This window comes from Desmodus rotundus, chromosome 10, assembly GCF_022682495.2.
Source record: "Desmodus rotundus isolate HL8 chromosome 10, HLdesRot8A.1, whole genome shotgun sequence".
Taxonomy (NCBI): Eukaryota; Metazoa; Chordata; class Mammalia; order Chiroptera; family Phyllostomidae; genus Desmodus; species Desmodus rotundus.
The window spans coordinates 32,009,666-32,080,542 of NC_071396.1; the positions used below are offsets into that span (position 1 = coordinate 32,009,666).

Here is a 70,877-nt window from a genome sequence, read left to right on the forward strand (position 1 = left end):
TAGGCTTAATGAGATGGCTTCATTATGTTTAAAGATGTAATATAATTATTTTATTATGTTTTTTATTGTTATCTAAGCTTATTTATGCTTTGTCCTCATTAAGGCCAAAGTGTATGGCCTTCTTGTGGAATATTATTTTAGCTGTTTTTTGGTGTGAGGTTTGCAGAAGCCAAATCTAACTTAACTTTGGTGTTCATAAATTGTTTAATTGTGCAGGACTCATTACAAATTTAATGGAGACCTATATTTCCAAAAGAGTTAAACATTGCGATCTGAAAATGGGCTCTTTAAAAATGAAGTTTGCAACAGGAATGTTTGTCATCCTGAGTACAAGTAGAAAAATGAATCTAGAGCTCAGCTGACGATCAGCCTGGTGCCCTCCACTGTTGGATCTTGAAAGTGCAGATTAATTTTGAATGGCATTGTGTCCCATGGAGTCCCAAGAATCCCCGAGGATCCCAGGAAATCCAAAAGGAAGGAGAAGGATGCTGAACAGGCTAGTCTTTGGTCTCATCACATTCAGTCACAGAAGCTACATTGTTACATATTTTTTTCAATTTGGGACACTGCTAACCTCACTTGTTAATACAGTTATTTTAATGCTTCACAAATAAAGGCTGAAAAATTATAGTACTAGAGTGTAAACACATGAGACCTAAGAAACTGCTTGTCCATTTATGTCATCAGATTTTACAATTTGGGCAGTATTTCCTCATAAAAAACATATCAGTACTTGGGCTAGCCCCAAATAACTAATCTGTGGGGGAATTGAACATCTCTTTTCATTAAAAAACATGCAACAGGAAACTGTTTATATGCCCAGGTTTCATGGATTTGTAGTCAAACAGCCAGGCTTGGGAACGCATTTGCAATACTGCATTTACTGCTTGTAATCAGTGGGTCTTCGATCCCACTGCAGGGCGGCCCTGGTGGAGGCGGCACCCTGAAAGCAGTTCTGACGTCCGTGCTGTGGCTACTCGTGGAATGTCTCCACCAGTCCTTCACTGACACAGGGAGAGGCAGAACATTCAGTGGTCTGTTGAGAACTCCCTGGTGACACTGCTCGAGGCACTTTCATTCTCGTCACCAATAAGTCAGGCCCGTGCAGGTGATGGTGACCGTGTCTGTAAGGGGACAGGCTTGTTCTCCTGATCTCTAGGGTCATTTCCACATTTGTACATTTATGACCAGATGACTGACCTTCAACTTCTAATGGGGTGTGCCCCCTAACCTCTCACAGTGTGCTCCTTCTCTGTGAAGTAGGCATGGAAATACCCTTCTTAGTAGATCTGTAGGATTAAATGGGGTCATGTTTGTCTAGCATAGTCCCCAACACTTAGTAAGGCTCAAAAAATGTCTTTCCTGTGATTAGCTTGAACCATATGAAATTGCTGTTTTTTTGTTTATCAGACATGACTGAATGTTGGCAATTTCGTGTGGTTCAAGCTAATAGTTTTTCTTACAGAGTAAAATATTTGAAATGTAACTTTCTACATTAAACTTCAGTGTCTGGGAAGGGTACCGCGTAGGGGAAACAGTAAGAGCAAAAGGTCCAAAGGCACAAGCTATCTCTAAGGCCTATTTTCCCCATAATCTCAGCCCGCTTCCTAGCGATATTTCCGTGTGCATGTAGGGCTGAGCCATCCCTGGAACCGTGTAAGAGACCCAGGTCCTTGCTCATCCTCTCCTAGTTCAGAAGCTGGCTGTGCTTCAAAGAAGACAGTTAGGGGTGGTAGCCAGTGCCATAGGCTTGCTCCTTTCTGAAACAAGCATCAGGAACCTCTGGGGTGTGCAGAGCCACCATCTTCACCATACGGACTGAGGAGTCTCATTTTCCTAGTAAAGTCGAGGGACAGGGTCACACAGAAGTCACTGGGGTTTAGTGACCAGCAGAGAGTGAATCATTTAAACTTTATTTTCTTCCTGATGGTAAAAGTTATACCTTTTTATTGTGGGAAATATCAAACAGCACAAGAAAGAAAATAAAAAGAATGGTATAAAGAGCCTTTCAGGCTCACCCTCTCCCCAAAGGAGCAGGATCTAAGTGGCATGGAATTCTTAAGTAAGTCGCTTTTCTGTTTACTACTGCTGCAGAGCCACCCTGAAACTTGGGGCATAAACTAACCGTTTCCTCTGTTCACAGGTCCTGGGGGTCAGAAATTCAGACTGTGCACAGTCGTGACAATGTCTCTGCTCCTTGATGTCTGGGCATCAGCTGGGAAGCCTGAAAGCTGGGGATGACTTGACTGCAGGAGCTGGAATCATCTGGAAGCATCTTCACTCCCATGTCTGGCAGGTGACTGGATGATGACTGGACCTGTCCAACAATGGCTGCTCCACGTGGTCTCTCTGAGTAGACTAGCTTGGGCTTCTTCACAGCACAGACACTGGCTTCCAAAGTGAGTATCTGAAGAAATAGGAGGTACAAGCCGCTGGTGTCTTAAGAGCCTGGGCATAGCCACAGTGTCATTCCTTCTGTAATCTATTGGTCAGGGACTAACAGAGTCCAGATTCAACCTTGACCCCACCTCTTGATTGGAAGAAAGGTAAAAAGTTTATGTGGCTCTGTTTGAAAGTCTTCAGAGTGCCTCCCTGGATGACAGTGGCTCACTCAGGGCCTGGACTCAGACTGCCTGGGTCCATGTCTCACTTCGATGTGTGCTGGCCAGGTGACCTTAGGCAAGTTCATTGTGGTAGAAACTATTGTTGCTTGCCAGTGTCTATCTCCATTACTCTCTTCTTCCTGATATCACCAGTATTTTCCAGCCCCTTGCATTCAGAGCAAAGAGACTAAACTAACAGAGTAGGAGCGGAAGCACCACATGTCACCTTGGGTTGAACTAAGAGTCATGGATATATACTCACCCTCTCCTCCTCACCTGCTAGCTTAGCTGCAGAGGGTCCAGTGGACTGCAGCATGGGAGGTGGTGGAGTCACAATACAGAAGGAGCCTGGGTCCCTGAATGACTTCTGGAGTGAGTCCATTCTCTCACGCCCTCTGCCAATGAGGACGTGGAGGACAGGTGGGCCTTTACCACGTTGTGTCACTGAGATTTTGGTGGTGTTTGTGATAGCAGTTAACTTACCCTGCCTAGTACATTACCCAACCTCTCTGAACTTTCCTTACCTATAAAGGGGTATGTCAGCTATAGCTACCCGGGGGTCCCCTGTGAATTAAGTAAAATAGTTTAATGTACAGTACTTGGCACATAGTAAGCGCTCATTGGACATTAGCTATTGTTATTAGTGAATGTGACTGCCAGTTAGAAGAAGGGACAGGTTTGTGTCTGAGAGGATGGTGGTCTAGGAGGAGTGTTAACTGTAGGATTGTCATTGTCATTACCATCATGAAGATGACACCTGCCATTTATTGCACACCTGGTTGGGCTGCACTCTATCCCCAGGTGCATCACTTGTGCTCATTTCAGCCCCCTGGGGCAGGTATCATTAACCTCGATGTCAGGATAAGGACCCAGGAGCCCAGAGGTGCTGCTGAAGCTGCACAGATCACACAGGCAGGTTTCAACCCTGGGCCCTCTGACCTTGAAGCCTACTCCTTTACTTCAGAAATGACACCGTGTGTATTTTGGGGAAATGTGGTATGTATTGAAAGAAAAATTTTTTAAAAATGAGGCCTCCACCTACTTTCCTTCTCGCTAGGGAAGTATTGTTTTCCTTCTGAGACTTGCTCTACTTCACCTTGTAAGGCTTGGCTTTTATAAATTAATCCTTTGGCATGGAGATCAGCTGCAGATGTGAAAGACCCAGCTTCCTTTCCTTTCCCAGGGTCCTGTTGCTCCTGTTTTGTTTGAACTCCCTCTGGCTCTATGTGGAGCAGGTCAGAGGAAAACGGGACTGGATTTCCAGAACAATGGCCATGTCTGAGTCCTGAGAGTCTCCCTTCAGCTCAAGGCCTCCGGTGGGGAGAGCAGCTATTTTAAAGCCTTCTCAGTGATTCACATAACCTGAGGTGTAGCTTGCCAGGGGCAACTTCCATTTCTTCATTTCTGTGTGGGGTGAGGGAAGACTTGTTTGCGATTCCACAAGAACAAGAAAGGCTCAATGAAAACTTCTGAGGTGCTGGTGCTTAAAATCCTGATACTAGATTTACTAAATTAACCAAATGATTGGTTTTTCTTCACAATTATGTGTAATTTATTTCCTCTTTTTCCCCTTTGAGATCACAGTTTTGGCTTTAGCAACATAACCGACCCCGTAGACCGGTAGATCCAAAGGTATAGACTTGGTCATTAGCAACATGGAGTGTTGCTGGACTGCGTGTGCGTTTATATCAACAAGACAATTCAACTTGCAGCTGTCTATGTCATGCCCACTTGCTACATGTTAAGACAGGTTTATAATATGTCATAGTTACACTGTTCCTCTTCTGGGCCTGATAAAACTTTAAACACAAAACATGTCTTCCCTTTTATCTCACAGGTAGTTTCTCTGTCAGAGACAATGCTAAATGCAAGATGAATAAAACCAACTTCTACACTTAAGGTTATTTTTGAAACATTTATGAATATGTTCAGGAAAAAGCCTGGACTCCTCGCTGCTGGAGCAATGGGTTAAGTTGCTTTTCTTCTAGAATATTATTATTATTATTATTATTATTATTATTATTGAAGTATTATTATATTAGAGAATTTTGCAGAAATTCTTGTACACTAAATCTTCAAAAACTGTTGTTCTTGAAAACTTTGTGGCTCTTTCCAGAATAACACGAGATGGTGCTAGAGAGCCAAAGTGGAGATGGATTTGCTTCCAGGCAGCCTGAGTGGAAGGGGTGGCCTTTTACAATACATTCTCTGAAGCAGTACAAGAGAGTTCCAATACTTGTGATTTTCTGTTATTTTCTTTTTCTTTTTTTAAATAGCCATCCTAATGGGAGTAAAGTGGTCTCTTACTGTGGTTCTGATTTGCATTTCCTTGAGCAATGGGTTTTACTTATTTGTTGAGCCCCAGAGCATTCTGTTGACAGCTTGTGCAGCACGGCCTGGTGGTTAGGGGCTTGGGGCCTGGTGTGTGCAGCCTGAGGGGGGTTCCCGGCGTCCTCATATACGAGCCATGGTGAGTCACAGCCACCCCGAGCCTCAGAGCCCTTACCCGTTGGATGATAACTCCTGCACATAGGCAGTTAGCCAGGGAGGTGCTTAGGTTGATGTGGCCATGGAGGGCCTTTAGTCTACTTCCTGAATACCAGCTTTTGTCCAGATTGCTGACATCCTCTCCCCACATGGGACATCTTTAGCAAACAGGAGCCCAGGGTCCCTCTCAGTGCCAAAGTCTAAGCCAATCCACAGGGGTCAGTCGGAACAGACCAGTGTCACCAATATCACCCTGGGTCCTTGGGAGCCATTCATGGCCTGCACTCATTCTTCCAGAGAATGATAGCCATGCCGCGGTTCCTGCCTGTTAGGGAGCCCCGATTAGGACACCTGGATGACACTGGAGCATCCATCTGCCCAGCTCAGCTTCCTCTTTGAAAGATAGGAGCCAGTGGGCCCAGAAAGAGGCAAGAGGTAACGTCAGTGTTACTCAAGACATGGAGCGATGCTTGGAGGAAATGGGTTGTCTTGAACCTCATTAAGTGTGTAAGTGTGTTCATCCTTTGCAATTTGAACAGAGCAAGGAGTATTTTGAAAAAGTGCTGCAAGTTCACCGAGAAGCCAGGAAGCTTGGGAGGAAAGTGCAGCCAGGGCAGGACCTGGGTCCCTTTTCCTTCCAAGGAGCCAGTGATAACTTCGCAGGATGATTGCTTTTTGGATCTGCGCCCCGAGGTTTGTTTACTGTGCAGGAACAGTCCATGGAGGAAGAGATAGCATCTGTACAGGGCAATCAGAGAGCAGCAGAAAGAGGCTGGCTCACAGAGGACGCTCGAGCTGGGGAGGGCCAGGCTGATGGGGCAGGAGCCCATTAGGGAAGGGGCAGGCTGGCCCAGAAGGAAGGACAGAGACCAGGGCTAATGGTCAGATGTTGGACGGTACCAGGAACTGCCTGAAGTGGTGATGTTGCAAAGAAATTCTTCCTGGGGGTGAGAGCTACAGTAGAAGGCTCCTCAGCCATTGAGAAGAGCTGAGGAGTGGGGCCTGGGAGACCCTTTCTGGAGAGACAACATTTCCACCTCTTCTTTCCGTTCAGGAAGATATTCAACCCCACATTTTCCCCAGGCCAACGCTCACCGCTTAGCAGAGAACGTGAAAAGCATCCATAAAAGGGACATCGCAGATTTTGTTGGCCATGAAACTCAAAGATGAATTTTCCTGTCACATTTTTTATGAATATGGGTTTTAAGGCCTTCCTAACGCCGGCTGGCCCTCTCCAGATCCCATGAACTTCCTCCTCAGGTGACGACTGGGGGTGGTAACTCAGGCAGGAGGAGACCTCGGATGATGCACGGTGCCTTACGCATGGAGCTGATGGAGGTGATTATCTTTTTGGGTTTTTTCATGGGCAGCAGAGGGAAGATTTTGCTGTCTTCTTTGAGCTTCTTAGTCCATAGATGGGATCAGGCCCTCTGTGGGGAACTTGGGAGGATCCCGAGCAGGCAGATGTATGGCCCCCAACAGTATCCGAAGACCCTGAGGGTTAGTAAGAACAGATACAATTAACATATGGATTTTAAAATTGGTTTCATTTTCTTTTGGTTTAATTATTTGAATAGATAATACAGTCACCGCGTGGAGAAATAAGCAGCAAGAAGTTACCCTGACTGCTCAGTACCTGTCACCTCCTCCCATAGGTGAGTACTGTGTAACACACACGTCCACGGTTTCTGATGCATACACAAGCACATCCAGAGACACATTCTTATGCCCACCTTGTTTTTAAAGGTAAAACTAGTATATTCTGTCCTGACCAGCATGGCTCAGTTGGTTAAGCGTCGTCCCGCAAAGCAAAAGGTCGCTGGTTCAATTCCCAGTCAGGGCACATGCCGTGGTTGAGGGTCTGATCCCTGCTTGGGGTGCTGTGTAAGAGGCAACTGATGGATGATTCTTCTCTCCCCCTCTTTCTCCCTCCATTCCCTTCTCTCTAAAAATAAGTAAATAGACTCTTTAAAAAAAAAACAAATAGTGCTCGCTTCAGCAGCACATATGCTAGAATTGGAACAATACAGAGAAGATTAGCATGGCCCCTGCGCAAGGATGACACGCAGGTTCGTGAAGCGTTCCATATTTTTGATGGGGAGAAAAGGCACACAACTGTAATTGAATAACAATAAAAAATTAAAATAAAAAAAATTAAAGGTAAAAATGGTGTTGTATTTTATAGTACTGTTTTATATCTTGCTTTTTCCAGTTAGTATATCTGGGAATGTGGATTTTGAAGGAACCTCTGTGGAAGGAAGGGAGTAGGATGCACAGAACTGTAGATTGCTAGAGCTGGACAAAGCCTTCGGGGTTGTTCGCCCCAGGCTGTTGAGTTTACAGATTGGGCAGCAGAACTTGAGCACGTTTGAGGCTTTACTCAAGGTTATCCAGTGGCCTCCAACACTTAAAAATAATTCTTTAATTTACAAAAGCAAAGTTTCTTTTGTTAAGTGGGGCACTTAAATGAACACAAGCCTTAATTTGTAGCCTAATAATAACCCAAAAGTTTTCTACTGCCATAAATTACATAAACCTCATTAAGGAATGGGGCCTTTGTTGCAAGAAGCCGCAAGTCATGGCCTGTTTTCCTCCTGCTTAGAAGGACAGCAGCAATCATAGCTCGTGGCTAAGGCAGTGGTTTTCTGTGCCTTCTCTGTGCTTGTGAGAGATAAGAGTCATCAGTGAGAAACTAAAGATCCCAAACTTAATTAGAGTTCACTTCTGCCTTTCCTGGAAGAGGTGACGAGGTCTTTTTTATTTTTCTCCCCCTAACCTGTGATGGTGAATTCAAGCCAGCTCTGGAGCAAGGGGCGGATTTGCAAAAGTTGGGCAGACTAAACCCTATGCACTTTGGGGAAATGACTTCTCCAGGGAGTGTGCACCCTGCTAAGGGCACAGGGCCCCAGACAGGGGGCCTGCACTTGTAGGCTTTGGAAACCCACTTCTCCTGGCATTGGCCTTGTTTTCTGGTTGGAGAAAGCATGACCTGAAAAAGATCTGCTCAGTCACATTCTGTTCACCTGGCTTGGCCTCAGAGTTGGATTACTCTTCCCTTTGTCATCTTGGACCTTTGTTGATAAACAGAGGCCTGGCCTTTCCCTGTTTGGATGGGCAGTCCTTTCTTGACAGATGCTATTCTAGATCTGCACAATGTATATAAAGTCTCTAGCTTGGTGCCTGGCACACAGAAGTGTCCAATTGCTTAGTTTAAGTTCCCCCAGAAACAAATCTTAAGACGCACTGGAAGGAGGTGGGGGAAGTGAGACACGAGCAGGCAGGAAACCAAGAAAAGGATGTTATGGAGCCAGCTCCCACCCTGGGCAGCTGGAGCTCGATCCTGTGGGAAACGTGGGCAGTGATAGAGAATGATCCCATTTGAGAGGGGAGGGAGCTGGAGTATTAATACTGCAATTGTCAGTGGTTGGCTGAGAGCTGGTGGGTGGTGATTCCTTAAGTGCCCGGACATCTTATGCAGCTTTGAGAGAGCCGTCAGGCACAGATGGCACTGGCAGTTGGCAGTCGGCCAGAGCACTGGCCCACAGGTACAGGCCCACCACATCATTATTGTTATTCTTTCCCTCTCTCCCCTCTGCCTGGGTATTACAGTTTGTCTTACAAACTGCCAACCCATTTCTAGCTACCAGCTCTCAACTGAGATTCTGTTCCAAGCTCCGTATCTTCCCTTAATTTGCCTCAGATGCCACCACACCCTGGCTGTGACATTTAGTTTTCTTTAAATTTCTTGCAGAAATAAGCTAGAATGTAAAACTGGCTGCTGTGGATCTGGCACACTCTGCCCACTAGGATGTAGTCTGGGAGCAGATTGCATTGATGCTTTAGAAACTGGCCTTCTAGGAGTTCCCCAGAAGGAAGTACACAGCTTGCCCAGGGCTATGCAGCTTGTGCAGTGTCCTGTCTGGCTGCACAGCCTGGGCCGTTTTACTAGTGTCTGCTTTGAGGTGGCCTGTAGGCCATGGTTCTGTGTACCTGGCCTTCTTTGGGCCTTGGGGATATCTCTTATGAGCTACTCTCTTGGGGAACTCCTGAACCTCCCTCCTTGGCTCTAAAGGGCTGAGGGTTGGGTGTCTCAGGAGCACAGTGGGGGTGGGCACCTCTCCCATGAGGTCCTTGACAATCAGAGATTGAGAGCCCTGCAGTTGGCCTGCAGTGGGTGAGGGATGAAGGGGGCCCTGGGTCGTTCTCTGAGCAGTGTGCTTTCACTGTGTTGCGGTTTGGTGAAACAGGCATGCCCACCCACTGCTGGGTGAGTGCAAATTGAGGGCATCTCAGTGGTGGACAATATGGTTATTATCTATGAAAATTATAGATGCACAAGGCCGTGTACCCAGTAATTCCACTTCTGGGAGGTTATCGTGCAGACACAGTCGCATGCGTGTGAAACAGCTTGCCTGTTTAGTGGGGCCCTACAGCATTGTTTGTGCTAGTTTGGAAGTTGACTGAGTGACCATCGGTGGGAGACTGGCTACAGCAGGAGTTGGACATCCATGCTGTGAAGGGCCATGCAGGCACGGGAAAACGAGGCAGCTCCATGTGCGTTTATTTGTTCGAGAAAGACCCCGTAGAGCAGAACAGTTCATCGTGCCATAACTTGTGTAGGGAAAGACAATGTGGGTGTATGGGATGACTTATGCGTGTTTCTGGCAGGAGACCCAAGAAATGGGAGACCCAACATCGATTGCCTCTGGGAGGGAAGCTGGGAGGCTGGGAAGAGGGGCGTAGAGGGGACTTTTCCCATATGCCCTTCGGTATGTTTTGAATGTCAGATGACGTGGGTGTATTGAGTAGCTACTCAAAAATAAATAAAATTTGAAAGTCTGCGTGTTCTTTTCATTATATTACATTTTACTTTGAAATCTCAGTTTCCTTATTTGTAAAATGAGGAAAAGAATATTTATTTCAGAAAGTGATGACCCCTATGTTTGTTTATAGCACTTACCGCCGTCCCTACAGGTTTAGTTTTAGGAACAGTTGGCTTGATCGGCCTGCTGCTGGAGGAGAGAATGGTGTGGTCAGTTCCTGGGGGTCACTTGCTCACCACTGTATCTCTGGGACCTGCAGTTGGTGGGTGCTAAACAAAAATTTTTTTTGGAGTGAATAAAAAAATGAGAGTATTTTGTTAATTATAACATGCTCTTTATGTCTTTGTTTTATTATTTATAGCATTCAGTTGCAAGAGACAGTGGTGCATAGAGGCTTAGATAGTCTAGGTTCAAATACCAGCTCTGCCACATGTTAGCTGTGTGACCATGGGCAAGTCACTTAACCTCTCTGTGCTCCAGTCTCCTTATTAGCAAATTGGAAGCTGTAAAAGTACCCTACCACATAGGATTGCTTTTGGGATACAAAGATTTCATGCATCTAAAGGACTTAGAACAGTACCTGACACGCAGTGAGCGTGAGGTATGATTACTTGCCATGACTTTGGTACTTTTCCTGTTATAAACCTTCCTCTCTACAATTCTGGCAAAACTTCTTTCAGAATTTGGGAAGACCTTTACAAGTAGTGATACTTCTTTGCTAGTTTTCTCTTTGAAATTTTCCTTTTTTGGGACATTAAGGGGGCTTGTTCTCTGAAGGGTCTGTCTTATTTTTCCAGAGAAGATCATTCCAGGAACAGAGGCTTTCTAATTGAGAGGACAGTCGCCCTGGCCCCGGGGGGGGGGGGGGGGGGGGGGGTGTTGGGTAGGGGTTGTAGGCGGGGATCTTGTATTCTTTCCTTTCTGGGCACTTGGAGTGTTCACATGCTCCTGTAGTCCCCGGTCCCTGAAAGAAACCCCTTAACTCCTTGCTGACCTTCCCTGTGAAGCCCCGCCCTTATCGTTTCCCCCAGGTACAGGCCTATTCAGCCTGTCCTGCTGTGGGCCTGAGGGAGAGGAAGCTGGAGAGCAGCAGGGAGCCTTGGAAACCCTTTGCTTTCTGTTTGAGCTGGTGTGGAGAGAGACAGTTTTGCTGCCAGCTTACTGCAAGTTGTGGCTTGAGTGGCCTTGATGGAGACACACAAAGGAGACAGACAACTGGGTCCTGAAATGCTCTGCACAGCTCCTTGTGAGGTGGGGCTGGATCCGTGGAGATCTGGCTGAGCTGATCAAAGTGCATTGGGAGAGGCTTTGAGGACATTTCCTCAGCATCCGTCTGCATTCTGATGGCCCCCCTGTCCTCGTCGTTAGCCTCTTGAGTTTCTGAGTGCTCACCCTTCTCTGACAGGTCAGGGGACGCAGCAGCTGCCTGCTGGCCTCGCTCTCCTGAGCAGTTTTCATCTCAAGGACTGCATTGCAGTCATCACGCTTCAGGGTGCTGCTGGCAAGTTCTCTTGCCGCTGGGAGTCTGGGTACTGGTGGGAGATGGTTTCCGCAGAGTGCTTTGTGCCCCTTTGAAGTGTCTCCTTGAAAAGGCGCAGCTACCTAGGGTCAGCTCATTGGAGCTTGAGCAGGTGGCAGTGACAAACTCAGAAGACAACAGGAGCTCCGCACACCACTGCCCAGGCTTGGAGGCTGAAATGAATCTGCTTTCTTTTCAGGAATCTCTACGTATATTTGCTTTTCATCTTGTTTCCTGACACAGGATAACATCTTTTCACAGTAAGGTGAAACCTCAGTGTTCACTCCCCCTCCCCATACCCCATGTTGCTCAGCCATACGGAAACAGTAATAAACAAAATCACCAGAGTGTTTCAAACACTGAAGACAGGACAGTGAGTTGGCAGCAGCCTGAAGGGGCGAGAAGAAACCCAACCTCTTCAAATCCTAGGATTTAGCTGCTTATCTGGTGGATCCTGGGGGCAGGATGGAGAAAGAGCTGAAATGTCTGATGGTGGCTTTTTCTCTGTTTTAAAGTCCCCATGCCCCAGAGCTCATAGAAAACAAAGGAAAAACTTCCAGAACTTGATCTTTCAAAATAGGAAAAAGCTAAAACAAACAAACAAGCAAATATACCTTCCAGTCTCCTCTCTTCACACCCCACCTCCTAAAAGCAAAACACGAAGTAAAGGCCACAAATTGGTAGATTGCAGGCTGTATGGGGCTTGTTGATGTGTTTTATTTGGCCCACACAGTATTTTTTTTCTTAAACTGGAGCCAACAATGGGAGATTTCAAATAATCCAGAAAATCTGGAGATTCTGAGTATATATGCTGTTGCACAACCAGATGGAGCTGGGAAATGGCAAGGGTTCATCAGCTTCCTACCATCTCACTGTCGTCTTAGTTGGTCCCCAAGTTTGCCATCTTTGTTGTAAAAGAGCTGGCAACTAGCTGTTGTCACAGTGTTTTTCTGAATTAAGCTTTCTGGAGCAGTGAGGTGTGGTTCTAGTATCCTTAGATTCTTCTCCAGATTTGTCTCCCCAACTCAACTCCTTGACTGGTTTTATTAACCCTCTTTCCGTATTCATGTTAAGCCTGGAAGGCAAGCTTCCATTTGAGTCTCTCTGCCAGCACCCTGGTTAAAGAACTTTGATATTTGATTTTAAATTATGAGGCTTTGCCAATTTATGAATGTTAGTGAGAAAGTGAGGAAGTGTAAGTGTGTAGGTGTGTAAACTACAGCATTTTCCCTCAGTTTGTAATTGAAGTCTCAGGTTTGTTCTGTAGCCTTGGACCACATCAGCTTAGTAATTTTTAAATAATTATATTTTAATTGTAGTTAGCTTACAGTATTATATTAGTTTTAGGTGTACAACATAGTGATGAAATATATCTATACCTTACAAAGTGGTCGTTGCAATAGTAATTTTTTCAAGGAATTTGTCTTACGTCATCTAAGTTGTATTTTTTGGTAGAAAATTGCTTATGAAGTATCTTTTACTGTTTGCAGGACCTGTACTCACATCCTTCTCTCATTTTTGATACTGGAATTTGTGTCTTCTTTCTTTTTAAATGTACTGTTTCTTAACATAACTACTCTTTGGCTCTGTCCTTGCATCCACGCAGACTACCTGTACCATCTTAGATTCCCTCTACTTTTCTTTTGTTAAGGAACCAGTCATATCCTGGACCATATTGCAGACACCACTGGGCCAACCAGTCACCTGCCCTGCCCCACCACGCAGCCTGGTCAAGCAGGCCTATGCCTGGAGTTTCTGGTTCTTCCTGTCATTTCTAGACTTGAGTAAACAGGAGGATTCTTTGTGGGTATTGGCATTTAAGTGCATGTAGAATTTAGGCCTCCCAAAGTGGAGGGAAAAGTTACTCCATACAGAGGTGAATGCTAGATAGTTATGTGGTTACTTAGTTGTACTATCTCACATTGTTCTGTGTAATTTCCTCACAAGATTGTTAAAGGTTTGAAGGCAGAAAGAAGGCTTAGATTGGCTTTTTCTCAATGTCTTCAGCATGGTGATGGACATGCAGAATATGCTATGGAGACATGTGCGTGATTGACTGGGCTTTTCTTTATTCAGATGGTAAAATGTCCTTCCCTCTGCTTACAGTTGACCTTAACTTTGACCCGTTAGAGCCAGGAACACTGCTAATTGATTGCTTTTCACTCCTGTGAGATGGACCAGGAGCATTTAGCTAATATAAACCAGTGTTGAATTCTGCTTCTTTTCACCTTCAGCTGCTCAGCAGCTGTCAGGTGCCACTGACTTCAAGTCATTTGCTGAGTGTCAAATTTATTGGGTGAGTCATTGGCAGCCTGTGCCCCAGTGAACCAGTCACCTGGAATGTGATTTTGAATTAAATCTCATGTATTGCTTGGAAGAATTGTGGCAGATACAGCCATAGAGGCAGAGAGGGGGCAATGGTAGAGGTTGGCTTCTGGTGCTGGTGGTGGGCATGAAATGGAAATCCTTCCAGCGAGGTGGGAGAGCAAAGCTGAGAATGTAAATATTTCACTTTGATGCTCACCTAAGGTCAAGCTGCAACTGGGAGCTCTCGAATTCTGGGGATGAGCTAGCAGGTGGTATGCTTTTTAGTGCTGATATGTTCAATTTGGAAGAAGGGAGATGGAAACCAACTCAGAATTGCCATTCAGGCAGACCCGAACCCTCCAGAAAGCACCCTTGCAGTGCACCCTTTGGCCCTTTTGCTTTGGGACTCTGCACTAAAGTAATAAAAATTCCTCCCAGAATTCAGACATTTCACTTATTAGAGATTCATTTTTTAAGAATTGCCTTCTCTGAGTATCTGAGTGGGGTACCAGCCTGCAGTGGTTGAGAATTCCCCAGTTGTTGCCCTGCAGACGAAGGGTAACGCTTGATGTTGACAACGGCTAGAGTAGGAATAACTGTTTGGAAAGACCCAGTGTAGCAATTAAGAGCTGAAGAGCAACTAAGCTAGTATCCTAAGGCAAAGGTTCTCAACCTGGTTGCCTGTTAGAATCACCAGGGGAGCCCTGTAAGGAGCTGGTGCACAGATCTATCTCTGGAGGTTTGAATTAATTGGTGTGGGATTGGGTATCTGTCTTTGTAAAAGTTCCCTGGGGGATCCTAATGTGTCGCCAAGGTGGCCGACCACTGATTTAAGGGAAGCTTTCTCTGCAGCATAACTACGTTGAAGGCCACATGCATTAATTTATTTCATGGGGGAAGGGAAGCAATCCTTACTGAATTCACTGTGCTAACTCTTAAAAGGATAATAAGTAGTAGTAACATTAACATTTATTAAAAGCTTATTATATGCCAGGTGCTATGTGAGCCACTTTACATCCATTTAATTTTCACAATGTATCTATGAAGTGGATATTACCTCCATTTTACAAATGAGGAAACAGAGGCTCAGCGAGACCAAGAAATTTGCCTGAAATTCAGGGACAAACAAATACATATATAAATGCATGTAATACCTGGCCCAGGGTCATGCAGGAAGGGGCACAGGATATGAACCATGACCTTCAGCTCTTTCACTGCAATTCATTGCTCTCTCGATGAACACATTTAGCAAATATTTATTGAAAATGGACAAGATATGTGTCTGATATTAGGTTGGATGTAGGGAATGTGAACACGAGCAAGACGAAACTTACACCCTCCAGTGTTGTCAGAGAGACAGTGAATTCCACAACAGTGTGATCCCCTGGGCCCTCTGGTTTTAGCAGTAAAAGTCCCTCATTCTGGGCAGTGCTTCAGTTCTGGGTGAACTGGGACAGCTGGTCAGCCGTGCTGTCGTGGAGGGGTGTGTGTGGGCTAGGCTGAAAAGAGCATTCTGGTTACGGTAGTAGGGTGGGAATTCACTTGAGGGGAGGAGTTTGGAGTCTAAGGGAACAGTTGGGAGGATGTTTACAGGTGAGACATGAGGACAGGAAAGAATGATAACATCAATAATATTTGATGCCTGTGGATTACTTGATATGTACCAGGCACTGTGATGGCTCTTTATACATGTATTATCTAATTTAATCCTAACAGTGAGCTCTTGACTTGGAAGCAATTTTATGCCCATATTGTACATGGTGGAAATTCAGACTTAGGTTAATTTAGTTTAAAAATTCACACAGTAATTGGCTGGGCCAAAATTCAAACTCTTGCCTTCTGACTTTAAATACGTATGCTTAACCACTGCATTACTTGGCATAAACTGAGGCAGTGCGTATTTGTTTGTTCAGTTGAGAACATTTGCTAAGCACTCACTGTGCTAGGCCCCTTTCTGGCTGACAAGGACACAGTGATGAACAAAGCAGATGAAACTACTGACTTGATGGATATTACATGTGTGTCTGTGTGTGTGTGTTGGGAAGATAGATAAGTGAATGAGTGTGGATTGCTTTGCCCTCTATTCCAAGGGAGAAGAGAGAAGACTTGGTGATGTGGGAGGGAGGAGGGGGAGGAGTATGGAAGACCCCCAGGTTGCTGGCTCTGCCAGCTGATGTGCGGTGGTCAGCAGAGACAGGGAGTGCAGGAGGCAGAGCAGGTTTAGGGGTAAGACAAGAGTCCTTTTTGGACATGTTGAGCTTGAGATTCCTGGAGACAGACACTCTTAAGGATGGTCAGGGGCAAATCAAGAAAGTCATTTAAAGCCAGGGCCATGGTTGAGGCCCCAGGGAAGGGGCAGAATGAGGAGAGGTCTCAGGTGGCAACCCTACAGACTGAGCTGAAGGCAGGGGAAGCAGCTCCAGAGAGGGAGACAGAGGTCAGGGGGAAGATGGAAAACCTGGAGGGGAGAAAGTCCAGTCTTTCCAGGGAGCAGAGAGTTCAAGGCAGGAAGCCACCTAGAAATTCCTGGAAGGAGCAGCTAGAGATAGTGGGGACCAGGTGGGATACACATAAAGTTGAGGGGACCTTTTTAAAGTTATGAGAGACCAGAGTGGGAAGTATCTAGTAGAGGATTGAAGAGACAGGAGAAAGTGGAGGCAATTTGTGGGACAAAGCCTTAGAGGAGACAGAGACAGGATCCGGAGTAAGGTGCAAGGAATGGTCTTGAGTGGAAGGAACATCCCTGAGATCAAAGGGGAGCTAGGGAGGGATGTGGAGATGGAAGGGTCTGAAGTGGGGCTAGGAGGCATCCACAGAGGGGTGAAGGTTTGGAATTCACACTGGGGAAAGAGAGAAGGTGCCACCTGGGGCCATCTCAGAACTTACCCTTCCTGTGTCTCAGTCCTTCAAACAGCTCTGCCTGGCAATTCAGACATGAATTTGTGCAAATGCAAAACCTAACAGCCTTCTCTGAGAGGCTGGTGACAGCAGTTGTGGGAATCACAGCAGGACAGGCATGGAGAGGGTGTCTCTGGACATGGGGTGACTCTTAGAAATACAAACACCCATGGACATACTCCAAGATGACAGCTGGTGTGTTTTCAACAGACAGGCTGGAGTCTGCCTCATAATTTCTATTTATTTTACAAACAGCCATAGGGGGTGAACTGCCCCTATCCTCACCCTCAGTTCTGCCCAGCTGGCCTTTGCCTCTCAAAAATCTTCCTTTTGAGAAGAAAAAGAATGACTGTGACTTTGATGTGTATTAGACAAAAAGGAGCTTGGCAGATGGGCCACCCTTAGCTCAGAGGTTGGGCCCTCCTCCCATGATGCACTTGGGGTTCTGTTAAAAGCCCATAGAAGTTGCTTTGTGGGTGGCACATTTTGCTGCAGTGTGATTGGCTGGGAGGGTTCCGTCAGCCAGTATTACCTCATCCCTGCTTGTTGGCGGGCTCTCCTAGGGGACACTTGAGAAACTTTGATAGAATTATTCCTCTTTGGCAACAGCCTGCTGTTTCCATGGTTGGACAGTGCTAACCAGATGTGAAGTGGGCCATCAAAGGAGAAGCCTGTCCTGGGAGAGAAGGTCCGTCACACACTCACGTGCAACCCTGGGCAAGTCAGATAACATCATGAGGTCGCCTGCTTCCTAATCACCGATGGGGAGCAGTCTGAGCCCCAGTTACCTTCTGCTCTTGTGAGAATGAATGTTAGAGAACTTGGCAAAATTTTTCATTCTTTTGGTGAATAACTCTCAAGTCGTTTGGAAGATATATTTCAGAAACAAATGAAATAATAAACAAGGCAGAACTTTAATGTTATTTTTGCTTAGGTTGAATAAACTATTGTTTGCCATTCTTAGAGATCTACTAATGTAAATAGTCTTCTCATCTGATATTGTCAGAATATCTTTTAGCTAATTTTTTGAAGAGGTTGTAAACTCACATGGTTCAATACTCCAAATATGTGAAAGTGTACAGTCACTATTTTATGCCCTTCCCCGTCCCAGCCATCCAGAACTCCTCCCCGTAGGTCAGGTGACCAACGGGGCCTGGTTTTCCTGGGATTTTCTGGTTTAGCACTAAAATTCCCATGTCCTGGGAAAAACCTTAGTCCTAGCAGACTGGTTGTTACCCCTGTGTTATCAGGAACCAACATTATGTTTGCTGTGCTTCCTTGTGGAGATAAGCTGACAGAAACAATTAGAGGGTCTTAAAAGTCATCACGGATAATGAAAGAAAGATCTCAAAAACACTAGTGCGTGATATCGGGGGGACAGGTGGGCCCATAATAACACTGAGGCCCAATGTTTTTAAGCCTTTCCAGGTCTGGAATTGCTATCCTTCTATAAAAGAAATCTCGCTGTCAGGCTTGGGGAAAGGTGACATAAATGTTAACTGTCTGTGGTCACATTTCCCACAGCCGTGGCTGATCAGACTCCATTATGCTTTTGTTTATTATTTATTTTTGTAGAGGTTTTTTTTTTTTAAAAAAAGCATTTGTGTACTGAGGGTTTGGATTTTGTAAATATGCTTATTTGCCAAGTAATCTTTTTAGAGTTCCCTCTGTGAATATAACTGATTTGGGAAAGCCCAGTTTCAGAGAAAGCATAACACTGCTCTTTATCAAGTGTGAACTGAGAAAGACATTGGGAGGCCTTTTCCAGGCTAAAAATAGACCTAGAACTCCGTGTATTTTAGCTTGGGGACTTTCACAAATTTTGTGGCACACCAGCACATTATTATTTTATGAATCAGGCATCAGTGTTCCTTTTAAATGTTCTAGCTTCAGGCTATTTTACTTCTGTGCAAAGAAAGATGAATTATTTATAAAAATAGGCATAAATATCATATAATAATACCCTCATTTCTAGCGGGGAGTAAAATGAGCGGCAGCTGGTACTCTGTCAGCTCCCCAGGAGAGCTGAGTGGGAGCAAGGTGAGGATGGGCTGCATCCTTTGGAAGGGACTGATGCTGAGATGCAGGATGTTCTCCTCAGAGCATGCGCAGGTCTCCCCTCTCTCACTCATGAAGATATAAGAATATCTTCTTATTCTCTTACTCTTTTTTATTCTTCTTCCCTCTTCCATCCACCCTCCCTCCCTCCCTCCTTCCCTTCCTTCCTTCTTTCTTTTTTTCTAACTTTTTAACTCCTTCCCTCCTTCCCTCTGTCTCTTCCTGGCGGACTTCAGAAAGCAGAGTAGGAGACCATTCCCAAACTGAAGTGTGGGCCGGTTTGATGGAACTATTTGTATACAAGTTACTTAACATGTCCAAGTCTCAGTTTCTTCACAGTGATAATTGCACTTTCTTCAGAGGTCTGTGTGGAGGACTAAATGGGACAAATATGTAAAGTGCCTGATACTGAGTGAACACTCAATAAATATTAGTTGTTATGAAAGCCTACGAGCTGGGGAACACGTGTGTGAGGTGTACCCATGGGCTGAGGAGGGACAGGAGCCCGAGGCTACATAACCTGAGCACGGAGAAGTTGGGTAAGGTGACCCACACTTCCTGGGACTAGCCTCATCTTCAGAAGGAAAGTCCTCCTCCTGGGAACCTCTCAGACTCAGGCACATTGGAGGGTTGGTCCCTTTCTTGAGTTAGGTTGGGTTGACTTCACCCTCATTAAGTCTTGCTTTCTTCTCAGCTGGAGACTGAATTTCAATTCAGTGATTCGGTTTAGACATTTACTCTTCCAACATTTGATGGCAGTGGCATCTACAGTCCAGTGCCAGAGGAGGCCTCGGTGGTGGCAGACCCTGCAGAATGTCTGGTGGGCAGTGCTGTTGGTTAATAGCTTCCTAACACGGTCCTGCCTGGGTCTCATTTTGGCTTTGGTTCTGGAAGTCTAGCCAGCTTCAGCTGCCTTTTTCATGCCTGTTGGAATGGGATTTGTAGCCAATGAAACATCCATTTCTTCTTTCCCTCCTCTCTATAACAGAACCTTCTCCTTTCATGTTCTTCAGGGGGCTGCCCAAACCCTAGTTTCGAGGCAGGTTCAGTCAAATCAGTGCATGACATTCCCCTTGTGGGCCGTCACTCAAGTGGACCAGTCAGAGTGACAGGTGGATTTACATTCCATGTTTTTCTCTCTCTCACCTGCCATATGTGAACAAGAGGGCATGCCACCCTGATTGTCACTACAGCAGTGTTGTGACCAGGAGGCCACCTTCTTGAGGTTGAAGCTAATGCTGTGGGCAGCAGAGCAGAGACATGGGAAGATCCAGGGTCCTTGACATCATGTAGCTGCTGAATCAACCAACCCTGGGGCCTTCCCGTCTGGGATTTCCTTTATTTGAGAGAAGAGATTTGCTTTTTGTTTACGTCAGTGCAAGTTGGATTTTCTGTTTCCCGTAGCAAAAAGTATCCTAATTGATTTGCTTCTTTCTTTGCAAGCCTGATTCTCTACACTCAGCATTTTTCAAACAACTTTTTTTTTTTTGTACAAGGAACTTTTTGGTCCCTTTTGATTTCCAGTCTTAAGAAAGGAAAAGGACCTCAGAGGCTTTTGTTTATGTATGTTATACTGAATTGATATTTACTGTACCAGAAATTTAAAATGGAGATAACCTTAAAATATTTAATTCATTTAAAAACAAAATAAATATATTAACATATCAACATTAATGACATATTTGAAAACTATATTTCCCTCCAAATTAGAAGAGTACCATTGTTTAACATTTTTACAAGTCTACTTAATGTCATGTTTATTAGAAGATAGCTGGATTCTCATAGCCGCTTTTTCATTCAGTCCGTGGCAACTGTTGTTTTGGTTGAAGAATATGAAGAAAGCCTAGCCTCACCCAGACATGCATAGAAAAAAGAGGAGATTTTAAAAGTCTTTTCAGACAGTATGGGCATTCTTTGTTGCCTCACCAAAACTTTCAAGTGGTAGTTTCTTAAAGATGAGTTGCAATGTGAAATCTGGAACCACACCAATGAATTTTTGTGCTATGTTCCATCTAAATCCATTGGTTTATCTTGCACTTTGGATGGATCTTTCACCCTTACGTGATTGTGCATTGGCCATTTGGAAAAATTGGTTTGCTATTTCATGCTCTTCCAAATTTTGATATATTTCATTATACAACATCCAAACCCCACACTTTTTAGTATCACCACCATGCTCAGCAGCAAAGTCTTGGAGTATTGAGAAGCAGTGCAGCCCATGGCAGAAAGCACCTGAATTGACAAGTGGTTTAAAAATTCAAATTTTCACGTGAAGGTTTGAATTTTTATCATTGGCTACAACACTGTTACTTGTTATCCTTGAAGTGACAGGCTCTTCTTGTTCATTTTTTGAGAAAACGCCTGTCAAAGAGCAGGTCTGAAGTTTGCTGGGCACTCTTCTGCTTAAAAATGGTGTTCCGTGAGAAAAGTGGCAAGTTCAGTTTGCACATGTGCTTTTTCTTGAGACAATCACTATGCTTCACTGTGCTGCAGAAGCGATTTATTCATACTTAACATTTCTTCACATAAAATATTAAAATGGTCTGTTCTCAAGGGTCAAGACTTAAATAATTTCATGGGTAGTTCAATGACATTCTCAAGTGAAACTGGCTTTTTCCCCCTATGGCGCGTGGTCATGAAGAATACAGTGACTAGAGTGGAGCTGGCCCTGATTTACAGCAGGCTACCATCGGGTTCTGTCACCCTTGCTTTTGTAGCATCAATGCCAATGTTGACTCAGTCAAAATGTCAAATAACATCTTACTGTTAGTATGGGATTAGTTTTGACTTCGTAGGCTTCCTGAAAGGGTCTCAGGGACCCCAGGAGTCCACAGACCACACTTTTAGAACTTCTGATCTGACAGTTGATTCTAACAGCAACCCAACATGCTTCCAATGAAACTCTCTTTTTCTGAAATCAGCCAGTTACTTTCTGTTGCCTGTCATCCATGTTCCATGTTAAAAAAATGTCATATAATGGTTGAATCAAAACATGTAAGAACTCTAATTTAGGGTGTTTTGTAAGTAAGTCCTTTGTTGTTGATGATTTGCATAGCAAATAAGAACAAAAGATTCTAAAATTTTACTTTCATAAAAAAACTAACCTTTATGCTTTCTATGTTCGTGGTGCTAAGTCAGTATTATATAGTCACACAAATCTGTGCTGATCCATGAATAGTGGTAAAAGAAGGGTTAGCGCACTAATAGTTTCTCCCTGCTATGACTGTTTCCAGTGAACTTTTTGAGCTAAGTATGACTGTCCTCACTTTAGACATTAAAACAGACAGACAGACAAACTTGAATTTGGTGGTTAATTTGTTGGCATCTTGACTGAGAGGCTCCCAAACCCCAGCACCTCCTTGCTTTAGAGGTGCATAAGAATTTCTGATAAGGGTAAAAATATGAAACTATGATGTCAGAGATTTATGCCTTGGAGGCCAGTGCTGCAGAATTGTAGACATCGGGGGTGGTTCATTAGGAATTTCTTTTATAAATTGTATCATGATGACATGATAATACTGGCTCTGTATTAAAGCAACATTTTGACCTTCCACGAAGTGGTATTTTTGAATTGCGAGAGACTTGCCTCATGTGATCTGTCCAAATTTCTCACCACTGGAGCATGCTGGAATAGTCAACATGCTTTTCAAATAGCACTTCCTGGGTGGTGACTTTTGATAACCTGAGTAGTGTTCATTTCATGAAATCAAAACATAGCACATGCAATGGCAGCCATCTCCTTAGACGTCCTGAAGAATCCTCTCCCCCCCCCCATAGTCACGCCCTTGTGTAATCCTTCTCCTGAGTGTGGACAAGATCTGTGACTTGTCTCTAACCAACAGAATATAGCAAAGGGGTTGGAATGTCACTTCTGTGATTGGGTTTCATAAGATAATGGCCTCTGGCTTGCTAGCAGACTCTATTTTGCCTTCTAGATTTGCACCTTTTGGTGAGGTGAGGGGCCATGTCAGAAAAACCCATATGGTAGGGAACTAAGGGCGGCCTGTGGCCAACAGGTAGTGGGGAACTGAGGCCCTCAGTCCAACAGCCTATGGACAGCTGAGTCTGGCCAACAACCGTTGACTAGGCTTAGAAGCAGATCCTTCCCCACTCCAGTCTTCAGGTGAGACCCCAGCCCCAGCTGGCACCTTAATTGCACCCTCATAAGAGACCCTGAAGCACGCCAATTGTGAGATCATATACGTGTGCTGTTTTAAGCCTGAAGTTTGGGGATAACTTGTTAGGCAGTAATAGCTTACCAATGCACTCTACTTTCTTTGTCTCTTTCTCTATCAGATCCAGGAGTGAGCTGTTTGAGGTCACTGAGTTCTTGCCAAGAGCATTTACCTGTTTACCCACCACGGAAGAGTTTACTGTCAGAACCCATCCCCAGGGTGAAAGGTGACACCTGAAGCCCTCAGTGTTCATAATTTCTGGTGCTCCAGGAAAGCAGTCTGTGCTCTCCATCAAATCCCACTAGAACCTTCACTTAAGCATCATTTAGCTTGCAAATCAGAGGCAGCCGAGCAATTACTCCCTGGGGTCTGAAAGTTCAGCCCAGGAGGGAGACTGATTGTGAATCCCCCTAACTGTTGTCCACAGCAAAGTTACGAATGCAGAAACCCACAATCCAATCCAGTTCATAAGTGGAGGTGCAAAATGTCTGAATAATTGAAGCCATGAGTTAACTTTTTGACAGAGAGAGGAAAGGGGGAGATACTGAAATCTATGCAACGCATAGGGCATCACGGAATTCACTTCACTCTAGATGTTTCAGTTTCCCCATCAATAAAATGGGGGTTGGCCTCCAGGTCCCAGAGTCTTGGAGTCTTGGAGTCTTACTCTGGCGCAATCTGGGTTGCTGTGAGCTGGCTCTCTGGGTCCTAAGTCAACTGTTAAATGAGAATAACAAATAGTTATCTCCTAAAGGGGTTGTAGGACTGAATGAAATAAAACGGAAACTGCAGCACAGAGCCTGCACAAGACTGAGCCTGGCCGTTATTACTTCTTAAAGGGGTCCTAGATCCTTAGGGTGATTGGGGCCCCGGGTGAGCAGAGCGCAGCCCGCAACCCGGCCTGGTGGCCTGCCCCGCCCACCTGGGGCCGCAGTCCCTCGAATGATTCGGTGCAACGTGTTTGTAGCGGCGGCGTGGGCTCTTCCGGGCGCTGCAGTTTCCTGCCAAGCACCGCGCAGCCGCCTCGGCCGCAGGATCCCCGGGAGCAGGCCTCAGCGCTGGTGCTGAACCCGGGCTCAGCCGAGCACCCTGCCAGGGCCCCGAGCCACCCACCCGCACGATGCGCGCAGCGCCGCTGCTGCTGCTGCTGCCACCTCTTCTGCTGCTGCTGCTAGTGCTTCTGGCCGCGCCCGCCGCCCGCGCCAGCCGTGTCCAGTCCTCAGCGGCGCCGCAGCCAGAGCACCCGCCGCCTGGCTCGGGGTCTGCGAACACCAGCCGGGCCGGGTCTGGGGAGGCGGCGGTGGCTGGCGGCGGTAGCTCCAATAGCAGCGGCAACGCTCTGGTGACCCGCATCTCCAGCATACTCCGAGACCTGCCAACCCTGAAGGCGGCCGTGATCGTGGCGTGTGCCTTCACTGCCTTCCTCATCGCCTGCCTGCTGCTCCGCGTCTTCAGGTGCGTCCATTGGCCTCATTTCTTCCCCAGCAGGTCCCCTGCACTGCTTGCTGCCTGTCAGCGCACGCCCGCGCCACCTTCGCGTACAAATGCTCTGAGTGCACGGCTCTGATGCACCCGAGCACCTTGGTGTGCTCCATCTACTCCCCGCTCCCTTTGCCCCGTGGTGGTCCGCTCGCAGGGTGTTCCTGGTAACATTTTAGGAATTTTCTCCTCTTTTAACTGGATAGATATAAAAGAAATACTGGTCTCCCTTGAACTCTCTGTTAATGCTTAACACTAACAATAGCGCTCAGAATTTTGATAACCTTACATAGAATTTATTTTTATACCCATCCCACAGGTGAGGAAAATGTTTCCCACGAGGTATGATGGCTTATCCAGGTAAAGTTAGTGGTGGAGGTAGAATTTGAACACAGGTCCGTCTGACTTCAGCCTTTCTTCCTTCTTCTATCTGTGGTTCCCCTAGCCCCCAAACTGCCTTTTTTTCCCTCTTTCTTGTGCTACCAAAAGAAGCAGCATCTAGCATGTGGGGTTGTCCACTGGATGCATGTCGGAGCTATGCTTTGCAGCTAGGCTTCAGGCTGCTTGGTGACTGAGTGGCCTCAGTACTTTCTGTTAGTGGGGGACAGAGACAACTCTGCCATGCTTCTGCCTGTCTGAGCTGGCCCAATGAAAACTCCATGGGCATAAGGGTCCTTGGAGAGGCTTTTTGTAGGTAGCTCAAGTTCAAAGAAAAAGTATCTGGGAAATTGGGAAGGATGCCCGGGTCCCTGGAGTAGTGAGATGGAAAGAGCTACCTTTCTGTGTAGGAAATGAACCAAATGCATCCTGTTACTCAGATGGGCTGCCGGGCAGAGAGAGAGAGAAATCATTCACTGCCCATTCCCTCCCCTTCCAAGTGCACACAGTGTGCTCTGGTGTTTGATCAGCTGTTGGAGGTTTGGGGCCTGGAGCTTGCTCTCTCCACAGGAGCATTTTCAGCTGCAGGAGCAGAAACCAGACCTGGAAGGGCAGGGTGGGGAGTTACCCATAGGTTTGCTGTTGTTGTGGTGTGACTTGGAACCAAGGCGTTGCCCTGTGGGTCTGTAGGATGAAATACCAGTGGACCTAAGAGAATGGAGAAGGGGGAACTGTGGCCCCCCCAGCCACCAGACTGTCCTATGCCCTGGCTTAGGCCATGTTTTCCTCCCTTTGCTGGTCCCCTTCTTGTGGGAATTGAATTGTCCCCCTCTTCACCCCGGCCTTGCCACTGCCCATGCCTTTCTGTTTACAAACCTCAGTGGCTCCTTGTAGCCATTACCTGGGCACGGCATTCGAGCCCATACAAGCTGACACCAGCACACCGTGTGGCCGTGAGCCCTTCAGAGCCTTCTCTCTCTCACTTGCTCCTTTTCTTACACTCCACAGTGCTGGTTACCTGCCCCTGGGCCCAGCCCTTCCTGCTTTATCACCCACCACGACTGCACACAGCCGCCAAGACCGAGCTCCTATGCTTCTTCCTCTAGGTAGTTTTCTTGGACATCTGAATGAGGCCGTGACGTCCTTTTCTGGCCTCTTGTAGCCCTAGCCCTGTTCATCCTCCATACAGCCCTTCTCACACTGGGTTTAGTGCCCAGGTCCCATACTTAGAGACAGCCTTGGAGGGCAGGGGTGACCAGTCCATCCCAGTGTCTCCGTACCCCTCACTGGCTTGGCATTCAGTGGACACTCCATTATCCTTTACTGATTCCCTGGTTGTTCAGTTGGAGTGAGCGTTGACGCCCAGAGCAACTCTGATCCTGCAGGTTTGAAACATTTAGCTCAAAATAGGCCACCAAGCCCATAAGGCAGTGTACTTTTAAAGAAGTTATTTGAACTATTTTGCCAGTCTGCTCTTCATTACCCAGCAGTGAGGGGGAAAAGCAAGCAGCATGTGGCCAGATGTGAGGGCCCTGAGCTGTGTGCTTGAGTGGGAGAGCGGCACCCAAGCCTGGCAGGGATGGGTCCTCGTTGGCTTGGATGCAGAGTGTTGGGAGAAGGTTCTGACTTCATAGGAAGCCAGTTGTGGACATGATCTGCCTCCTTTTCCTGGGGATGTGTTCTCGTTGGGGTGAGTTTCCAGGTGGACAGCTGTCACCCTGGTTGCTGATGTAGACCAGAACTTATGGCATTCATAGCAGGGAAGGGCCCAGATGGTTCACAGTCCACATGTACTCCTTGGCAAAGGAGAAAGTTGTATCTCAGGGCATAGCGTGAGTCATCTGTTTGATTCCAGAGCACTCTACAAGTCTATGGCCCAGGCAGTGCCAGGGCCCCATCATGCTGCTCAGTGGTCCATACTGTGCCTTTTCCCTCTTCCCACGGTCCCCTGCAGGCTCAGTCTATCAGGCTTCCGAAGGCCTGCTGCACTGGCTGGGCATCCTTCTTACCTGCTCCATCTCCCAGCTTCTTAGCAGGCAGTTACCATTCCTGGCCTTTCTACCCCCCAGTCACCCTGAGGCTATCCCACCTGTGCTCACAACCCTTTCTACCTGCTAGTCCTTCTGCCTGCCCTGAATCCCTACTTTGTCTGTGAAATAGACACAACAATAGTCTTCAGGCTAGTGCTTCTGTTGCCAATATTGTCTCTGCTCCCTGCAACCCCTCTTCTTAGCATGTGGGCAAGGTGGCTCTTTACATCCAAGGCCTTGCCTCCCTCTTGAGCCCCTGTCTTGGCTGTGTCGCTACTCCAGCCCTCCTGCACTTCCAGGACTTCTCCAGAGGTGTCCTGTGGCCATGGATCTGCATGTCCTGCCCTACTCTGCCCCTCTGCCTGAGTTTCCCTTTCTCACTAAGACCACACTGCCAGCTCCTTGCTGTTGGCCCTCCTGCCTTGTCTTTTGTGAGAAGCCTGCCTTGCCAGGGCCGCCCAGTGCCCCCAGAGTACGCTGGAGTTTTGACTTTCCTATGTGGAGTCAACAGAGTTACTGGACATGTCTCTTTGCCATATGGGTATGATTTGGTATCACATTGCTTTGTTCTGCATTTCCCCGTTTTCTGTAGAGGTCGAGTAGCCATCTCTTCCTATGCTTGTTAATCCATAAGGTTTCCCCATCCGTAGCATCATTTGTACTTTTTTGATGTATTTTAATCATTAAGGAAAACAATTTTAAGATGAGACAGAATTGGAAGATTGGGAAGGTAGTTTGGAGGTAGAGTGCCCTCTGGTGAGAGTACGTGTGTGTGCGTGTGTGTGCGTGTGCGTGCATGTGCGTGTGTGTGTTGCACATGCAGTTCTGCCCAGCTCACAATGAAGCCGCCCCTCATGTCTGTTCCTTGGCATGTTTCTGAGAGCTGGAGGGAATCAACACAAAGGCTGTGTCTAGTAAGTAGAAAACTTGGATTCCTCCAATTTTTTGTGTCACAGTGTCTGCAGGGGTAGCACGGATGCAGGGATAACACACACGCCAGTTCTTGGTACCTTCTGCCCCATGCGCTCTCTTAGGTCTAACTTTACCCTTTGAGATCTGAGGGGATCCAGCTTTACTCTCTGGTGTCTTACAAAGAAGGTGGAGACAAGTCAGAAACTGCCACCTGAAACCACAGCTTTCCTTTCCTCTTGGGGAACCTTTCCCTGTCTTGGCGAGTCTCCCAGCTCTCCTGCCCAGGCCACCTTTCTCCCAGATCTCTATTTGGCTATAGGCCCAGCCACGTCTTATTTCAAAAGCTCTGTAAAATCCCCTTATCTGGAAGAAGGGTTTGTTTCGGTGCTTCCTGGGGGATAGAGAGGAAGGAGAGTTCTCGGTGATCTGCCGTCACCCAGCTGTCACACGTGTTTCAATGGCAAAGGTGCACACCACCATGTCCTGCAGATGTTGGAAGCAGGGAAGCTTAGTTATTTTATTCAGCCAGGTCTTTGAAAAGGAACAAAAACTTTCCTGCTTAGCCTGGTGTCCCCAAATTTGACCTATCAGCTGTGTATTGACATTCGTAGTAGAATGACAGTTAAGAACAAATATAAAAGGCTAATGCTGTTAGGATTTGGGGGAAGTTGCCATTCTGAAATGTTTTTAGTTATTGCTCGTTTGCGTAGCAGTATTGTTTTAATAAGTTGGAGCTTTAGGCAGAGCCATGGTCAGAAGGCCTAGGCCTGTTCTATGACTGAGGGAGGCTGTGGAGTTTGTTTGACATCAGAAGGTCATTTTTGGTGGTTTGACTAAGATTTTGAGTTGAGGGGAAAGCTATAGAAGTGAAACATATTCATCTTAGTTTAATTTGAAATTTTAGTTGATTGTTTCCTTCCGTTATATTGAGATATAATTGAGATACAGCACTGCATACATTTAAGGAGTACAGCATAATGACTTGGCATATATATTGTGGAATAAGTTTAGTTAACACTGATCATCTCAGATTTTAAAAAAAGAAAACTGTGTGGGTTTTTTGGTGATGGAAACTTTTGGGGTTTACTTTCTTAGCCACTTTTAAATACACCATGTGGCAGTGTCAGCTCGAGTCATCACGCCGGGCATCACGCCCCCCGCAAGGATCTGTCTCTGCAAACTTCCATGCAGTGGAAGTTTGTACCCCTTGACCACTTTCATCCAACTGCCCTCATCCTTGATTCTGTGGGCCACAGTGAAGGGGGAGCGTTAAATAAATCTAATGCGGCAAAAATCCATCCAGACAGTTTTAAAGGGCGTAGAGAGTGTGCCCTTGATTCAGTTCTCTACCAAGTTAAAAAAAAAAAATGCCGTGGCTCATGGGAAGAACAAGCCTCTCAGCTCTTTCTCACCTGGGGAGGTTTTCCCCTTGGGATCAGTTGGCAGTGTAAGGAGACATTTTTTCTTGTTGTGACCTGACGAGGGGGATGCTGCTGGCATCTAGTATGGAGAGACCGGGGATGCTGCTGAACACCGACGGTGCATGGCACAGCCCCCCCAACAAAAGATGATCCAGCCCAAGACGTCAGTAGTGCCAAGGTGCCCCCGAGTAGAAACCCCAAGAGCCCTGGCTGTGAGGCCTGCTGGTTGTCTGCTGTGGGCAGTGACTGCACCTTTCTGGGCGTCTGTTCTCATCACTAACTACAGTCCATGCTTCCAAGGGCTGCTGGGATATTTACAGTGAGACAGAGTCACCAAGTCCCTGGCTCCCTCCTCTTTCAGCTGCTAAATGTCCTATTGTACTTAAAAATGCTATTGTGAAAACAGATGCAATTTACACCCAACCTTTTGGTCTTGCCTGCCAATGAAGATACAGCCATACGGCCCAAAGGATCAGGCAGGTGCATCTACTTCTGAGCCGTGTAAAAATGGAATGGGTGACCCGTTAGCCTGTGAGAGCCTCCCTGGACACATAGGGCCCCTTGTAGGACCTGTCTCCCTTGACTACCGAATTCCCAGGATGCAAGAGACGCCCTTATTAACAGGCTTGTGAGGACCTGGGACCTTCCACTGATTTCTTCTATCAACTGGGGAAGGGAGGAAAATCGCTCTTTAATTTAACCCTGAGCCCTCTGGCTTATCTGGCTTTACCCATATACTCTCATGCCCATGTACCCATGTGAGTGCTTAGCCTCCTGTGGGACGGTGTCACAGGAGGGAAACCCTCCTGTATTCAAGCAGAGAAGGTTTCCTGGGTCGTGTTCAGTGTTTTGGTTTTATGGCTAATGTTTCGGTTCTAGCCATTTGCAAAGGGAATTTCTGGGACCATGCATTTAGAATCATGTTGTCATGGCTTCACTTAAAAAAACCTGTACGTAGTCTAAGGGCGGTCTGTCAGGAATCCAGACTTGATACTTCTTTTCCTGAGAGTGCGGGGAGGAGGAAACCCACACTCGGTGGCAAGTGTGGAACAGAGGAGCGCGTGGCAAAGACCATGGGCAGGGCACGCAGGACGGGCAGGGCCACAGGGTCTTGTAACCTCTCAGGTGTTGGGTTTCCTCGCATTCAGAACTCCCCTGGCCTCTTTCCCTTTATCTATTGTACAGGTGAGAAAACTGAGGCCCAGAAATGAAGTTCACCCAGTGAGTTTGTAGGAAAAGTTGAACTTAAGCCCAGTGGTTCTGATGCCCAGCTTGGCCTTTTCTGGGCCTTCAAGATGTGGAGGGCTGGGTTTTGAACTGGGCAAGCTGGGTGTCCCCAACCCCCAGCCAAGAACCTAGGAGAACACCTGGCTGAATGGCTAGTTCTTCCCAGTGTATGTAATGAGACCTCCTGTGAATGTAGGGGCTGCCACGGGGAATGCTCCAAGGCAAGGGAGCTGCCAGTTCAATCTGGGAGAAAGGATGATGCCCTTGGATGCTGCTGCTGGCCAGATGAGAAGCAATCCGGTTCAAAAGGGGGAGTGAGGTATCAAAAGCAACACTAGGTAAGCTCTCAAAGGAAGGGCCTAGGGGCTTCGGACAGGTACAGAGTGGCCTAGGAAGGCAAGTAGGGAGGACAGTCAGGACTGGACAGGGTGTGAGGAAGAAGACGTTCTCCCAGGACCCAGTGGACCAAGCAGGGTTTGTTGTGGGAAGGGCTTGAGCAAATGATCACTTGGAATCATTAGGATGCCGGTAATAATAGCAACTATTATTTATTAAGCTGTTACTGTGTACCAGTCAGGCTCTGTGCTCAGTATTTTGTTTAGGTGTTTCCTCATCCTTATGTGCTGCGCTGTTGGAGTCCCCATTTTACAGGTGACTAAATCAAGGTGCAGGGAGGAACTCTCTTGTTCAAGGCCATGCATGTGGTGAAGGGCAGCAGTTTGACTTCCAGTCCGGCCTTCTCCACCCTCACCCTGTTGAGGATTTTGGAAGACATGAATTCCAGCTGGAGGATTTTGGGATTTGTGGTGGGTCAGAGGAGCAAGTGAAAGATTTGAATAGAGGAGTGAAATAATGAAAGGGTGGCTTTAGACACAGGATGGCTGATGAGACCTGTGGAAGGCACTGGAAGCACCAGGTGGGAGGGCTGGAGGCCTGAGTGGAGGAAGAGAAATGTATCAGGAGGCCCGGAAGGGCCTGGAGTGGGGTTCATGGTGAAGGGGGTTAGGATTGGTCCGTCAGGGTAGCAGGCTCGCTGAGAGATGATGACGTACAGGTGAAATTTGCTCATGAAAATGCCAGTCATGCAGCTGGACATCTGGGCTTGAGGTGGACATTTTGGGAGCTTCAACTGAGAAGTAACTGTCCCTGAAGTGGGGGTAGTGGTGGCAAGAACTGACATGTGGCAGGACAGGTAAATGCTAAAGGATCATTTATGATGCGTGTCCGCAGCAAAGTGACAGCAGTGTGGATTTCAGTGAATGTCCACAAAGCACAGCAACACCAGAGTTTCCAGGCCGTGCTGGACCCCCTGGGTTCACTGCAGAGCCCTTCCTGGCCATCTTGCTGCTGCCCTGGAACCAGCGGAGCTGCCCCTGGAGGCTGCCTTCCTTGCTCTAAGCCTCGCTTTCCTCAGCTGGCACCTCACATGAAAACGAAGCACACCCAGCCCTTTGCAAACACACTTGAGAGCTGGAGGAACAGCTCTTGGGGCATTGCTGTCGCCATATTTCAGGTGGTTCCTCAAACAGGTCAACCCTGGGGTATGATTATTTTGTCTTAGAAGAACGAGAATTGGGTTTGTCCCACAGGCATTGAGAGAGGGGGAAAAAGCCAAGGGTAAGGAGCAGATGGAGGCAAAATGCTGTAGTGTTATGGAGAAAAGCCCTAAAAAATTGTCATTGAGCTTTTAGGGCTTGCCTGGCCCATGCTGTGTGATGCTGTATGAAGCGCAAACCCCACTGGACACACTGTGTGTTGTGTGCTGGACGCAGTTGTTGGGGTTGGTTAACATGGTGCCACTTTGTCAGTCATGAGGGTGGCAGTGCCTAAGCAGGGAGGGAAGCAGCTCGGTTGTGTAAATAGCAGTCGGCACCCTAAAATCGTGATTGAACTGCTGGAGAACAGATATAAGGGAGACCTTGGCTGAACTTGTGTATCATTCCATCTCTCTGGGCTCATGGTTTTTAGCTGAATTATCCAACATCACTCATGCTTGGCACTTGTGACCAAGTACACCATGGCCAGGAAACTGAGTCAGAGGTTACGAGCTGATGGCCTGCAGGTAAGTTTTTCATTGTTGTTTTGTTTTGATCTGCACAGGGTTTTTGACTGAGGTAGTTAAGGGCACTTACAAATGGGGAGTCTTCAAGTCAAAATTAGATCTCCCGCTTTTCGTGATAAGTAGGGTATCTGGGAGCACAGGGCCTCTGTTCCCCATGGCAGTGCTGGGTTTGTGAGCACCACTCGGTGTATCTCCTTCTCTCAAAGGCAGAGTCGGCTGCCAAGCGGCCAAACATCATCACGTTTGTTCTAATGTTTATGTCACACCAGGCCCGCTTCGCCGGTTTTCTGTGCGTCCGGGGCTCTGGGGCATTTGAGCTTTGACGTTGTGCTTTGAGTCATTTCGCTTGACTGGGTGCTGGTACTGGAACAGAAGGGCCCAGCACGGCGGGGAGGGGGCAGCCCCAGGACAAGGGTAAGGTGTGGTGACGCCGCTGGGTGCATCCAGGAGGCTCTCAAACCCCTGTGTTCAGGAAGGCCTGGCTGGAGCCCTGTCAGAGGTGGCAGGTGGTGACTCGCTCAGAGGCACTGAGACAAAGGAATTGTAGACCTGAGATCTGAACCCCAATCTCTGGGTGTGCCGGCTGTGGATCTGACCACCACACCCCCCAAATGAACTTCAAAACACCAACTAACCCTTATGGGCTTGTTTTGTTTGTTTCTCTTTGTGGGGAGGGTGAGGAAGGAAGGCCTCTCTCCAAGCTGTTCAGCTGAGCTCTGCTCCCTCTGTGTTTGCATAAAGCTGCCTGCCAGTGTTCACTGGGAACCTGCTGCTGACCAGCTGTTGAAAGGGCCTTTGAATAAACAAACCCCCTGGCTTTAGGATTGCATTTCAGGGTAGAAGAATTTTGAACTTCTCCTCTGTCTTGTTAGAAATGTGTATTTTGGCTCCGGTGGAAGGATCCTTTGTCTTCCAGAATGTCCCTGGTCCTGCCTGATCCTGTGAAGCGCAGCATGGACATTTATTGAAATCCACACTGCCGTCACTTTGTTGCAGACACTGGTCTAGTGAGACTGTGTCCCAGGGGAGAGAACTTGTGTCAAAAGGGCCCCGCTGCTGAGGATGGGCCCGCAGTACCTTTTCCCTTCTTTGTTTCCTCAGTCTCCTCCTCCTCCTCCTCCTTCAGGAAGCAGTATGCCGGGTAGTTTCCTGAAGCTGCTCTCCTGCTCAGCCCCGCCCCCCCCCTCCGCCAACATCCATGTACAGCTGAGGAGACAGGCCTGGGTACAGACAGGCCTGGGTACAAAAACACTGGGTTTCGAACCCAAGTCTGACTCTACACCTGGGCCCTTTCTAGACCCAGGGGCTTCTTCCTTCAGCTGCATGCATCTCTGAGTGAGGTGAGGGCTCTGTCCACAAGGCTGACCCACTGTCCCCTGGAGAGACGCCAGTGGCCTTGCAGCCTGTGGCTTTTGCTGAGGCTGCTGTGCTCATAGACAGCCCTGTGAAGAAGAGCCGCCACCGTGTCTGTTCACAGGAAGCCCTACGCAAAAATTTTTATGTTGTCACCGAAGCACTTTCACACGTATGGTTCTTTGTTTCTGGAGCAGGCGAGAGCCCGAGAGTTTTAGAAGTTCTGAGGAAATGGGCAAGTTATGCTTATATGTGGGAGGTTTACTATTAAAATATGGAAAATGCCCAAGATGGTATTTATTGTTACAGCAGTGGTTTCAGCTCGTGCTGCACCTGCCTTCATTTCTTGGGGGCCCTGCAGCAGTTAGGTTTCTTTAGGTTGTGTGTGACAGAAAACCCAGCCCAGCCTGGCTTGGTGAAAAAGAGAGTAGCTACGTAGTTTTCAAGGAGGGCCGGCTTCACAGGAGATTTGAAACTTGGTCCCTCTCTCTCTTTGGGTGTCTACAAGGGGCTTTCCCAGCCCTTGGGTTCGTGTGTTGGGGCTCAGGCACAGTCAGCAGAAGGGCCCGTCCGCCCCTTTGCAAAGCCAGGTGCTCCTCCGAGCAGCCGTGAATCATCTGGGTGGAGATATGGGCTGTTTTCCTGAGAAGGGTGTGGTGTGCGGGTCTGTGTAGATGGGAGCTTGACCCCCATCTTGTGGGCATGGGGATGGGTGGTTTTCCTTGTGGCTTTGTCTGGGATTGTCTGTGACATTTGGAATCACTTCTGGGCTCAGATGTCCCCCATCCAGTATTGGAGATGGATTTGGACAGGGATTGTAAGTCACCTAGGGCAGGATGCAAAGATTTATTTTACTCCTTTGTGGGGAGGTGGAGATAAATCAAGAATCTGTTGATGGTGAGAATGTGGGACCAAGGGTGTTTTTATAAAGTTAGCCTTTACACCCCTGCACAAGGCCTGCTTCCAAAATACCATTGTCCCATGACCACTGGGGAGGCAACTGGCCATGCTTCCCCTCTTATCTCCTGTCACCAGGCTTGGCACTGGCATTATGCTTCATGCCATGTTCAAAATCCAAGCAGTCTCACAACTGTGTCTCTCTCTCTCTCTCTCTGTCTCTCTCTCTCTCTGTCTCTCTCTGTCTCTCTCTGTCTCCCTCTCTCTGTCCCCTCCCAGTGATAAAAGCAGGGAGGACAAGCTGTCCTGTGATGAGACTTTGGGTTCATCAAGATTTATAGCTGGTTTCTTTCTATTTCCCAAAGTCTCTACCCAGAGAACTCAAATGACTTTGGAAGTGTTATTTACATACAATATGTCGTATTGTTGGTAAATCATACTAGGTAGGTAAGACGAGCAAACCGATATTGCTCAGAAACTGGGAGGAAACTTTGAAAGTAAACTTGTGTTTTCATTGTTTTGTGAACTTACCGAGTTTGTGGATGCTGAGGACAAAGAGCTCTTGCATGAGTCTTTGACGTGGTCTCCATCGGGAATGGCTTACAGTCGGCAGGAAGAATGATTAGAAAATATGATTCTTCAGTGCCCCATTTATGATTTTTTGGGATTGGCTGGTTTCTCTTAGACAGTATTGAATATACTTAAAAAGGAGGGACACTGGAGAAGATAAGGCATTTGGGAAAGAGTTCAGGAGACTGGAGAAATAAATGCAAAGCACATCAGTAGTCATAATAATAGCAGTATTCCCAGTGGCATCCTGAATGCTCAGCCATTCCCTGATAAATGTCGCATCCTTCACGCAGACAGAATGATGCTGGAGACTGAAGGCCTTGTCTCAGCACTTTCCCTGTGGCCCACAGTGGTCCTCTATTATTTCAGAGGTAAAAGCTTAGTGTTGTAACCCAGTAGCCTCATAAATCCTCATGATGGATACAATACTGACTCACTTTTACAAGTCCTGGTCATAGAAGAGAGGCTATAACACTTCTGTTTGTTTATTATATTTACTAACAGTCATTTCTGCTGAGAGCCTCCTGTGTACAGGCTTATTGCATGCATCATCTCATTTAATTCCCCCTCGCCTGGTGGGGGGCAAATATTATTCTTATGCCATTTTATTTATGAGGAGAGCGAGGCTTAGGGAGATTAAGTCACTTTCCCATGACCGCACAGGGAGAAAGTGGCCAGGCTCTGACCCAAATCCCACCTGGCCGGCCCAGAGGGCAATGCTCCTCATGCCAGTGGGGCCACCTGTGCTTGGAGAGGTGGCCATCGACACAGCAGGGCCAGGCCGAGGTGGACGGGGTGGGGGGAGGCCACGGGGTGCATCAGGCCTGTGCAAGTGTAGGGCTGGCTCCTCTCCTCACTGAACATTTTCACCTTTTGTTCATCAGGGATTTTCTTTGCATTAATTTTGCCATTTAAAAATATTGTTCCTGGGTATTATTATCTATCTTGGTTACTGGGATTTCCAGTGTTCAGGGCAGGTATAATTATCTCCATTGTGTGGGCGAGGACCACCAGGGTTATGAAGGCCAGGAGCTGTGGTATTCGCCAGGTCTCCTGGGACCCGGATTGGGGACAGTAGTGTGGTTTGCTTCGGTGGGGACCGTGGAGTTTTCAGGAATGTGCTTCTCTTCCAGGTCAGGAAAGAGGTTGAAGAAGACCCGCAAGTATGACATCATCACCACTCCAGCCGAGCGAGTAGAAATGGCCCCACTGAATGAAGAGGATGATGAGGATGAGGACTCTACAGTATTTGATATCAAATACAGGTACAGGTGGGGACAGCAGCTGCCTCCTGGGTTCCTGGACTTGGGCTGGTGGGACGCTTTGCCTTTGAAAACCCCACAAGGCCAGGCATGTGTTCTTGTTCTCTGGTCAAGTGTTTGACCTTGGGATGTGCTGCTTATGGGGCAACTGCTGTGATTCCTACAACAGCACACAGCACTCAGAAATCAACAGGTGACATGTACAGAGAAACTGTTATTCCCTACTTTTCCCAAGTGCCAACACTGAAAAGTCAGCTTTTCAGGAGGAAAGGGAGGACTGAATTTTAGACGAGAAGCTCTTTGTGTATTTGCTCTGGGGGACTTGGAGTGAGCAGCCCCATCTGTCACACACTGTACACAAAAATGGGAACTTCTCTCTCAGCCTCTCTTAAATTGATTCCCCAGAGCAGGGAGTGAGCATGGCATTTACTGATAAATTCGAATGCCAGGTGCGTTTCCTCCACATAGCCTGTGGGAAGGTCAGAATGATATTGTGACTTCAAGAGAGTGTGGTTTGTGGGTCCTTTTGGGATGTACTTCAGATGTGTGGGATTTGCAGTGTGAGAGCTGGGGGTGAACATAGTTTAGATATGAGGGCTCAGGGGTCCACAGAGGGGGTGTTGCTTGTCCAAGGTCTCAGTTATTAGTGGCAAAGGTGAGACACTAATCCACGCTGGACCCAATCCTGAGCTTTTCCCTCCAGGGTTCTCCAGAGAAATAAAACCAACAATCCTATATCCATTTATAGGAAGAGATTTATTTATAAAGCTCCAAGCCTGAAGGACTGAGAACCAGGAGAGCCAAAGGTGTAAGTTCCAGTCCCAGGGTGAGAGAAGACCAATATCCCAATTCAAAAATAGTCAGGAAGAGCAAATTCTCCTTACTCAGCCGTTTGTTCAATTCAGGCCTCCAGCGGATTAGATGCGGCCCATCCACATTGGGGAGTGCAATCTGCTTTACTCAGGCTTCGGATGTAATTGTTAATCTCATCCAAAAACATCCAGAGACATGCCCAGAATAATGTTTAACCAAATATCTGGGCACCATGTGACCCAGTCAAGTTGACACATGAAATCGACCGTCATATACAGCTTTTCCACACCTGGGAAGGTGAATCTCCCACATCTCCCCAACTTTTCTAGCACGGCCTTGGCTATCCCTAGCCCTTGGCCTTCCTGTATAAATCAGTACTCAGATTCAGCAAAACAGTGTTTGGGGTTTTGGCTAGAGCAGTACGGACTCTTTTGATCAGTTTAGGGAGAATCAGCCACTTTATGTTGACTATTCCAATCCATGAACTTGAAATGACTTACCATTTTTTAGATATTTTCAAAACTGTCGTTCAGTACTTTGGAAAGCTTCTCTGTAAACCTATTACAGATTTTTGTTAGATATATTCCCAGGTATTTTATATTTTGAGACATTCATGCTTTAAAAATACCATTTTTTATATTTATGTCTAAAAAATGGTTGTACTATCATATTTATATACATTACTGATATTAGAAATAATTTGTTAATGAATCACACCTAGAAGACATAAACAAAACACAGCTTGGTTATAGATAGCAGAGTTGGGGAACAAATCATTAGCTATAATTTACACTTTTGGTGAAGAGCAGCACCTTTTGAAAAGAATCCAAACAATTAGTTCATCCATACTGCAAAATAATATACACATATGAAGGTAGTGATTGTACTGATTTTATTGCTAAGCCATTTTGTCTGCCTCATATTCAATGCACAGAAATAAAACATAACGCGAAGAAAACTGTATCTTCATCATTAGTCACAATACAAAGGGTTTGCTGCACCACGCAGGCCGCAGGCCTGGGGGGTTTGTAAATAGGAGCGCTCGACGGCTTAAGTTGATCAACGTGCTGTTTTGATTCCGAGCCACTGAATAGAATTTTACCCATATTTGGTGACCAAAGTAACTCCTTGGGAGCTGCAATAAGCTGAGCCATTTTTGTCGTAGCCTCATATCTCACTAAATAAGAAAAGGCCCCCAACAGAGAAATATATCAATCACCCTGCCCAGAAATTCTGTCTGTAGGCCCTTTCTTGAGTGTAAAGTGGAGAGGGGGCCCTTTCTTGAGTACATGAATACAAGTATTGTCGCCTAAAGACTGCTGGATTGATGCCGTGTCAGGTGTAACGAAGATAAGGTACATACTGAAACCACAGTCAGATGAAGAAACTTCCCTTACTTGTCTCAGTTCTTTAAACAGTACAGCAAGTTTGTTTTCCAGGCTGACGATTACTGTTGTGTTGGCACTGTTGCCGGCTATGCCACTCACCACCCCAGGCAAATGAGTTTTTAAATATTTATTTTTTTTCAATTTTATTGAGGTATAAATGACATACATTCATTATGTACAAGTTTAAGGTATACAGAATAATGACTTCACATACACATATTGTGAAATGATTACCACAATAAGTTAATGTCTATCACCTCATATAGTTACAATTTTTTTTTTTTGTGATGAGAACTTTTTGGATCTATTCTTCTAACAGCTTGAAAACTCACCATACAACAGTGTTAACTATAACTATAGCCATCACGTTATACGTTATATCCTCAGTACTTCATTTATTTCACAACCGGAGGTTTGTGTCTTTTGACTGCCTCTACGCAGTCCCCCCATCCTCAGCCCCCCACCTCTGGTAGCCACCAATCTGATTTTTTAAATGAGTTTGGTTGTTTTAGATTCCACATGTAAGTGAGATCATACAGGAGTGGTTTTTCAGTCTGACTTACTTCACTTAGCATGATGTCCTCACGGTTCATCCACATTGTTGGCATTGGCAGGATTTCCTTTTTTTAAATGCTGAACGATACTCCTCTGTGTCTGTATCCATTCTCCTTATCAGTTCACCTGTTGATAGATACTAAGGTTGTTTCCATGTCTTGACTATGGGAAATAATGCTTCAGTGAAGACGGCGGTGCAGATATTTCTTCAACATAGCGATTTCATTTCCAAAGGCAAATGAGTAAACGAACCACTTGGTAGGTGTTAAGGTAACAGATACTACTGCTGTTTTTGAAAGAACAGCTTTACTCCCTGGTCAGTTGCAAGGGCAAAGGCAGGTAAGGAACCAGGTCTCAAAGCGTGCTCTGGGGTGTTTTCATTGTAACCAGCGCTCACTCTCTGACACGATAGCATGGGCCCTTCCACATGTGGCAACTTGTATGTAATAGAGGAATCCTCTCCGCCGTCACCATTCTAGGCAGAAACTCAGGACCCAGCCAACCCACGTGTGTTAGTCTTTGACCCCAGATCATCTGTCACAATGAGCCCCTGTGTCCCGCAGGATCGGTCTCCATGCCTGGGTTTCTGCTTCCGGGGCTACCAGCTTCGCTCTGCGGTCACTTTGGAGACAGCTTCAAAGGCAGGTTCCTCTGTAAGCCCTTGCCACAGGATCTGAGACCTTGTCTCTGGAATCTTTTTAAATACACTTTTTCTCACTTTGTCCTCATGACGTTTAAAAATACGTTTGATTTTTTAAAATAATGATTTTTTAAAAATCCAACAACTTCACTAAATTCTTACTGATTCTAGTAGTACCAATGGGGATTTGGGGGGTTTTTGTATAGATGTATCATCTGAAACTAGAACCAACCCCTCTAAGCCCTTCCACATTTTCTCTCTCTCTCTCTTTTTGGTTTTTCTTGTACTCATTTTTGTCCTTTAAGTCATCGTTAACTGGAAGCGATGATAACAGGCCATCTTGTTCTTGCTCTGACAGGGCGTGCTTTTCGTATTGACCAGGAAGAGCAGTGTTTGCTGTAAGGTTTTGTAAACTGTTTTCTTTTCCTTTTTTTTTTTTTTAACCAGGAAGTCTCCTATTTCTAGTTTGCTGATGTCAAATTTTGTTAAATGCTTTTTCTGGCTCTGTTGAAAACATCATACTTTTTCTTTTCCTCTGGTAGGGCGGTAGAATTATATTCATTGATTTTTCTAACATTAAACCAACTTCGCGTTCCTGAGATAAAATGAGCTTGGTCACGGTCGTGTTACCTTTTTATACATTGCTGCATTTAGTCTGCTGATTGTTTTTATATTTCACAATTTATATTTTTTATTAGATAAAGATAGAGTCTGCTAAATAACAGCAGTATTGAGTTTGCTGATGTTTCGTTCAGGACTTTCTTGTTCCTCTTAGTGACTGAGATTCATCTGTGGTTTTCCTACCTTGGAATATCCTGGTCCAGGTTTTGGTAAATGTCTGACTTGCCTCCTAATACAGATTGGGGTGTGCGACTTGTTTTCCTTGTCTGTGAAATAATTTGTATCAGATTAGAATTATTTGTTTCCTGAATGTTTAGCACATCTTGCCAAAACTAGCTGGGAATAGCCTGATGCTTTCTTTGTACAAAGATTTTTGAAAACCATTGATGAGTTCTTTGAACAGTTATAGGACTATTTAGTTTTTATTTTTTCTTGGATCAGTTGTGATGGGTTATATATATTTTTTGGAATTTTATCCATTTCATCTAAATTTTCAAATATATTGTCCTAAGGTTGTTGACAACATTCTCTTATTGTCATCTTTTTAATCTTTGTAGCATGTGTGGTCATGGTCCCTTTTCATCCTTAATATTGGTTACATTTGTTCTCCTTTTTCTTGATCCAGCTTGCTGGAAGTTTGATTTTAATTCATTTATACAAAGAACAAACTTTGCCTTCTTTGATCTTTTCTATTATATTATCATTTCCAATTGATTTCTGCTTCTCTTCCTCAAGCTTTCTTTGGATGCATTCCCTTCTTTTTTTCTAACTGCTATTGAATATTTTAGCTCATTCATTTTCAGCCTTCTTTCCTGGAGTGTTTATTCTGTAACTTGATCTACTTCAGCTGCCTCCCACCAGCTTTCCTTATCTTCCCCAGCCACTCACTAGCCTGCCTCCCGGTTTGTTGGGAAGAACTGGACTTCAAGTAGCTCACGTTGCAAGTGTGTTCTGTTTGTGGTTGAAATAATACAAGGATGTGAGTGAGCTTGGAATAAATCACTAGACACAGGACTGTTGTAGTCCTCCGACTCAAAGACACCCGGCCATTTAGAGAGACCGTTTAGAGGCTTTTTAAATTACTGGTGTCGTGTATGGTACAGAAATACAGATAAGAAAAAGGGGAAATGAAATTAATCTCACTGCTTCACCATAACCACTAGGGTGTGTGTGAGTACATGTGTGGAACTTTCTTTTTTACAGAAATAGGACCATGCAACACATGCTGTTTTGGAACATTTTTCACCTGAACAGCATATCATGAACAACTTTTCAGGTCAATACATTGGAAAAGAACAAGAAATTTAAGGGTAATTTTATGTTTCGTTTAGTGTTTTTGAGAACTTCTTTGTCTACATGTGATCATCTGTTCACAGGCCCTTGTCTTTCCTGTTTAGACGTAGCTCAACTAAATGTTTTGGTTCCCTTTGGGAAACAGTACATTTAAATCGGATGTGGCTGGATCGTGACCTCGAGTGATGTCATGAGTGAGTGCGAAAAGGAGAAGCATGTTCCCGGTGCCAGGGCAGCCAGGCAGTAGCCTGGCTCTTACTATTACACAGGTGTAGTTCTGACAACATCTCGTGACTTAGATCCTGCCCACCTCAGCCAGGCAGGAAGCGGAGGGAAGGCAGGCAGGGCGAGGTTGTGGCCAGCGCTCCTTTTAGGCTTCCATCATCTGGGGTGTTCGAATACATGAGATATCACCTCTGATGTGTGGGGCCCGAAGTTTGGTGTGGGTTGGGGAGGCGGTGTAGAAAAGAGATTCCAACTCTGTACTTAAAAGGGCTAATTAAATGAGAGGAAATGGTGGCTAAACAGAGTACAGAGAACCCTGGGACTTTGAATGGTTCCATATTTCAAAAGGCTATTAAATCCTGGTTGCATGTGTTTTGAGCTTGGTTGGCCTCCCATGCAGCTGTGGCTGATGTTTTGAGCCTCTCTGCATCCCTGGTTTATTACAGGAGACTTTTATGACACTCTCTGGGCGTCCCCTAAGGCAAGGCAGATGCCGTCCTTCCTCCCATTTGTCTGGTAGGTGGCACTGGCATCTGTGACAAACGCTGCCCCAAGGTATGGTGCTGGGAGGACACGCTGCTCCTGCCAACCCTGCCTACTCCAAGAGGGAGGCCCTTGCTCTTTTGCTTCTTAGGTTTGGGGAAAATGTGGCCTGTAGGGATGCAGGCAATTGTTCTAGAATTGCCTGCCTCCCACCCTCTCGAGGATAGAGCTTCCAGTGGGAATTTAATTAGAAACTGATGAGATTTCTATTGCAACCCTGGAAGCTGTGGCTGACATCTTGTCTTTGGAACAAAGGGCATTGGGTGGCTGTTTGCAGCAAGGGAACCCTGGAAGCTACGCTGGGAGTAGGAGAAACAGACTTGACTTGCTTATTCCTAGGCTGAGGCCCAGGGCTCAGGGTCCCCAGGAATACCCAATGGCAGTTGCTAAGCACACTCAGAGCAGAGACTTCTAGAGTGGTTGGGCTCGATGGCGCTTGTGCCCACCCCATACTTGCTCATGTTCTGAGGATGGGGAATGAAGCTCTTTGGAGCACATCCGCTTGTGGACTGTGTAGCGGCAATGGATATCATGAGCTTATGAGGCCTGAAACGAATAGGAAGGGACCTAGGGACCTGCAGGTCCCCCTGAAGATGCTGGAGCATCTGACCTGGGCCTGAAACATCATCAGGGGCTGTCCCCAAACCAGTGTGAATAAAGCTCTGCCACCCTGTTACTTGCAAAATACTGAGCTCATGTGTTAGAAGTGGGCATTTCATGAGGCATTTTTGGTGTTTTTGAAAAGCAATATTGGCCCTTGAGGGGCAGTTCTCAGCTGTATCTTAAGATGTATTGTGCATCTTAAAAAAACTATTTGAGTTTTATGTCTGTAAGGGACAAGCGTATGCAAAATTTTTGTGGCAAGGAAAATTCACTATTAAATCTGACTTATTGACATGCAGTTTATAGTGCTACCTAAGAATCTGTCAGAGAGAGAGAGAGAGAGAGAGAGAGAGAGAGAGAGAGAGAGAGAGAGAAACGGAAAACAACACAGATAACCCTAACTAGCAGTGCCTTTGTAGGAGCTAGCTGCATTGTTGTTTTTCCCCGTTTTGCTGTGCTGGGGTGAAGATGGTGGGACGGCACACAGTAGTCCTCCTGTCTGTCCATCTCGGGCACACTCACAAACGGGACCTTGCTTCCTCCCTCGGCTTCTCTGTCATTGTTTATTCCTGTGGCCTCTGTGCCCTGTTCCAGTCGTGTCCTTGTTCGATACACCAAGAGTTGAGCTGCCAAGGCGCTGAGCAGGTGCTGAGACAGGTGCTTACATGATGAGGGCTGTTTCCACCAACAGACAAGCTTCTTGTAGGACAGGTGGGGGCATGTCCCTCTCCTTCTCTGGGATGGTGATATCCCAATGTCATTGTACAGGATAATGGGAAATCTGAAAGGAAGAAGCATGGGTCACGGCATCTAAATGTGCCTTCACTTCTCACAGGGTTTCCAGGGAGGGCAGGGGAGAGGGGCAGCCTTGAAATCCTTTCTAGTTTACCTCAGTGATGATACAGGAATGTCATTAAGAGTTTGGCCATTCTGGGGGAAAGAAAGGAGTCTAGAGAGTCTTCTTAGAAATCTCTGCTTGTCACTCTTCACGTGTCCAACTTGAGAGCCTGTTCATTTCATTCACTGTGCGTGCAGGATGGGTGAGCCTGACCCTGCTCTCCAGGAGCTTGTGCTGTGACAGGAAGACACCCAGGAACTCTGACACAGGGTGACCTGGTAAGCGCCACAGGGAGGAAAGAAGAGGATGCTGTGGGCAGCCAGGAGGGGCACCTGTTCTGGGCGGGAAGCTTTTCTTAGAGTTGGTGAAGCTTATGGAAGGTTTGAAAGGCCAAGGAAACAAGCCCCAATGAATTAGGAGGCAGGGGGGAGTGAGGGTATTGCAGGAAGAAGTAGGTTTGAGTGAGTGTAGGGGCCAACAGGTGAGCTGCAGCTGTGCCCTTGTGCACCCCCAGGGCCTTCCACGGGGGAGAACCTCAGGGAGACAGATGCAATGAAGACACCTAGGACTTGACGGCCAGCCTCCTCACCCTGTCCCTGTGTCCACACTCCTGGCAACTTCCTGAGTCACAGTCACACCAGAGGGTCTGAAGGGCAGCCATCTACCCCACTCAGACTTGGGATGGGGTCACATCCTTATGGAGAGCCCCCAAAAGCCAGTGACCTCCATGGGAGTTCTCAGGTACCCAGAGCAACTGCTCCTCATGGAGGCGTGAGAAAGATCTGTTGTGTTCTGTTTTCCAACAGCAGCCCTGGAGGTTTAGCGCTGCCGTGGAAGGAACCCAAGGATTAGTGACGTGCTGGATAAGTTGTGGTGGGCTCCCACCATCTGCTTTGACTCTGCCCACCCTGTGCGTGTTAGGTGTTGGTATTTATTCCTGTCAGCACAGGGGGTATCAGCAGCTGCACGGGGGATAGAGTGATGGCAGGAGATCTGACAGAACATCCTCAGGGTATGCTTTTGGGGAATCTGTAAGATGGCATGTCACCAGATGAGGAATGTTGGGATGTCCCTAAAGGTGAATCCTTAGCAGGTTGAAGGTATGTAAAGTTTACACCTCTGTGGATTCTGGCGTCTGCCCTTCCCAGAGTCAGCAGGCCCACCGTAGTTGGCTTTGGTTCCTGTGCACATCTGCTCTGGTGTAGGTATCAAAAACTGAGTCCTTTCACTTTGGTCTGACTCTTGGCTCCCCAGTCCCCAGGCTCCCATCCCTCATCCTCATCAGTGAACTTGCAGGGGATGCAGAGGGAGACCTGACTGTGGGCCAGGCCCAGTGGGAGGCTTACCTTTTGAGGCTCTCAGGCTACATCTGTAAGGTGGGGGTGAGTGCCTGGGGTGTTGACGTCAGTTAGTGGGGGTTAGCCCCCCACTCTGCAACCCAGAGGAGAGGGCACTGGTTACTCTAAAGAGCCAGCCTGTACAGCTCAGACATGACCGTGGGGATTTATCTTTATTTTCTATAGTGTGTTTACCTTTTATTTTTTTGAAATAATTTTAAACCTAAAAGAAATAGTATGGGGGCACTCTTTACCCAGATTTTCCTATTCAACATTTCGCCTCACTTGTCTAACGATGGATCTATATATGTGAATGCAGATTTTTTTCCTGAACCGTTTGAGGGTAATGTTACATATATTATGTGTAAATAATACTGAAGTGTATATTTCCTAAAAATAGGGTGTCCTTATCTTTTAGTAAATAGTTACCTGGTATGATAATATTTATATTTGAGATCATACATTATGAAAAGAAGTTATTTTATAAATTCTATTAAGTCTCCAATCTTTTCCCACGTGTGAATATATGTGCTATGTAATGCCCGTGACGGAACACCAGTAGATGCTGGCGGTGGCTCTGACCTCTCAGACTTGCCTCCTTTTCTAAGTCCTTTCAGATGATGTCTTCAGTAGGTTTTAAAGCTGAGTGAACTCAAACAAGGGTCTGCCTGCAAGGAGCTTCCAGACTAAGCAAGGGACCGACACGAATCAGATAATTACATAAATGGGGAGTCAGCAAACTGCATGTAAAAATTACATGCAGTTCAAATTTCAGTGTTTAATAGAATAGTTTTACTGGAACACAGCCACACCCAAACATCCAGTGTGTGTCTGTGGCTGATTTTGCCCCACAGCAGTGAGTTTGAGTCAAAAATACTCACTTTGTGGACTTTCACAGAAAACCTTTGCTGAGCCCTCACATAAACACCTGTAGAAGTGCTAGGAAGGAGGAATACACAGAGAAAAGAGGCTGTGGGCTGGTGGGTCTACATGGGGAACTAAGAAAGGATCCTAAACTGGGGGCTGAGGAAAGGGAAGGAGTTAACCTGGAGGAGTTCAGTTTGCCTTCCAAACAGCAGCATGTTCAAAGGTCCTGTGGTTGGGCAGTGTGACCCACAGGATGGAGACTGTTAGGGAGGGTCAGAATGGGTGTGGAGCTCTGCAGGAAGGCACTGACTCACTCTTCCTTTTCTTTTAGGTAAAACCTGTTTTCCAGCCTGTTGGCCTCCTGTGGGAAGTTGATCAGCTGCAGCCTGAGTGTGAGGGATCTGGAAGCCGTCTTCTCCGAGGTGTTGAAGCCAAGACAAACATTATTTATGAAACGCTGGCACGTTTGTGTGTGTCACGCCTGCTCAGAATGTCACCGCAGGAGAGTGACCTCTACCACCCTCTGGACACCCCTTTAAAATGTCACCCTTTCTTCTTCCTCAAGAGGGCAAAGGGTAGAAATGTGTTGACTTAAAAAAATATTAATTTGAAAGCAACTGTTGACAAAAGTAAAAGAGATCAGAAGTTATCAAGAACCCCCCAGAAAGCCTGCAGGATATCCATCTGTGTATTTAGGATTTCTGACACCCTGCTCTCCTTCTAGATGTCTAAACGTTCTAGATGTCTAAACCTTTGGTGATCTTTTGGGCTTGGTCAAGTTCTGGCCTTCTGTTGGGAATCACTGTGTAAGAGTTCAAAGTGAAAGCGCTTAGAGCTGGTCAGCCTGTAGCAGAAGTATACACGTTTGTGGCGCCTTACCTTACCTCACCTCACCTTCCCTTTTCGTTTTTCTTTTCTTTTTTAAAGGGTTCAGCAGAATTAAGCATAGCTAGTTCACTAAGAATTTTGAATATCAGGGACTGTATTTGCAGTTGGTCTTGGCCAGGCTGGACTAGAAACCCACTGAACTCAGGAGGTACCACAGGTGTGGGTCAGGGGTTCAGGTGGCTTCTGGAAGCAGGGACTTGGGTTGACTTCTCAGGCTGATAGAGGCTCCCATTTTGCTGTTTCCTTGGGGTCAATGCTTCTGCCAAAGTGGACTGGCAGTGCCTTTGGGACCCTGGGACTCTGTTTTCTCTGGAAAGGTGTTTTGTACTTTTTTTTTTTTTTTAAATCTCCTCTTTTCTTTTCTGGCTTTCTTCAAGGTTTGTGTATTTGCCTGTTAATTGCACCATTAGTTTGGACGAAAACTCTAGCCTTTCCCTGCTCACCCCCTTTTCAGATTCTTCAGTTTCCTGAGAAGGGGCTGCCAGAGCTGCAGAGTCCCCTGGTTCCCAAAGCCCCCTGGGCACAGTGCTCTGCAGCCCTCGCCTGCAAGGATGGTACGTTGGCCTCGGCAGGAAAGAGGGGGACCCTTGGCAAGACCATTATGAGAAGAGTGCTCGCTGCATGGAACACACAGGGCATGCCTGCTCCCCGCTGATTTCACTTCCTTTGTTGACTTTCCTTTTCTCTGTCCTGTTTGCCAGAGGGCAGGCCTGCTTTATCTCTGCCCTCCTTAGCGACCTCCTGGGTCAGCCTGGTGACTACACGGGGCCGGCCACGTAGCAGCAATGTGCCCCCTAAACCTTTGAACTGGAACTGCAGCTCACACTTGCCTTTTCGACAACTGTCAGGGAATGATCAGTGGGAAAGCTGGGTTCCTCTGCCTTACTCCCAAACACCAGCTCCAGCTGCCAGGTGCTCATTGCCAGGCTGGCAGAAGCAGTGGAGAATGACCTTCCAAATTCTGGAGCTTCAAACCTATAGGCTCTTAAATAAAACAAACAAACAAACAAACACAACAACAGCAACAAAAAATCCTTTGGTGTGAACCATGTGTGTATTGCTTTGGATATTTTTGAGATAGAGGCCAGCAAGGTGACTTTGGTGATGAGGGATGAGGACACAAGGCTGGAGGGGGAGGAGGTGGGGCCCAGTGGGAGGTGCCTGGACCTGGTGGTTTAGAAAACAAACTTAGAAATAAGATGGCCCTTGTGGGAGAGGGGGGGCAAGCTATTATTTCATATCCATTCTTAGGCCCACCTAATCATTTCTTCAGAACTGCCTCTTTGGTGAGTAAATATTGAGCCCTCATTGTTTTTTGGAGAATCTTAGGGTATCTCCAAAGAATAGAGAACTAGTTGTGTCAAAAACTGCTGGCTATTGCTGCCTCTCCTACCTGGCTTGGCTTAAGCTTTCTAGGAGTGGGAATGGGATAAGTTGAGGCTGGGTTAATATGCCAGTGAGTTAAGTTCCAGAAAGAAAAGCTCATTGGCTTCCATTCTAAGATGAGGTCCTTGGATGTTAGGGAGACGCTGGCTGGTGAGATCTGCCTTACTCTCCCAAGGAGCTGCTCCTGTTCTCTGCCTGCTAAAGTTGTTCAGGGGGCTCACTCTTGTTTGTGGGTGGTTTTTACAGTTGTCCTCTGTGCCTTTCTTCTCTGATCTCTTCCTTTGTGGTTTGCTCTTCTACTTTAGTATGTTGTTTAGGTTCCTTTGTCTTTGTGTATGTTTTGTAGGTTTTTGGTTTGTGGTTACCATGAGGCTTATGTATATTACTCTTTATAGCAGTCTATTTGAAGCTCATTGATGTTTAACTTCCAGTATATTCTCTAAGGACTATATTTTTACTCCTCCATACACACTTAATATTATTGTCATATTTTACATCTTTTTATGCTGTGCATTTCCTAGCTACTTACTGTAGTTTGAGTTGAGTTTGATACATTTTTTTTTAACCTTCGTAGTAGCTTTTTAAATGTGTGATTTGCTGTATTTATTGAATATTTGGCTTTACCTGTGAAATTTTTCCCTTTATCATATTTTCTTATTTCTGGTTATGGACTTTCCTTTTCTAGTTAAAGAAGATCCTTTAACATTTCTTTTAAGGCTGGTTTAATGGTGATGACAAAGTCCTTTAGTTTTTGCTTGTCTGAGCAACTATCTCCCCTTCAGTTTCTTGTTGGGTCAATTATTCTAGGTTGCAAGCTCCCTTGCTACTTTGTACACACTCTCTCTCTTTTAAAAAATAGATCAAGGACTTTATTATTGGATGAAAATAGTGCCTGTTCACAGATTCTATGCTGTACTTTTCCCTTTCCAATTATTGACCCAATCTTCCTGGTCCTGGGCTCTCTTACATCTTGGCAAGATGAAGACACTTCCTATAGGTTTTCCCATAGTGTGGCCCAAGTATGAGCAAATAGACTTTTGTCTCCAGTAAAAACCCTGGAACAACTGGGATTCTTCAGTTTATCACGTATCACACCTGGCTCTTCTAGAGTCAAGGGAGAAGTTAGCAGACCCCATTCTGCAAAGAGAAGAACTCTTGAAAGAGGTCCTGCTATTCCCTTCTGGCCTGTGCAGTCGCTGATGAAAATCAGCTGACAGACTTACAGGGTATCCCTTGTATGTAACTGGTTTTTCTCATGCTTTGCTTCAAGAAAATCTTTAAATTTTGTATTGGTGCGGGTCTCTTTGGTTTCACCTGGTTTAGAACTCGCTGTGCTTCCTGGACCTGGATGTCTGTTTCCTTTCCCACATTAGGAACGTTTTTAGCCATTATTTAAATAAAGTTTATGTTTTCATTTCCTCTCCTTCTGGGATCCCTATAATGCAAATGTCTGCGTGTGTAATATTAACCCAGATGTCCCTTAGATTATCTTTTTTTCCTTGTTTTTAGTTCTTTTTTCTGTTGGTCTGATTGGTTGATTTCCACTAGTCTTTCTTTAGGTCACTGCTTTGGTGATTTAGAGACAGACCATTAACTAATCTGTTGATTTCCTCTGTGTTTTTCATTTCAATTATTGTGTATTCTTAAGATCTGCTTGGTTCTTTCTTATACTTTCTTTTTGCTGAAGTTCTTTCTACTTCCAAGATTGGTGAGGATACTTACGACCATTTCTTTGAAATCTTTATCAAATTATTTGTTTACTTAGGTTTTTTTTTTCCCTGGGGATTTTCTTATTCCTTCATTCAAGAGATGTTTTGTCTTACCATTTTGTTTGACTTTCTATGTTTGTTTATATGAATTAAACAAAATAGTTGTCTCTTCCAGTCTTGGAAAAGAGGCCTTATATAGAAGCCGGCTCTGTGTAGACTGTGTGCCAGGGGGTTTTGACAGGCTGGTAGGAGCTGAGCGGTACCCAAGTCGTCCAGGGCACTGGCCCACCCAAACAGGAGTGGCTTCAGGTGGGGAGACCAGGTGTGTGTAATAACTCCCTTTTGGTCCTGCTTGCTGTCTTCGTCTTATGCAGGCCAGAGCATCTGGATAGAGTCCCTGTCCACCCTGTGGAGGTGGCGGGGATGTAAACCAGGATCATCAGGCCCTCTGACCCCGGAGGGCTACCAAGGTTCCTCTCTCTGGTTTGTTGCACTGAAAGCGATCCGTGCAGAAGCAACCTCCGCGGCTCTGTGTTCTGGGTGGTTGTGGAAAACCATGTGGAGCCGAGCATGCGCTCTCGGCACCTGGAGGACACGACCCTGACAAGCAGAGCGGGTGGTTGTGGGAAGCGACGAGGAGTTGAGCAAGTACTCTCAGCACCTGGGGGCACGAGCCTGAAGTGAGGAGTGGGTGGTTGTTGGAAGCCACGTGCAGCTGAGTACCAGCTCTGTGCACCTCCGGGCATGAGCCTGACACGCGGAGCGGGTGTTTGTGGGGAGTAGCTTGGAGCCGAGCATGCGCTCTCGGCACCTGAGGGGGCACGAGCCTGAGGTGGGGCGTGGGTGGTTGTGGGAAGCCAGGTGGAGCCAAGCACGCGCTCTTGCCACCTGGGGCACGAGCCTGACACGCAGAGCGGGTGGTTGTGGGAAGTAGCTTGGAGCTGAGCATGCGCTCATAGCACCCAGGACACAAACCTGAGTGCAGGAGCCCATCAAAAGGGAGGCTACGGTGACGCCCCATTGTTCCTGCTTGCTCCCTTTGTCCGAGGCCAGAAGCTACAGGCTATGTAGCCGGGACCAAGCTGAGGCCGCCTAGCAGGTAGGCGCCGGCCCCTGGGTAGAGATCCGGCAGCTCCACCGAGTGCAGGGGACGCCACCCCACCCCAGGGGCGGAGAGTTCCTGCCGCTTCCTTGGCTCCCTAGGCTTCTCTGTGCGGGCTCTTTCTCGCCTTCGTTGTCAGAAGCTGGTTATTCAGGGCTCCGTTGTGTCGCAGGAATAATTGCTGCCCATACTCGTGTGTATTTGGTGTTGCTCATGGGAGGGGTGAGTGCAGCGTCTTCTTATACAGCCGTCATCTTTACCCTTTTGCATTTTCTGTGAAGAATTATATGGCTATTTTCACACTATGTGGGGATGGGGACAGATTGGGGAGGTTGTTGCAAAATGACATTTTATAAAGACATTGGCACATTATCCCCAAATGGGATTTGTGCCCCCTCCTTGCCTCCTTCAGTGGAATTCCTTTGTTCGAATACCATTTTAGTAGAATCAGGGGGAACTTACCCCGAAGAGCAGGATATGGGGGACATGTATCAGTGTCCCAAACTTGATAGTGAGATTTTAGCAACTACAGCTATTTCAAAAGATTGAGACATTTCCTGGAAAGAGGAGGGAAGGGGAGGGAAAGGGGGTAGCGAGGAAACCGTGAGCAAAGAGGGTTAACCCTCAGCTCCTCCAGGTGGGCAGCATCACTGCCAATCGCTCCTCTGCTGACTGAGCCTTCCTCGGCCCCCCACTCTCCCCGAACACCTCTTCCTGGAGCAGAGTCATGAATTTGCAGGCCCTAGTATTGCTTGCATTTCTCACCACTGACAGTTTCTGGGCCTTCTGAAGGTATTGGGGTTAGGTGCTACGTTATGTAATTAAATGTCTTCATTCTTTGAGGATGAAGTGAGTGAGCTTTGGTGGCCTGGAGCTGTCTGCAGCCCACCAGTGCGGAATAAAGGTCTGCCTCAATGAGACCCCCAGGCTGCTCTGTAGAGATAGGGAGACAGGTGGAAGCCAGCGCTTACTTCGGGCCTGGCAGTGCTGACACCTTGAAACTTTCGTGTGGTTTTTATTTGTCAGTCGATTCAAGAATGCTTGATGTGGACTCTGCGCACAGCACACGGTTTGTGAACGCAAGGTTTATTTGCATTGTTCTTGGGAACTAAGTAGACTCGAACGTTCCGGGTGGTTGTCATGAGCCATACTAATAAGCATTGCTATCTGAGTCCTTGGTCCATGAAGTACGTGGGTAATACTCTCCTTGTGAAGCGTCTTGAAATATGCTGATGGTCTGTGTTCAGTCTTCTCCAGGTTCAGTAGGTTGGCTTATCAGCAAGTTCTATTTTCCCGGGGATGGGTTTTTTGATGAGCTAAGTTGACAAGGATGGGAACACAGCTCTTGTGTGTCTGTGGACAAAGCAGGTGGCCCACAGTCTCCAGTTTAAATATTTAGCTGGCTGTTCCAGCATAGGGGGCTGTGAGTTGTGGTCTGCTCCTTCGTGAGTTACCATCAGAGTCTGCAAGAAACCTAGCCAGGTGGTGCTGAGCGTGGGTAGAGAGGAATTGGAATGCAGACGTCCCCTGTGATTGGTGGCCTCGCTGCTCATGAGCTCTGTGAGCTTGGACTCACTTTTCTCACCTGTAATGTGGGAACAAGCTTGTCTCTTTGGTTTTTGTGATCATCAAAAGGATTACTCTAGCAAAGTGCGTGCTGAACATGCCTGGTGCAGTGTCAGGAAATTGTCACCTCTGCCATCTCTACCACTGGTAGTGTTTGAGTCCCTTCTGTGTGCCAGGTGCTTCTGCGTCCACTTTCTTATTCAGGCCTTTGGAGAGCCCTTTAGGTAGGTGTCTTTCCTGGAACCTGCTTGGAATTAGTTCTGCCATCATTTCCACAGGTTTAGGGTTCTTTCCACCGAGAACCATGTTGCCTTCCTGGGCTCCCCATAAGACGATACATTTCACATTGGCCTAGCATGTTAACGCTCTCTTAGTTCAGGCAACAGTGTGGCCAGGGTAGTGACTGTCTTCATTTTGTGCTTGAAAGTACAGGACTAGGAAGGTTCCATTGCTGTGCAGGGTTACCTGGTCATAAGGGGCAGGTCTTGGACTCAGAGTCTCCTGCCCTCTTCAGCACTGTCCCCTGAAGGAAGGAGGCAGGGGGCTTTCCTTCTGAGAGCATAGCAACTCACTCATGGGATGACATAAGATGTCTGGACTTTGGGTCAAGGACACTGAAGGTCCCATGTCCCAGCCAGCACCCCACACTCTAGGGGGCTCCACTCTGGCTGTGGTCTCTTGTTGGGGGAGAAGAATCAGTAAGACAGAAGGGATGTGCTCCCTGGTGTCCATGCCTTTCCCTTTCTGGGTCTCACTCTAGAATTCTCTGTGTACATGTCCCTGAGATGGCTTCCAGGACACCCTGCCTTGGTTCACTTGTGAGGCTACAACTTGGCCAAGGAATGTTTAGGTGTGACTGGGTTGGAGTGTGCAGGTTGGGTTGTCGCTCACAAGGTGGACCAGACAGGGTTGGCAAGAGAAGGGAGTGGATTGGCTTAACTGGGTCCTGACTTCAGCGGTGCACGGAGGAAAATAATGCCTTTGGTCTCAGTTTTAGTTGTGATCTCATCAGCATTGTTATACAACATTCAAACCATGAATGGGTAGATAAGGCGACACACACGTGCAATGAAAAGCCCCCTCTGGGTGCCTGTGAGGTTATGGTGGACCATTTATTTGCCAGATGAGAGTCTGGTTCCAGGAGATTTTTCATGTCTCTTTCTTTTAACCACAGATATGGTAGGGATGTGTTTGAGATTGTTGGTGTTCCGAGATCACATTGTTTGCATTGATTCTCTCTCACATCGTAAGATTTTGAGACCAGTGTTGATTCACCCGGCCTTGACATCAAACCCCACTTTCTGACACTCTTGCTCTCCCTCACAATTCTCTGAGGTCTTGGTGAGCATCAGTGTGCTTTTCTCTCCTTTACTCGGAATGACTACCTGTGGAAAATAATGAGTGGGAGATGTTCTGGAATGGAAAGTGAAGAACTACAGAATTCTCTGAGCATCACATAAAGTAACTAAAGAATGGCATAATCTCCTCTTCATTTGAAAGATACCCCAGGGCACATTGCAATGCTTTGAGAATCAGTCTCCCTTAGTCCACCTCAGGCTGAGCTGGAGATGCCTAGCTCAGCTGCTGAGACGCTGAAATTCTCAGCTGCCCACAGGGCAGGGTGTATGTGTAAACTGAATGAGACAAGGTGTGCCTGGTGGGCCCCGATAAGTGCAGTGTCATTGTATTTCACATCCAGAAGGTGCTCAGGGAGCAACAAGGCATAATGTGGGCCTGCTGGGCCACAGAGGTGAATGGGACAGGTCTGCCTCTGTCTTTTAAGGCTGTTAGAGTAGGAGGGATGGGAGGTTTGCCCACAGAGCCCCGTCTTGGCCATCCTCTGCTTTACTAAGGCAACTGCAACAGTAGAGCATCAGCTACTATTTATTCTGCTTTTCATAGATTCCAGACATACTCTTAGGACCTCAGGCTCTAAATTGCAGGCCCGAATCCTGGTTCTAGCATTTACTGCCTGTGGGACCTTGGACACAGCTCTTACCTCTCTGCAAACCCCTCTTCTCACCTGTAAAAGGGAGCTTGAAATAGCACCCACCTCTTCTGGGCATAGCGAACTGGATGCACTAGTATCTTTAAAGCACTTACACCACCGCCAGGCACACAGCACTGACGTGTTTGGGTATGTCAACACTCTAAAGTAGCTTCTGTTATCATTTCTGCTTTACAAGGAGGAAACCTAGACTTTGGTAGTAAACTCACCCAGGTCCACAGCCCTGGGTGCTATGCACAGTGCTTCATCATCACCCAGTCCTGGTGCTCGATCCAAGCTCAGGGCCAAGTGCCAACCAGGCCCCTCTACCTCTAGGCCCTGCCAGAGCTACAGAGTTCTGCAGGATTCCAGGAATGTGAAGAAAGTGCTGGGGATGTGTGGAGGTCCCCTGAGGCCATTCTCTTTCCCCTGAGCAAGGCATCTATAGTGACTGGTGCTTGAGACAGTGGGGTCCAGGGTTGTAGCTCCTGGGCAGGGGGGAAAGGGAGGATGGGGTGGGGAGAGGAGGCTGCTGAAGGGCCTTCCTTTACCTGGATAGTCCAGCTTCTCCTCCTGGAAGGCAAGATCCATTTTCTAAAAGCAGAATGAGTTCAGCCCCATAGGAGCAAAGTCAGGTTGGAAGGAATATTGGCCCTGGGTAGGGTGTCTCCCTCTTTTCAAACTTATCATGGGCCTTTTAGAAGGGCCAACCTGTGGTCCTGATGTGCGGAGAGGGTTCAGAACCACTGGTCTCCCGGAGCCCTGTCCCTGAAGCGGTTGTCATGTGAGGTGTACATTCAGTTCTGTTTGTTCTGACATGTCCAGTCATTGTCCCAGCATCACTGACTTCAGGTGCCATCTCTGACATATACTGAGTTCTATATAGAGTTTTATGTTTAAAGCCTGAAAAGCTCCAACACAACGTCTGAGGACTGAGTGTTGCTAAGTAGGATGGCACGTGGGATTTATCACGTGCGTATTCAGGCTGGAGGGGCACTTGGGGACCGTGAAGCCCAGTATCCTCGTTCTATGCCTGAGAACTCATGCTCACAGAATTTATGGAAATTCCAACTTTTTACTCCACAGAGGGGTAAATTCCCTCTGAGGCTGGGCCATTTGTACCCAGATCCCCAAGCAAGACTCAGCTGGAGGCCACCAGCTTCCTCTTCCCCCAGTTCTTCCTTCTACACTTGGGCCTCATGGCTTTCCTGCCCTGACCAGGGTAGGATGAGGAGGGTTGTGTCAGGCACACCTGATCCAGGTCGAGACTGCAGAAGGTGTGACCACCGCACGAGGGCCAGAGAATGGATTGGACCTATCTATTAAAAAAAGTCAGATTCTACCAAAGGAGAGCATCGCATTTCCCAAAGCAGTCAGCTCAGTGACCACAGGATCCAGATCACTGTGTCAGTTCTGAAAGGCTTGCACTTCACCAAGGGGGAACAGGGGCTCTGTGACAAGTGATGACCCCAGCTTTTTGGCTGTGGCCATCTTCAGCTTCTGCTCCAAGGGCTTTGGCTGCATGTTTCTCAGTCTGGAGGCCCTGCCCGGGCACGCATGGGTGGGGACAGAATGTGCCAGGGCTGGGTGTTCTATGAGGGGCTGCTGGGGTCTGGTGGAAGGAGGCAGCACCTAGGCCTTGAAATGCTAACAGCCAGCCCACTGGTTCCCTGAGAAGGCTCCCTTGGGGCCCACTGTGAGGTCCACAGAGGCCAAGGCCACATAACATGAAGACGCATGAGCATGTGCCACAGTAGCCCAGATGGGTTCAGGAGGCCTGTGGTCTAAGACTCTGCATTTCCAACAAGTTCCCAGGTGAGACCAGTGCTACTAGTCCAGGGAACCACACCTTAAAGAATGAGATTTTTAGGTGGCTTTTTCCTGTATCCTACATCATCACCACTCCTTGGCTTTCTGAACCCTAGCTGTGTAGGTTAGGGCACAGCCCCATGATCACTGCTGACCCATCGCCAGTTCTGCCACAGTCCTCAAAGGCTATGATGCTTCCTGGATGTCTTGGCCCAAGGGTCACCTGTGCTGACTCCGTAGACCCACCCCAGTGTCCAGCCATTCTCCCAGCATCACTGACTTCAGATGTCATCTCTGCCATCTCATGCCTGGAGAAGAGCAGGGAGTGGGGTGTGGGGGCTTGGCTGGGGTGACAGTTTCTCCTCCGTGCCTAGGAGACCCCCCCTGATTGGAGAATCAGGGTTTCTACGGTGGCAGGTGCCAGGAAGATGGTTCTGATGTCAAGGAAGGGCCTAACTAACCTGATAGGGATGTTGGAAGAAATAGATGCAGAGGAGAGAAAGAGAAAGCACCCTGGAACCTTTGATTACAACGTACATAAAGTTACAAGTTTAAACTTTGCAAGCAGAGAGAGCCATGAAGCTCACGCAGCAGCGTGATAAACACATGGGTGGGATATTTGAAATATCTTGAAGTTCAGACGCTTGTGCGTGGGATACTTCAAATGTGTTCAGGACTTTTTTTGTAAGTGGGGGACTAGATGGTGCAAGAGAAAAGCAAGTGGGTAGATGGGCAGCTGTGTGGATTCTGAGTGGGGCTGAGCGGATGGCATTGTGGTGATCCCTTGACCTGACTCCCAGGACTGGCAGGCAAGGAGGACCCGGGGCCAGTGAGAGCTGCCTAACTCAGGGTGACATGTAAGTTCTTTACCCAGGGGTGTATGAATGGCTACCAAGTGAGCATTTTGGGCTGGCACATGTCTCTGTCCAGTGAGACATGGACACCTTTCTTAGTTCAGTGCAGGATGGCATGATGCTCCTGTACACTTAAGAAGACAATGAAAGGAAATATGCATCTGAGAAAAGTGGCATGGAAATCAAAAAGTTCTCTTACCTCTTTCCCCCAAACGAGGTCATCTGGCCTGTTTCCCAGCTAGCATGCCCCAAGCCCTACCTGCCCCTTTCCAGGGCCCCCTGGGTTGCCTACCCTTCTCCCAGGCACCAGTGTCATCCACGTCCTCTTTGATTCAGTGTCTGTTCTCATCCCCCTCCCTGCCTCCAACCAGCTGCTCACTGGTTCTTGTCACTTCTCTGGCCATTGTAAGTCTCAGTCTTCCCTTTCCACCCACAGCCCCACTTCTGTCCAGGTCCCCCTCCTGCGAGCCTGAACCTGTTCAGTTTCCCAACAGGTCTCTTGTTCCCTAGGTGCTCCTGATGCCAGGGCAGGGCCTCTCAAATACCACCCTCAGGGAAGGTTGTCTCAAGCACTCTTTGACCCAGGTGTTCCTCTGGTCAGTAAACCTTCAGTGGCTCCCCATTGCCAACAGATTAAAAGTCCAAACTCTTTTACTTAGCTTAGGAGGCTCTCTGTAGCGGGCTCCTGGTTTCTCCTGTCGCTTCCTCTGCTACTTGCCTGCATAGCCCTTTTGTTTGTGTCCAGCCCATCTCCTCAATTGTTTCTGGAGATGCCACACACCCTTCCTTCACAGTCAAGATCCACGGCAAGTTCCACTTCAATGTGACAACCATCTCCAAGACTGACAGGCCCAATGGGCATTTAAGATCAGGAGAGTTTAGATGCAGTCCCATTCTGTGCTGTTTCTTTGGAGGCCTGGGAGGCTTCTTGTCCCACTGGTTCCCGCCTCTGTCATCTGCTCTCTTTGTTTACCATGTCACTCTGGGTGTAATATAATCAAAAGTCAATCACAAAGTATTTGGGGGCAGTCTTTTGGCTTTCTGGAGAACGTGGGGGTGTTCTGGGGAGGCCTCAGCTCGTGTATGACAAACGTACATGCACACTCTTTTGCAGGGGGTGCCTTAGACACCTCAGCTTTCAAACATCCTCTCTGCCTCCTTGCTGCTGGGATGACCCCTGGCCCTGGGTCAGTGTCCAGTGCCATACTCTTGCCCACTTCTCTTTTTGCCCACTCTCTCTGACCTTGCTCTGCTTACTCCTTTCATCCCTTCCCCCCAGCCAAAAAAAAAAAAAATGATTTTTTTCCCCCAGATTTCCTTCTGGTCCCAGTTAGTTCATCCTCTTCTCTGAGCCTGGAGTTCTCCAAGCCGGGCTCTCAGACCTCACCTTCTGCCATAGGCACTGATCAAATAGCATTTTCTCTCTCAGAAGCTGCCAGCTGTTCAGACATTCCCCAGGTGCTTGTTTCTGCAGCATCACAAGAGCACACTCACTGGTCCAGGCCTCCCCCGTGATGCCTCAGCTTCTGGGGAGTGGGTGGGGGAGGGCGGGGCATGGGCTGTTAATTCTTTCTGTGCCCAATCAAGTTTTGTCTTAGGGTATCAGGGCAGTGATGACTTTTGACCATGACAATGACAGTAGTGTGAGGACTTCCCAGGAAGTGACACTGGGAGTGTTTTTACTAACAGAAAATAGAGTTGACCAGCACTTTACTATAAGATTGCTCCGAAAGTGCACGATGACCCAGGCACCTGAAGAGTGTTGTACCAAAGGAGACGAGAGGAAAATGAAGTGAGATAAGGAGGGGTTCCTAGTATTCCTGAAGGAAGAGGGAGCCTGTCACTGCAGCAGAAGGAGCGAGGAAGCCCCGGAACAGGCTTCTGAGCCCCCAGACTTCATAGGAGATGCTGTGGTTTCATGTAGACATTGGCTGACCTTTACTTTGTGCCACACACTGGAGCTGACTTCCCAGGGTCACACTCCCTCTCCAGGCCAGGGCCACCTGCTAAGAGGTCTTTGTGGCTCCTTGCAAAGGAAGATGTGGAGAAAGGATGATGAGTTTTAATGGTTCTGAAGCAAATTGGGTGTTTCATTTCACTTAGCAAGAGGATGCCTCCAGTGTGGACAGCAGCTTTCATAGAGAACCCACAGCTGGTCCAGGTTCATCCCAGAAAAGGGCACAGTGAGGGCTCACTGCAGCGTAAGAGGGGTCGATGTGTTTCTGCCACGTGACTCAGATATTTTAGCATCCTTGAGAGGTGACTCGCATGAAACTTTTTAGAGAAGGTGACCTGCCAGGGGTTCCTGGTGAAGAAAGACTTAAAGGATGGCTCTTTCTCTACAGGAATAATTTGAGGCCTAAGATGACATTATATTGTTCCAGAGAAGACTTTTCTCGGCTGTAGATAAACACCTGCTGGCCATACCAGGCTGGGGTCACCATGGTCTGAGTGCACAGTTGCAGACTCCTGAATCAACCAGATGACATGAGGCTGAACTGCACATACACTGAATTGGCTGAGTTCTCATTCACCTTTACTCTGAGAGTGTAGCTCCTTCAGGGTCAGTATAAAGGAGGTGGAGGAGGGCTTGGTAGGGTCCCCAACTTTGGTTGGCCTTTGGAAGCTTAGCTCCGTTTCTAAGCAGATTTCATCTGCATCCACCAGTGCCCTTAAGGCCAAAGCAGTTTTGAGAGCTGAGTTTACTCTTCTGGGTTCTCTTCTCTCCTACTGTACCCAGTAATTCCTCACTATCTTGTCATCTCTTTGATGCTTTTAAGAAGATTGTTCATTTTATAATATCCTACATTTAAAAGAATTGTCTTCAGGGGATGGTTTCAGTGGCTCAGTGGGTCATTTCTAGAAGCAGACGTCTTGGATACTTCTCTCATCTCCCCCTCTCCCTCACCTTGCCATGGGGCTTCTCACCAGCTTCAGAGATGCCCACCCTGGGAAAATGGAGTCTGGCAGAGTGTGTGGGATGAGGAGGGCCGGGGGAGGCTGACTGGGGCCTGGTATGGGGGTAGAGGCAGGCTTATTTGGACAATTGGGGCAGTAATTGCTCAGATGTACAGTCTGAAGTCAGAGAGACCTGTCCACCTTCCCAGGAAGGTTTGGAGGGTCCGACATCTGGGCCACTCAAGGGATCTTCCAGACTTGACATCTTCAGTCACTAGCTACCAGGTCCATATTTTTCTAAGTGATTTTGGGGACAGGGACAGCCCAGAAGAAGAGAGGAGGAGTCAAAGTGCTGGAGGGATCTGCAGAGCTTGGATGATGGGTAAGAAGGGATCGATTTGCTTGCAGATAGAATGAGCCGACATATTTCCAGGGGACTGTCACCTAAGCCCATAGGTAGGGTATTCTGGGTTTTGTTTTCCCGCAAACTTAGGCAATGCTATAGAAAAAGAGATCCAAATGTAAATCAAACTACACTTCTTTAAATTCACTCGAATTCTTTTTAATATTTACATGTTTACATACATGTTTATGCTATTGAGGTCAGTTTGTGCCTTCTGATCTGAAATGTGTCTGCTTCTGCCACGTTTCGTGGGTTTCTGTGCCAGTGACCCCTTATTTGGCTTGGGACACAGTGTATTTAGGTCTTTATTTTTATAAATCTCTAATAAGGAGGAAAAAGGAAGCAGTGTGGGGTGCTAAATCCAGAGGGTCGAGATGACAGCTGCAGGGGTGCGCAGAAGGCTGGGGATGAGCCCAGGGAGACCCCGGGACACAAGCTGAGTACAGAAATGTTTCTGTGCTGAGCAAAATGCTGCACACTCTGCAATGTGCATCATCTCCGTAAACTCCTATACTTCCTGCAAATTGACAAAATCCTGTGGGCTTGGTTTGAATCTGAGGTTCCTGCCACATTTGCTGAGCGCATGGGTAGTTTTCTGAGGAATGTATTCATGTATCTAACCATTCTCCTATCTTGGGATGTTTATGTGGCTTCCAGATTTTTATGGTGATTTATTAATACTTTGAAAAACATCCTTTTACAGGCATCTTATGATTGCCTTCTCTTTTTTCTCTCAGAATAAATTCCTGAAAATGGGATCACGGGGGAAAAGTTGTTGGCATGGACACAATCATTGCTTTTGATTTTTCTCGAGTTCATACTAGCTTGCACTCTAGGAACCTGCATGTGAGCATGGGAGCCTTGCCAACAGCCCTTATGAATGTGGCTTGTCCCGATTCCACACTTAGCCCTAATATAACTCAGATGTGTCCTGGAGCCAGCCCGGGAGAATAAAAAGAATCAGGACTGTCCGAGAGGCCTGCAGACCTTGGGATCAGAGACCGGGGGCAGATACCAGGAGGTGTGCCTGTAGGCCGTGCTGATGGCCCCTGGAAACCTATGGCTTTCTAGTTTTTCCCAGTGATTACCTTGGCCTTGGAGTTTATTTGTTTTTTTATACCAAGTAGAACCATGCTTCTGAGTTTGCAGAGGTTGAATGCAGGCCCTCATGCCTCCTCTGGTCCTCCATGGCCTCTAGGGAGAAGCATGCCATTTGGTAGCAAGCCAGTTGCCCTTTTTGGTAACTTGCCTTGGGCAGCTTGGCTGGCATGCACTCCCTTTAACTTCATCATTTCCCAGATCTGCTTTCAATTGGTAAGGGACCAATCTTGATCAATTCATTCATTCATTCATTTTACAAATACTTACTGAACACCTATTAGTGCCAAGTCCTATTTTGGGCCCTGGGGACATAGCAACCTACAAAACAGACCAAAAAAGCCCTCCCTGTGTAGATTTCACATTCTTTGCAAAGATGTCCTGCATCAGGATATGTTCAGGAACTTTTCACTCTTCTAAGTCATTAGAGTAAGCATTTCCCCCCTACTCCCGCCACTCCCCTTTCCCCAATCAAGGTTTACTTGTTTCTGAACAAGGATGGTTCCCTCTAGGACTTGTTTTGTCCACAGCCCAAGGTAAGTGGAGGCTGGTTAGATCCCTCAGTCAGGTTTATACCTGCAGGGCAGGGCAAGTGGCAAGACAACCAGAGCTTGGTGTTGTCACTAGCAGGCTTCCATCAGAGGAGTGCAGGGCTGGGGACTGCAGGCTGGCCAGACGCAGCGCATTGCATATTGCCCAAGGCAGCCCCGATGTCAGCCAAGAGAGCTACAGCAGTTCCTTTAGCCTCAATGTCAGGACCTGTGGTAATGGCATTGCTCGGGTTTAGATGTGTATCTTCAGAGGACTGCAGCGATTGAAACAGACTTTATCCAGGCACAGTATCTCCTGGATGCATTCATTTGCATTTTCTTTCTGTTACGTGGATTAAGAAATGGGATGTATGACATATTTGCACGATTGCAATTTAGCACTTCTCCAAACCTGCAAGTGACTGAGCTCCGTGAGGACATGCCTGTCATTGGCAAGGCTGAAGTGCAGGAGCGGGGTTGCCACATCATCTGCAGCTCATGGGGTCACATTATCACCAGTGCTCCAGGTCACAGTTCTACAGAAGGCCAAAGCACACCTGTGTTTTCCTGCCAGTTTCTAGAAAGGGCCTCTCACTGTCCTCTGGCCTCAGACTTCTACTTGAAATCATGCTGCCTCTGTCCACAAAGGTGAAACACAGCCCCTTCACCATTTTCCACAGACAAACCAAGCCCACTAGACATTTCTTGGTCTCTTCTGCAGAATTGGCTGTTTCAAAGGGAGGAGGTCACGCTGAGCCACATACAGTCTTCAAAACTGTCACCTGTGCCCTTCCCCTGTACTGCATTGACTTCGCCTCTCCCAACTCCCCTCCTGTTCGGAGGTGGACATGCTTCTCTGCAGGGCTAATCTTGCATACATGAACCACTAACGGTGCTCATTGAAGTAAGGGGCCTTCCATTCATTCACCCAGCCGTCCCCCCTGAGGAAGTAACAGAGGTGATAGCTAGAACTTGGGAGGTGTGGAGGAGAAGACAGTGAGGGTGTTTATGTCTGGAATACCTTTCCCAGGATGCAGTCCACCTGAACCTAGTCCTGCTGAATCTGGCTGTGAGCCCATCAGCAGTTGTTCTCTCTCAGTTGCCTGGGAGAGGGCTCCGATGAGGGTGAGGCGAGGGACCGTCCCCTCCCCCTCAGAAGACAGTTTCTGGAGAGAAGGGAGTGGCCGCCTCAGGTCCAGTGAAGCTCCTCTGTCCAAGAATTAGGGGTGGACAGGCAAGGCAAAGGTGTTTTTGTGCCTGCCTTGAGGCCAGATGTCCTCATCTAAATAAGAGGGCAGTTGGTGCATCCCAAGGGACACACTTCTCCTTCTGCAACAGCAGTTAGTGAGGGTTTTCCCAGGTGAAGGCATATTTCGGGATATTTTAATGGGGACTGGAGAGAGAGTATATATCAGGTTCTACAGTGCAGCATGCCAACACATGCTTTACATGTGTTTTAAGATGTAAGCTCTGGAAGCACCCCAGAGGGTTCACGTGGCCTCCTGAGCAACTGACGGAGGGAAGTGTTTCTTCTCCCCTTGCATTCCCACTGAACACGGATGGTGCTGTGCTGACAGCAGTGGTTTTGTCCCTAAGACCCAGTTCTCCTCCAAAAGAAATTTCTAGGGTAAAGTCAAAGTGCCATTGCTCCTTCCAGAACTCCCTGGTTTTTCTCTCGTATACCACATTCCCATGAGTCAGTGTTCTGTAGGGCCTGGAGAAGGAGCTTGGCAGACAGGATTCAGTTGGGTCACACTGTATTTGATTGCTTTTTTGGATCCCAATAAGGGATACCATTATTTCCAGGGGGTCAACTGAAATAGACAGATGATTCATCAATAACCACAATGTCAAGACCAGTGAGGGTGGGCATCCTGGACCTCTGCTCTAGCCCCTGTACCCTCAAGCTCAGCAGCTTTCTGTTAACAGCTTCTGTCAGAATCAGACAAGCTGTGCCCAGAGCCAAGAAGCAGCTGGGTCAAGCAGGAAGAAAGGGCAGAGCCCTGCAATAAGCTGTTGATGCTTATCTATTATGTGGCAAATTCACTGGGTTAAGGACAGGCTGCCTCCTCTACTTTGTATCCAGTTCTCTTTCCAGGAGCTGGTCTACCGGTGAGACTCTCAGGAGATGTTTGTTCAATTGAAAAACAATCCTTAATTAGTTGCCTTCTTAGAACCAATATCTGCGGCTGCCTTTAAATTCAAATGCAGAAACACAAAAACTAAGGTTGACACCTCCAAAAGGTTTCGGAGAAAGTTTATGAATGTATAACCCTTCATTTGATTACCACCTACTTTTCTCTTTCCCTAGGTGGCCAATACCCAGATTGTAAGCAATCAGGTATCTAGTCATTTTGTTGACTGATAAGGGAAAACTCAGGTCCTTGAGATTATGTTAGGGCAGGCCAAACTGCTGTAACAAACAGACCTGAAGCATAAGGCCCAGACACAACAGAAGTTTGTTTCTTTCTCACATAACAGCCCAGAGCAGGTGATCCAGATTGTTGAAATTAGGGGGGGGAGGTCTGTTGTATGGATTCCCTCCGGGACCCAGGCTGACAGTGGCTCTGCCGTATTTAAGTGGCTTCCATGGTTGCTATTATCCTCATCGTCCCAAGTTATGGAAGATGGGGAACGTGGAGGAGGATACCTAGGAGGTCTTATGTGCTCCCTGGATGTGGCGCGTATTCCTCCTGTTCCCATTGGGGAGAACATGGCTGCACCTGGCATGACTGGGAAACCGGGTGGGAAGTGGGTGGTCAGCCATGCACCTAGCAACCTTGGAAACAGAGGATGAATTTGGGTGGAAAAAGAGAGACTTAATGATTTTGGATCTGGAGGAGATCTTAGATGTCTGCTCGTCCAATGACCAGCTCAGTCCAAGCACATCTTTTTGCTCAGAGTGCTCCGTGCCCCCACGATGGACCTAAGCTGACTTTGTAATCCAGGGCCCGGAGGAATGCCAAGCATAAGTCTAGGGAGGAGAACAGGAAGGGTCCCTTCTTCAAACACATTCTTAGTCACTTGACAAAAATGACAACAAAGGAGAAAATAAATCCAGAGAAGCTGTCTGCATGGGCGAGCCCCCTCTTTGTGGCCCTGGGAGACTGGGTTTGTGTTCTTCCCATCCGTTCGTCACGCGGGGTTTACTGTGCTCAGGCACCCTCCCCAACTCTCACTCCATGGACTCCTGTCTCGGCCACTTCTACATGGCTTGGATTATGGCATGAATTTTTTCAATGTTAATTATGTCTTCTAAGTGACACTGTAAGCTCCTCAAGTGGAATACACCTTGTTTCTTGTTGCTTCCACAGGCTAGTGTGTGGTGTGGTGAGCCTTCCACAAATGCTTGTACATGATGGGGGGTGTGTAAAAACTTGGGAGACTGCAGTGACTGGAGCAGGAGACAGAGATGAATGTAACCCCTAGGTGGCAGGGATTGGTAAAATCTCTTTACAGGGCTAGTCCCTGGTGCCTAGGAGCAGAAGAGACTCAGCCAGAGGAGAGAACAACAAAAGAAAGGGCTCCCAGCTTCACTCAGCAACAGTGAACTTGGCCCCGGCAGAGTCAGGTCCTAGTGGTAGAATCCTGGAGCCTGGGGCCGTGTGACCAGTGCCAGACAGTTGACACTCTGAGGGGTGAAACCCTCAGCTCAATGGAGAGGACAGCAGCTTCCCAAAGAGATGGGAGGCTAGGGTGATGAGAATGGACCGCAGCCAGGAAGGCAGGGCAGAGGGCAGGCTCTGGGCCACCTCTCCCACCTGTCCTGCTTTATTTCCTCAGAGGCCTTTCTTGCCCCTGAGAAGGTAGAGGGTAGGACAGGGATGGGGAATCATTTATTTCTTGTGTCCAGAGTGAAAGGTGTACGATGAGCTTAGACTCACCCTCTTCAAGTGGAAATATAATGGAGTCCCAGGTGCTCCTAAACTCCAGTCATGTAGGAAGTGGGTGACAAGCCTGGCTCTATTTGAGACTCTGGGTCCAGAAGCCCAGGATTCCCTGAACAACGGTCCCACAGGGTAATTGTGTTTCTTCAGCAGAGAGGAGGAAGGGAAAAGGCTTAGGAATGCAGGTGCCCGTGGCTCTGCTGTGCAAACTGACTTGGAACCTGGATATGGGACATACCTCAAAGCAGGCTTTCTCCAAAATTCATTTTCCCATTTGCTTTTCTACAGACACTGGCTCTCTACCTCCACCCAGGGATCATGACCTTTTCCCCCTCAACCTAAAAAGTGACAGGAAGTATGCAGGGGTGAGTGCTGGAGAAACACGAGATTCTGGAATGGCATCCATAGAATGGGCTCTCTGCTGAGACCATTCATCCTGTGCCTTTTCTATGGTCCAGATTCCAGGAGTACAATTTTCAGTGTCTGACCCCCTCCCCAGCAGCCCTGTCAGGGTGCCTGTTGGGTTACTGTGACATACTACAGAGGAGAATCTCACGCTATCCACTCTGCTTTGCTTTTCACTTTTTTACTTCTGCGTATTGTAGCAAAGCCGCATGTGTCACTCTTAGATGTAAACTGTGAGCTCCCTTCCTGGAGAGGGCTTCTCCTGCCTCTAGCAGAATGGAAGGAAGGGAGGCCTGTCACCAGCTCATTCTAATTCTGATCATTCCCCTCTAAAACCTGAGAGGAGAGATCTAGGATGTCCAGGACCCCAAGGGATACCACCCATCTCCGAGAGCACCCAACAGTGAGCTGTGAAATTACTCGGGGGCTCTCGAACAAAGTTGGAATAATAATAGAAAACATCAGAGTGCACTGCACATAGTAGGGTAATCACTGTTTTGTGAAACAAATGTTTTATCTTTGAGCATACCAGTGCGTGTAATGGGTGCCCACGTGAAATGTATTTCTTACTGCGCTCCTGGTTAACAAAACACCAGAATGACTCTCCTAGAGTGTCTCAGCTGATCCCCTCTAACCCTGCAGTTACACAGAGTAAGAGTGAAGCCCAGACTGGCTAGTAGGGGAGGCCCCAGGGAAGGAGGTGAGCCTTTTTAATTGCTTCTTGGGAACGCCTCCTCTGATCCTGGAGGGTCTATGGTCCTTGGACCCGGCCTTTCTGGGCCTGGGGGTCCACCATGAGCCTTGTGCCCACATCACATTTTGGGAAAGGCATCTTCCAAGAGAACCTGGGCGGAAGGAGCTGCCCTTTGGGAATTTAAAGGGATTCAGCAGTGAAGGTGTAAACATGTCCAGGGCTTTTCTTCAGCCCTACATTCTCTGAATTTCTGAGATGCACAGACTGGAAAAAGAGAGCCTGCTGAGCTTGGAAGAAAGGAGGGAGGTGAGGTTGGCCTGCTTCCATGCCTGCCTCTGGGCTTGAGCACCCCCTTCCCACAGGGGGTGGGAGATTGGAACAGGCAGCCTTTGGACATATCTGGGCCCGTTTTCCTGGTAGGTCAGAGCCACAGTGGCCTCGGAAGACGCTATGGGGGCAGAAAACAGCATTTGGGACAGGAGGAATCTTCCAGGAAGGGAGCTCACAGTTTACTTCTAAGAGTGACAGGTGTGGCTTTGCCATAATACACAGAACTAAAAAGCAAGCAAGAGTAGATGAGAGTAGACAGGTCCTCAAGGGGGGAAGGCTTTGTGGGTTCCCTAAGAGCAATGAGAGGCCTAACCCACAAGGGGGTGGGGCTTTCTTAGCATAGGCATTCTGACGGGAGCAAGGGCTTTGTTATGATTTTTTCAAATGAAGCACCTTTAGAGGATCAGTTGTCATAATTTGCCCAAGCTACAGGCTAAAACATGGCTAAGAAACATGACGGAGGTAATTTCCACAAGTACGTTCTTCCTCCAAGTCTTCGAGGTTGGAGTTGGCATTCATTTTCTGTTCCTCATCCACTCTACCTTTTTTTCCTCTGTTTACTCATTTTGGAGTTGCAAGAGGCCACTTCAGGCTCAATATTTACAAAAGATGGGAATAGTGAAAGTGTCCTCAGCCACCTTCCTCTCAGATTTCCTCCAAGGTTGCAGTGGGGAGACCTGGCTGGGAGAGATGGGTCCCTGCCCAATTCATCCATATGGGGGAGAGTGTACTTGAAAGAGCTCTCCAAGAGATTAGCACCCAGATGTTCATCCATACAGGCTCTGTGTATCATAGGGTAGCACCTAAAAATGTTCCATAGGGTTATCACACATCCCACAAATAAAGACACACCCACATCCCTAAATGGATGGACTGTTCGGAGTCACACTCTGGGAATGCATGAACATAATCTTTCCCAAATACCTCCTTTCAAAACTAAAACAGATTAAACCAAAAGAGAAGAAAAGCCAGTCCCAAGATATAACCTTCTTCAAGGGAAGTCCATCTTCCCTGGATTGGATGGTGGGGACGGTGCCGCGACCCTGTTTCCTCTCACTGCAGGCCCCGTGTCTGCCAACACTGTCTCACAGATGGGTGCCATCGAGTCAGGTGGAAGCACCCCTGACCTTTAAGACGCCACCTACTTCCAGAGGTCTAGGAGTGTGAGTGCTTTCTCGGGGTGAGCAGTTGAGTCCGGGGATTCAGAGAAAATCTGGGGAGAGAAGAGCATTACTGCACTGGCAGTGTCAAAAAGCCGGCAGGGGCTTCCATTGGCTGGTTGGTTTAGCATTTGAAGACTGTCTTTACCTGAAACTCTTGAAGGCTCTTCTGACTGGAACCTCTCTCTCAGTATTTCCTAAAACCTTTCTTCATAAGCCCTCCTTCCCATTGGTGGTTGAGGCCATGTCCTGTTCATATCCATTTCCTCGCTGTGGCCATGGCCGCTCTTGTTGTTGGATGTCACCCTTCCCACCCAGCCCAGCCCGGGGCCCTTTGGCCTTTCCCTGTCCGTTATGATGGTTTCTGTACATTACATTCGGCTTGGTTCCATCACTGCCTCTTGTCTTGCCTTATGGTTGGGTCTTGTTTATTAAAGCAAGGGCGTTTGATTGTAATTTATGTCGTTTAGAGAAAACAGAACTATAGAAACGTATAAAGAGAAAAAAGTCGTCCATTCTCGGAGATAGCCACCTCGTACATCTTGGTGGATTTGCCGCCTTTTTTTGTAATCATTTATAAAATTGATACAGTGCTGTCAATGTAGTGTCTCAGTTTACGCAGTTCAGGTTATAACACAAGTATTTCGCCTTTCAGGCATCTTCCCAAATCCTGACCATAACCATCCCGTTGAATGAGGGAGAATCGTAACTCCATCATTCGTAGTTTCCAGAAAGGTGTTCATTCACACTCCCATTAGTAGTGTGTGAGACTGCCTGTGTCACTTGGGTGTCTGAGAAGCCTTCAGACATTTGTGAAGGCAAGAGAGGAAAGCATTGGATCAGAGCCTCAGGCTGCCATGTGATTCTAAGAAAGTTTTGAGCAGAGGATGGGAAATCCCCCCACCAAAATTTCTCCAAGAGGGAATTCCCAGACCGGAGGGAATGGGCTGGTGCGGGGGGGAGAGGGGCGGGCAGCTGGAGCTGTCAGTCAACTCTGCTTCCCAGAGGCAGGCTGTCTTGAAGGAGCCCTGAGCAGCACAGCACCCTTCTTTGGCCCATGGCCAGCTACCCCCCTTCACCTGATCAGCCGTGAGTATGAAACACACAGTAAAAGTGGCCTCGCTTTGCTGATCGGCCTTTTTCTAATTAAGCTTCAGATCAAACATTTCTCGTGACTTTTGTTATAGATTTGTGCTGCTTCTAAAAATTGTATGCCTGGCTTCTCTGTTCGGCCATGATTACTTTCCTTATTGATGCACAAAAGTATTTCCTATATTAAAAGTAAATACTATTTGTTCATTTCCTTCACATATTTTTAACCAACTTATCATTTCCCTTTCTATTACATGTAGGAGGTTTTTCAGGTGTTTTTTAAGTAACTCTTCTGTTACCACTTTCATTTGCTTCATGCTCAGAAAGCTTTTGCTCATATAGGCTTTGAATACCCACCAATATTTTCTTAGATATTTTCTAGATATTTTCGGATTCATTTTTTATATTTAATACTCTGGGGTTTTATTTTGGTGTATGGTATGAGGGAAGGATCAAATTTGATTTTTTCCCTCCCAAACAGCCACATACTCCGATTTCACTTTTAGAGAATTCAACTGTTGATTTCTGGTGACTCCTTTCTTGGATTTAAGCTTTAAAAATCTGTACAACAGATTTCAGGACTGTCTGATTCTACTTCATTGATCGGTCTGCAGAGTCTTGCATCAGCACCACACTAGTTTAATTACTGTATCAACAGTAATAGAGTTGGATTATCTCTTAAGGAAAGTATCTTCTTCGTACTCTTTTAAACAGCTTTTAGCTGTTCTCATTCCCTTTTTCTCTTCTAAATGAGCTATAGAATCTTTCATCAAGTTAAAAAACTGTGAGATATAATTAGGATTGCATTTCACCTAAAAATTACTTTGGCAAGGATTAACAGCATTAATAGATCTAATATTTCAATCCAAGGTTATGTCTTTCCATTAACTTTTTA

The 70,877-nt window shown here is 47.1% G+C and overlaps 1 protein-coding gene and 1 non-coding gene across 3 annotated transcripts; both read left to right on the forward strand.

The window, feature by feature from the left end:
• Positions 1–7,076: 7,076 nt before the first annotated feature.
• Positions 7,077–7,183, forward strand: LOC112306161 (U6 spliceosomal RNA). The gene has a single exon (XR_002974904.1). It is a non-coding gene; the product is annotated as a U6 spliceosomal RNA (small nuclear RNA).
• A 16,490-nt stretch (positions 7,184–23,673) lies between these two features.
• FAM174B (family with sequence similarity 174 member B) lies at positions 23,674–50,339 on the forward strand. 2 transcript variants are annotated; one of them, XM_045196376.3, is made up of 4 exons: positions 23,674–24,325; positions 36,333–36,464; positions 44,178–44,258; positions 46,516–50,339. In XM_045196376.3, exons 1-3 carry the CDS (start codon positions 23,991–23,993, stop codon positions 44,218–44,220), a joined length of 510 nt encoding a protein of 169 aa, XP_045052311.2. In that variant the 5' UTR covers positions 23,674–23,990; the 3' UTR covers positions 44,221–44,258; positions 46,516–50,339. The 2 variants fall into 2 exon arrangements, with proteins under 2 accessions (XP_045052311.2, XP_053768786.1); XM_053912811.2 differs by lacking the exon at positions 44,178–44,258 and having other exon boundaries at positions 23,826–24,325.
• The last annotated feature ends 20,538 nt before the right edge of the window (positions 50,340–70,877 follow it).

Excerpts from the sequence above, each read along its gene's own strand:
- FAM174B (XM_045196376.3), top strand. The coding sequence starts at position 23,991 with ATGCGCGCAGCGCCGCTGCTGCTGCTGCTGCCACCTCTTCTGCTGCTG. Across the intron at positions 24,326-36,332 it reads CTGCTGCTCCGCGTCTTCAG|GTCAGGAAAGAGGTTGAAGA; the intron begins GTGCGTCCATTG and ends CTTCTCTTCCAG. Across the intron at positions 36,465-44,177 it reads GTATTTGATATCAAATACAG|GATGGGTGAGCCTGACCCTG; the intron begins GTACAGGTGGGG and ends CTGTGCGTGCAG.